At 40.6% G+C, this 72,089-nt stretch overlaps 1 protein-coding gene across 1 annotated transcript; it reads left to right on the forward strand.

Moving 5' to 3' along the window:
- Window positions 1-538: 538 nt before the first annotated feature.
- Window positions 539-24,398, forward strand: HDAC2 (histone deacetylase 2). The gene is made up of 14 exons (XM_080389736.1): window positions 539-725; window positions 8,003-8,115; window positions 8,585-8,702; window positions 9,647-9,721; window positions 10,016-10,154; window positions 12,156-12,297; window positions 15,939-16,031; window positions 16,137-16,245; window positions 17,684-17,824; window positions 19,708-19,816; window positions 21,883-22,013; window positions 22,867-23,022; window positions 23,752-23,809; window positions 24,018-24,398. The coding sequence occupies exons 1-14, from the start codon at window positions 674-676 to the stop codon at window positions 24,046-24,048; spliced, it is 1,467 nt and encodes a 488-aa protein (XP_080245862.1). The 5' UTR covers window positions 539-673; the 3' UTR covers window positions 24,049-24,398.
- Window positions 24,399-72,089: the final 47,691 nt, after the last annotated feature.

Here is a 72,089-nt window from a genome sequence, read left to right on the forward strand (position 1 = left end):
GCCCGAGGGGAAGCGCCGGCCCAGCCGCGGCGGGAAGCGGCCCCGGCCGGTCGCGGCGGGTGGCTGAGGGGAGTCGCCGCGACCCTCAGCGCGGAGCAGGGGAAGGGCCCGCTGGGTCCGGGCACGGCGGCCGGCCGGTGCTGAAGGGATTCCCGCCCCCTGCCTGGGCCGCCGTGCGGTGCCCTGCCGGCACGGCGCCGGACGGGGCGGGCGGCCCCTCCGCGCATGCGCCACCACGGCTCCGCTTGAGGGGCGGGGAGAAAGCCGGACGCCCGCTGCCGGGCCGTACCACTGCCCGGCGAGCGGGTTGGCGATGGAGGCGCTTCCTCCAAGAATTCGCTTATGGGGACTCGTCGCTGGCTCCTTCCCTGACTTTATATGTGCTTAAGCGACAAGGGCGGGGACAATCAGGCGAGACCCCGCGCTCACCCGCACACGTCCTCTCCGGCACATTCTCTGCCTTGCCTCCCCCGGCGGCAGCGGATTGGGCGCGCCCCGGTTGCTCCCCCCTCCCACTGCCGATGGTTGGGCCCGCTCGCGCTGCCCGCGGCCCGGCGTCGCGAGTTCCCGCTCTCCCGCGTCCGCCTTCTCCCGCCCCCTCCCTCCCTCCGTGCCGGCTCGGCGCTCGCCTCGGCCTCCCGCTCCCTCCCCTCGGCCCCGGCGCGGCGGCCCTATGGCGTACAGTCAGGGCGGCGGCAAGAAGAAAGTCTGCTACTATTATGACGGTGAGCGCGGCCGGCGCGGGAGCGCGCGTGTGTGTGTGTGTGTGTGTGAGTGGGGGGAGCTCCTGGAACGGGCGCCTGGGGCGGCCTGACCCCGTCCCCCGCTATTGTGGGCGCCCCCTCACCCGCGGAACGAGCCCCGCTCCCGGCTCCGTGGTGGCCCCGACCGGGCGTCCCCGCCGCCTCCACCTGCGCCGCCGCGCCCCGCTCCCGCCATCGGCCCTGCGCACTCGCCCCCCGCCGTGGGGCTGAGCCCCGCGGGCCGCCGGGCGAGCGGGAAGGGGCGGCGGGAGTTTGGGAGGCGGGGGGGCTGGAGCCGGGCGAGGTGCGTGAACTGCCTGGCCTGCCGCGGAGCGGCTGTCGGGCCTGGCGGTGAACGCTGGTCTATTGTTTCCCCCCTCTCAAAAAAAAAAAAAAAAAAAAAAAAAAAGTTGAGACACTCCCCTTTATCCGCTAAGCGTAGAGGCGTTGGAGTCGCTGCCGTGTCTAGCTCCTCCCCTGCAAAAAAAGTCTAGGCCATGTGTAGCTTCGGCACCTGGTGATTCTTGCTCTGAGGCCTTCCCCTGCCTTTCCTGCGGAGACCGGGTGTGCGAAGGGGGCAGGGGACTCTGCCCCCCCCCAAGGGAACATGCATCAGGGCGGGGGTTTGGCTTCCGCGAGCCTCTCTTCTAGCAAAACACGAAAGTTGCGTGCGTGGGTGTTTAATAATAGTGAAATTTGAGTTGCTTGCAGGCCTTCTAAGTTTGCAGACTTCTCTGATGAGGACACGGTGACTTGTGATCTACATTGTCAGTCATGTCGAAAAAGTACATGAAGCTTGTGCTGGTTTCTGCTATTTGCAGTAACTTGTTTGTGGTTCTCTCTGGCCACAGCAGCGAGAACTTTTAATTTTCTTCTTGAGTTTGCATTTGTTTTTCCTTTCTTGTACTGAGAGGGTAAACTCGTTGGTCAGGTTAGTTAAGAGATTTTAATTTTTTTTATTTATTCCTTTTTTAAAATTGTCTCCTGTTACAACAATCCTTTAATTTGGCATCTGAGACTGGTATTGGTAGTAGCCAGGAGATGGAGGTTGAGGCTGTTCGGCTGTAGCGCTATGGTGTTTTCACCATTTTGAAAATGAAGACGAATGGCTAAACCCACTAAGATATCAAAGCTGTCTCTTGCTGTAACAAATCTACCATTCTTTAGAAATGGCAGATCTTGTGGGGCCTGTCTTGGTTTCTTTACCACACTAGAGGAGGCAGAGTGGTGGTTGCCGCCCCCTTCTCTTTGTTGCTAGCTCTGGTTCTTTGTTCAGCCTAAAGGGGAAAGGAGGCCCCTGTTAGGGATAATTTTGGTGAGGCTGGGATTTTACTCCTCCTAGGGAAGAGGAATCATTTTTCACCTTGTTGAAAGGAAGACTGCAGTGATAGTTTAGAAGCTTTTTATCTGCAAACGTTTTCATGGTTTTGTTTCTTTTAATCAGTATGTTGGTGGTGTTTGTTTTTTTTTTTTAATAAAATCAAGTGGCTGTAGTTTACTAAACATAGATATCTTCAGTTTTTCTGTTATCCCTGCATTTTGGTACTTTTTGGTGCTAGTATCAGACTCCCTTGACAGCCAAAAAACTGCTAGTGAAGAGAGGGGAGAAGCTGGAGAAGGAGGAAGTTTGGAGGTGGCAGGATAATGGCGACTTAAAGCAGTTGTAGCTCATATCTTGCTTGAATATGTAGACTAGGATAAATGCAGTTAACAATAATGTAGAGAAAAAGAGTATCTGTTGTAAAAGTGAGTTTAGAAGAGTGCTTTCCATGTAACAAATTATTGGAATGTTTTTGATGTATTATTTATTCTTTATTGCCAAAGCCAACAGTTGTCTTACACTTCTTTTGTAAATAGAGGAGTTAGAAGAAATTTTAGAGTTATACCCCCAGTGAATATTTCTAATGCTAATGTGTGGTTCATCTGATAATTCTGAGTATTTTGTAACTATGTTGTACCAGCAAAGTCTTGAATCAAAGCAAAGGGAGTGTTCAAAGCCTTAAACAATCCAAAAACAACAAGTAGAGATACCTCAGGCACACAACTGAGATAGCAGTATATCTCCAAGGATGTCAGGCACACAACTGAGATAGCAGTATATCTCCAAGGATGTCATAACTGAAATAAATGACCATCTTTTAAAAAAGTATACATTAAAAATTGTGGAAAAGTACTAGAAGCATATATACACATCTTCTGAGACACAATAAATTCCCACATGCCTTTTGTGAAACTTGGTGTGATTGTGATCTAAAGTTGCCTTTTTAAATTAGCATGTCACTTACCCAGATTTCTCAGTGTATCTTGTTGTTGTTTTCTGTCAATTAACAGTTTTAATAGCCTTCACACTGTACCTGGAACCAATAAACATTGGGTAGATTTCTTTTTTTGCTTGTAATAGGCTCTCAGCTACATACAGTTTGCAGAATTTGCATTGCTTTTGAGTGTGCTCAGGTCAGGAATTTTGTTTAAATTTGAGCCAGTGTGACAACGGAAAAATATAAAATGTACAAATTAAAATACTTTAGTTGTCCTATCTGAAATATATAAAGACTAGAAGCATTTATAAAAAATATGTATGGCCACAGCTTAGCAAAGTCTGTTCCTCACTGCTTAGAACCATGTATGGAAGGATATTGTAGCTTTTACTTTAGCCTCTTGCCATGCATCTTCAGGTTGTTGCCACAGTCTTGCAGCATGTGGCTCAGGTAGTTCAGTGGCCTCTTTGAAAACAGATGTGTTGTAGTTACCCATAGTATGGAGGACAGCACCCATATAGTCTTTTCCAGTTCTGTGTTCCTGTACAGCAAAGTACAGTTCTGGAGAATTACACAGCAGCTAGCATGGTTAGAATTCATAAGTGTATTTATTCCATGCCAGTGCACTAGCAGTATTGTTTAGATTGCTGCTTGTGCATAATTTAATGTGGGTGTTCAAAAGGCTCTACCTTCATGAAAAATTTGAGAGATCTGCATCAGAATGTGATTGGTTACACCCGTAAAGATGAGAGTAAACTTGTTTTGATGGACCAGTATGCTACTATATTCAAACATGAGCACTTCTAGTTAAGGCTTACATCTGCAGGTAGAATGGACTTAAACTGTTTAACGGAAATGCCTCTATGCTTTGTGCAGTGGCTTCCAAACACAGTGGTGGTGTCCAACCTATGCTCAGGGCTCAAAAGTCAGACCTTTGCTAGTCTTCTGCTGCCTAATTTTAAAAACTAGACCAAAACCCCCAAGCCTTGAGATGCTAGTGCAGTAATTTTTGGCCTGTTTGAATAACTATTGGACTGTTCAGGCATTGTTCTTTTTTACATTCACCTTTCCGTGAGTTGACTTGTTAGTATTGCAGAAGTCAATCCAAATGTAACTACTGCCCTTAAAATTTATTTATTTTAAAAAATGTGGTTTCCATTGTAGCGGTTAAGTTTCTGCACTTAGTGCAGTTCTGAAACACCTCATGATTTCATGGTAACTGTACTTAAAGTAAGCAGGGATATTTAGTCAATTAACTTAATTTATCTGTATCAAAATTACACAGTAATGTAACTTACAAGTTACAAAGTATCAAAAAAGTGTCATATCTTGCTTCTTTGTTCAGGCTTTTAAGACTTTTGTAATGGGTTAATTTAAAGGTGTTATTTTTCTATGTATCTTAGTAACTAAAGAGATGCACTTTTTTGGAGACATAGCAGCTTTTGTTAGTTGGGTATGTTTGTTAGATGTAATTGAAATTCCTTTAGGTCCTGTAGCCTCTTGTAATTTTCTGTATATTAGAATATTTAACATCTGTAGACCTTGCTGAAGTCTCAGATAGAGAAGTGTCTAAAATTTATATTCATCAAAGGAATCCTGTGGATTTATTTTTATTTGGTAGCTCTCTTCAGAATGTAGGTGAGTAACTTGTATGAATTAAGAAGTAATATTGTTCTTGTGTGAACCCAGAACATGACAGTGTAACAGCTTAATTTTCATGTAGGTCTTCTGGTCATTCGTTGGTATTGCCACATTTTGCATCACATGCTGAACAGTGCAGGACAGTAAACTAATGCTAGTATTAAATTGGCACTTGGTTCATCTCTTTTTATGTAAGGACTCAATTTTTTGGAGATTATGTTGTTACCTCTCAATGTGAGCTATAAAACACTAAATTTCAGTCTTTGAAGCCTTGCTGTGAACAATTCATAGATTTGCCAACTTTCTGCATATGCTACTTTGCAATTTTTTCCCTCTGCTTCATCTTTCAGTTATGTTTTTTTCTTTTGCACTTTCCATGTGCACCCACACTGGTAAGGGATACCAGATATGCTCGTAACACTTCTGTATGATTTTTGCATTTGTATTTACAAGTTTAGCATGAAGCATTCATACTATCTGCAATACTAGTCTTGTACACTTGGCCTCGCTGTACCCACTCTGTATATACATGTGCTCTAGTCAGAGTTAGTCTGGCATTACATGCAGAGCTTTTTAGCTCCATCAGTGAGGGAGGTGTCCCATCCCTGCACACACTAGCTCTTGGTACACCTTGCTTTTCTCCCCAAAGTACTCAAGTAAGGCTGCGATATATGAAGGAGTGACACAGGTTTCAGGATCAGTGGATGAAGTGTTTGTACCAAGAAAGGCACCTTTTCCTTCAATGAATAAAGGAGGAGAGACAGGATTCTGACACTTTTGCCTTCACCACAGGATGATGTCTCCAAGGTGAGTCCCTTTTGTGATGTGATGTTGGCAGCAAATCAAGGTGCTAATGAAGAAAGAGGAACCTCTTGCGTACTGTTTCCTTCCCTACCTCTGCCAACATAGATATCACGACAGTCTCTTGAAACTTAATGGGCTTTTTGTCCCTTCATTTGAAATTTTTTTTTTTTGGAGACTAATGCCAAAACCCTTTTTTGTTGGTGATGCTAAGACATGAAAGATGTAAATGGTATTGCCTGTTACTAAAGTATATTATATTGCTATCTATTGTTAGTCATTACTACTGACCTGTAATATGAAAGAATCAATATTCTTCTGCCAGATAGTCACCCACAGATCTTTTGTTGGATTAAATAAGCTTCCATCAAATTTACCAACTTGCCAATTCTTTTAAAAGTTCTCCTTTTTGGTAGAAACTAAAACGAAAGTTAAAAGATATGTTTAATTTATTGATTGATTTATATTTTTAGTTTAAGTGTACACTGCAGTCTATGGTATGTAGAATATGCTTAATTTTGAATGTTTAATGGATTAATTGCAGTATATCAAAGGATATGTTGCAAATATATTTGGAAAGCTTGTTAATGGTTGGTTTTTTTACATAAGGGAAAATAACAAATCTTACATTATACGTGAGATAGAAAATCATTCTTAATTGTCTGTTTCCTTGTTCATCAGTATTCTGAGTAAAGTGTCAGTGATGACTATACAAGCTGAGTAGTTTAACATTGAAATGACCTGTTTAAAAAGAAAGCATGAAATACATAAATACATATTCTTTAAGCCACAAATGCATTTGAAATGAAGTTTCCTTAAAAGCATCACGTTACTGAAAGTCACTGTTGTCTTAAAAATTGTAAAATGTTAAACTCTACTAGCTTGAAGCTTTGTAAATCTGGGGCTTAACAGTAACTTCATAAAGCAAATTAGGGCTGATAGATGGTTGGTTTCCATCTTCTAGTCATTATTTGTAAGGCACCATTCTGTAAAACTCTTGGAAATGTTTTTGCTGGCAGAAAGGAGTGTGGTCATACTCTTAATAACTTTTGCTCTTGACCTGCATGTGACCAAAACTGCGGGCTTGCAGTAAGTATCTGTAAGTACTCCATAATGACTCCAAGTCTTAGTAACTGAAGGAAATGCTAATCTTCCATTTCAGTACCTGGGGTGGGAGTAGGTCCAAGTTCTTAAAAGTTCTTAACACTAAAACTTGGTATTTCAGTTGTTGTGGGATGGCTAAGAGCTAGGTGTTAAGCAATTTTTTTTCTTTTCCTAGATAACTCCATCTTACATTATATCTGTTTTCCTAAGTGTCCTTACTCTCCTTGTCACTTTGAAAGCTGGATTTTAGAATGCTTTGAGACTTAGAATCTTAATGTAATGCTTGCTTTTCTTGGTGGTTTGTGATGCTACTGCAAGCTGACGTTTTCCCTTTCTCATATTAAAGAGATGAAACTAAAGCTGTTTTGTAGTGGTGCTCCTTGTGTCTGACTAACAACATTTGTAAAATAGTATGACATTGTGAAAATAGCATTTCTTTCATTCCCAGTGAACAAGGCAAAGCATGTTGGAGGATGTGAAAGAAAAGTAAAAAATTCAATAAGGTAAAGTTCACTAATCCTACCAGGAAATTTGGTCAAAAAGAAAAGAGGTGCTACTGCAGATAGTTGTTATGGAGTTCTCCAGCTGAAAGCCATTGACAACTGGACATACGTTATAGGCTTGTCTATGTTTCCGGAAACACATGGATTGCTAGTTCTGTTTAAAATGGTTTGTGTCTCGGGAATGTCAGTGTTCAAAGTGGAGGCATGTATGTTCTAACAATACCTGAGCTGGGGACAAAGCTTATTAGCCCATGATAGCAGCCATTCTTTTTATGGAAATGACTGTCAAATTTGTTATCTTAGTTGTGTATCTAGTTGCTCTCCAATTTGACAAAGACGGGCTAGTCTGGATTACAGGGTTCTGTTAAGGTACTGTGGACCTCTAGCAGCAAGTGTCTGGGGAATTTTTATGAGTGTGTTTGCAGCAATGGATTTGAAGCTAACTTCTGGAATGTTAACTGCTAGGGTTAGTGGTTAAGGGCAGGCTGAGGGCAGTATCTTAAAATCAGCTTCTGCAAAGTGTTAGGCTTTACTACAGTCTCTGTTGTGGTATAATGTGGCTATGTCATCAGTAGTTTCTACTCCCTTCTTAATTCTGGTTGTTTCCCATTTATTCTTCAGTTCTGGCCCACTGTTTTCTTCACTCTTGATTTGAAACCATGTCTTGTAGGCATCTTTGCTCCCCCACTACTGTCTGCTTGTGGTAAAGGTGTTAGATTTGGCCTCGTTTTTGTCCTTTGCTTTTGACATACGTTTTATGGACAATTTGTTTTCCTCATGGCCTTTTTGAAATAGACAGTAGTCCCTTTATCTGTTGGGTTTTTTTTGGTTTTTTGTTGGTTTTTTTTTTCTGGAATCATACCTGCTTGCTTACCTTCTGAGAATGATTCTTTTAAGTAGCAATGAAAAGTTTTGCAATATGAATAGCTATTCATTTGTGCAACATTGACAGGTGATATCGGAAACTATTACTATGGACAAGGGCATCCAATGAAGCCTCATAGGATCCGAATGACCCACAACTTGCTGCTAAATTATGGCTTATACAGAAAAATGGAAATTTATGTGAGTATAAGCAATGGAATGTCCACTGCAGTTATTTTTAAAGGGCTTCAAGTGTTCTCACACAAATAAATGAGTAGAAGTGGAAATAGAAAATACTTAAACAGTGTATTCAGACCTCTCTTAGAAGTGAAGTAGTATTTTATGAGTGGTAAGGACTTCAGATTGCTGTCCATCTCTGGAACAAGTGAGGTAGAGCCCCAGTAGAGAATTTTCATCAGTATTTTTGTGACTGGGAGGGTGGGGGTGTTGAGGGAACATCGGGGTGACACTGGAGTAACTGCACAAAAAATTAATCAAGTTGTAGACTAACAATAGAGTAGCCCTTACATTATGTAAAACACCTCTACTATCAGTTTTAACTGTTCTCCCTTCGAAGTAGATGAGATTTCTTTAGTTGTCTGTTTTAGCAAATTGTTACCTAACTTTGCAGATCACTCTGATTATTTCTATAACTTGTTCTTGTTATCAGAGACCCCACAAAGCTACTGCTGAGGAAATGACCAAGTACCATAGTGATGAATACATCAAATTTCTCCGATCAATAAGGCCTGACAATATGTCTGAGTACAGCAAGCAAATGCAGAGATGTAAGTGTCAACATCAGGCTAAATCTATGTGTACATGCTTTGATGGTTATTAGCATTGTTTAAGTAATCACTAGTACAGAGGTATGAACGTGGCTTAATGGTGTGAGTGTGTTAGAGACAGACTATAATAAGAGTAACTTGGGCCTGCCTTTAGCTACACTGATTTTGGGACTTTTCTATTGAAAGCAGCCATTTTGGCAATACTGTTCTTTAAGCTTATGGAAGGATTTTTGCCTTCCTTATCACAGGTTGTGTTCTAGGTGTGAAATAATACTTTCTGTAGACTTAGTGTATAGAATAAACTTTAGTTGTGAGCTGTTTGCAAAAGTATCTTAAAATCTCTCCTAGTGCAAAATCTTTCTGAAAAAGAATGGCTTTTAGAAGAGTAGAGAAGTAAAAATCAATGTGTGAAAATGTGTTTAAGTCAAGAAAAGGAGTTACTCATGCCTCTTGGAGGGAGATAGTAAAAACTGTACATTATGCACTGTTTATCCTTTCTGTTAACTCATTTATTTAATTATAGGAATAGGCTCAAAGTACTGTTAGGAATGCAATTTGATAGCTATTATATCGATTGAAAAGGCAGTATTGTAACTTCCTTATTCTCAGCAAATTATTTTTTCAAGTAATTGTGCATTTCTTAACATGGCCTATGTTAATCAGCACTTCTTCAAAAATCTAAAAATGATCTAACTTCTTGTTAATGGGGAGACAAACTTCCCATGGAAACTTAATCTAAGATGACTCTGAACTATTTTTTTTTTTTATAAAGACTATTTTGTTTTTAGGATTTAAAACGTAGCCTGACAAAAATGAGGTGAGGGGTGGGGTGGCTAGTGGTTAAAATGCTGAATGAACTATGTATTGCATCTGTAAGTATTATCTGTTCATATAGCAATGCTGTTGGAATGGTGTTTTTGAAAAGTAATGCATTTCTCACGCAGTTAATGTTGGAGAAGATTGTCCTGTATTTGATGGCCTGTTTGAGTTTTGTCAGCTGTCAACAGGAGGCTCTGTTGGTAAGTATAGGTTGTTTGCCAGCTATTGTGTAGTTTTATTATGTTTATGTCAGCAACTTAAAACTTAGATAGTATATGTAAAACTGAAGCAAATATAAGTTGTTTTTATTAAGAAATAAGAACCATATATCAGTTACAGGCTTGTCAAATATAAGATACATTTAGTATCTCAGTACTGGTAAGAGGTGAGATCCAGAATCAACTTATTTAGAAGTTAAGATACTATTTCACGGAACAGATTTAAAGGCTTATCTGACTGTATTTCCTTTCATTTTTGTCTGTGTCTTTTTACAGCTGGGGCAGTAAAATTGAACAGACAACAGACAGACATGGCTGTTAATTGGGCTGGAGGACTTCACCATGCCAAGAAATCGGAAGCATCTGGTTTCTGTTATGTCAATGATATTGTGCTTGCCATCCTTGAATTACTGAAGTAAGTTTATGATGGGAACAAGATAAAATTGTAGAAAGTGTCAAATTCACGTATTTAAATGTTTGGAGATACGGATTGTAATTATTATTTCAGTGAGTTTTCATAACCCTTGTTGAACTCGTACAGTTTTGATCAAGAAAGCACCAAGCTCTGCCCGGTTTGGCTTCAGCAAAAAGTTTGAACTAAAATACAGGCAAGCTGAAAAGGTAACTAATAGCAGATAGGTTTAAAACAGTATTTAGAAGTACATCTTTACACAGAGGATAGTGAACTTCTGGAACTTGCTCCTACAGGAGGCTGAAGGAAGCAGATAGCAACAACAGATTCAGAAAAGAAATTGGACATAATCATGAACAAGAGGTCTGTAAATGGATGTTAAGGATCCAAGCAATGATGGCCCCTGTAAAAAGCCATATGCTGTAATTCTAGGTGGTGGGGAAGTGCTTGGGTAGCAAACTTCAGAAAATGTACAGGTTCACATGCTTTCTGTAAACATTAATCTCCTCTCATGGGAATAGTGGGCTAGATGGAGCACTGCCCTGACCCTTGGGGCAGTCGTCATGCTCACAATAATAGTACACCAGTTTGGTTTCTCAGTATACCTGTTTGTTTCCTATCATTACTAAACCAAACAGGAATATTCAGGGAAGATCATGCACCAAGCTTCCTTGGATTGTTACATGAATAAATTTCATTATTTATTCATAACAGTGACATAACAGCTGTGCTGCTGTGACTGCAAAATAAAAAATGAGAGGAGTAATGAAAAAGTGATAATATCATTAACTTCAAGCAGTAATGCTTCACTAAAATTTCAAATCCTGGCTGTTACTTGCACTGCTTCAGGGGACTGTATCCCTTGTAATAACACATAAATCTCATTTATTACAAAAGTATTCTAGGTGTTTAACTCTTGTGAATGGAATAGCTGAGTCTGCTGGTGAGGGATGGGTGAAGCAGCTGTAATCTGGAAGTGTTTTTTAAAGATGGAAAAAGTTTCTAAAGACACTGACAAGTAGTTAATATTAACATATTGAGACATTCATTTTAATGTACACCATATATTCAGGATCTGACTCTGCAGTCTAAGAAAAGTAGTGTGGTTTACTGTGGTCTTGTCTTGAATTTTTTAGCTTAATGTGTGTGTGAAAGAAGGAAACTTTCAAATAGTTATAGAATATGTAACCATAAGAACGTCCTATTCAGTGTCTTATTCAGCGAAAAATCCAAGTCCACCTGAAATTATGGCTGCTGAGACTCACATTCTGTAGCACTATGCAAAGCATGATGAAAATGTGTCTTCTGATGTTGATAAGACTTCATTTGTTACTGAAGAACATAAGGGATACTTACTGTTGTTTCCAACACTCTGATTCTTCAAACAACTAATTTCTTTATCCATCTCAAACTGAGCTGAAATTGGCAGTGTTTAAGGAAATGCTGAGCAGTAGTGTAATAATTTCTTGTTAATAGTGTGATACGCTTGGAGATAAGTGCCCATCTTGACAGGCTGCAGAAGTGAAGAAGAAAAGTCGATAGAAAAGAAGTGTGGGGTTTTTGCGGGCTTATGGAACGTGGGTTATTGCTGCTCCTGTGCACGCTTCAAACAGCATAGTGCCTAAGAGATGTTTCAGTGCAGACTGTGTGGGGTAACTATTGAGAAGGCAGAAAGAAAAGCCCTGTGAAAGGGGCAAGTTCAACAGATGTGGAGAGCAGAAAGTGGTGTCAACAGAAACACAAGGTACAGCTTCTGTGAAGTGAGATAACTTGGAACAATTACTAAATAAATTACATACTTAAATGATGAAGATAAACATTTTCATTATTATCTAGACTGCTGAGAATTGTAAGAGCATATGATCACTTCGACCAAAATCATAAAAATTATCATAATCCTGGATTTTGGTGTTTGCTTGGGGTTTTTTCATTAGGTTTTTCCTTGTTAGGAGTCAGTATATTATGAACATAACAGACAATGGTTTCTCATATTTTTTTTCCTAGGTACCACCAAAGAGTGTTGTATATTGATATTGATATCCATCATGGTGATGGTGTTGAAGAAGCATTTTATACCACAGACCGTGTCATGACAGTGTCATTCCATAAGTATGGTGAATATTTTCCAGGCACAGGGGATCTTAGGGTAAGGTTGACCATGAAATTTCATTAGGTGATAAATTGCCTCTTAATCTCTTCCTTGTAGGTAGTTAGTACTAGGTGACAATAACTATGTCCAGTAATAATATACAGCAGTAAGTTTTCAGGAAATACATAGTCTAAAGCAATAGATTCATTGAAGAACCTTAGGAAAAAAATATAGGATGGTGAGGAAGTAGATGATTCACTTCTACATGAAATCAACGCCTTTACTTTTGGATATATTTTCCAAAATTTTAGTTTAAATGTGTAGTCATCTTAGTTCACTGAGATTTTTGGAAATGTCTCTAGGAAGACAGAGTGGTGTATTTATCAATTATCTGTACGTTTCAGTTCTGCGAATGTACAAGAAGTAGCTGTTTGGAGATCACATGGCTTCAAAACTTACTTCAGATCTTAGAGTAACTTTGTGCCAGTGTGTTAATAGTCACAAAGCCTCGGTTGCAACTTGAATTTACAGTTCTGTTCGCTAGTAATACAGTTGGATTGGTTTTGTAATATTTCTTATGTCATAAAGTGTGTTTTGAATTCTCATAATGCCTACTGCTGAAGAACTTTAGCATGCCCCACAGACAATTGTGCACTGAGTCTTATAGCTAGCTTGAGGGAGGGAGCATTAGCCTGTGAAGAATTATCATTTAAGTTGTTGTAAGGTCTCTAGCAAAGCTGAGAATAGAAACCAATTTTCCTGGCCCTTCATATTGATTTTAAGTAAGTTAGCTGTTCCTTGTGTAAGACTCTTGTCTGTTAGAACAGGAGATTGTTCCATTTCACAATTTGAAAGAGTGTTTCAAGTATTAAGTATTATATTCCTAGTTTCAAACTCTTGCATGAAACCTATTCATCAGAGGCACTTCCAGGATAAGTCACTTCTCTGGTATTAGCAAGTTTGTACATTAGTACAGTTAGTAATTTTTTAAAAAATTGTAAACACTTCTGAAAAGTTGACCTACAAAAATGCTGCATTGGGGAAGAATACACACTTTTACTACTATCTTTAAATTGATTCAAGAGATGTGGATATTTGTGTTTCTACTAATGTTCCTGAAATATGTGCTCCCCAGTGTGCTGATGATACCCAGAGGGCACAGGAGTAAATGAAAGTTGAGCTTTAAATCAGTGGAGTGCTAAGCATTCATTTCAGTTTGGTTGTTGGAGCTGAATGTTATTATGGTTATTAGATTCTGTTAAATTGCGTTCTAAATTGATTGAGGTAGAAATCGGATAAGGCAGTTTTTATCCATGTGATTTAACTTGAGTGGCCACAAGGTGGTAGTGCTGTTTCAAACAAAAAGCAGCTCAGATCAGGATGTTTATAATGACAAGCTGTTGTTACTGAATTTAGCTAGAAATTTTTTTTTGAAGGGTTAGATATCTTGGGGTTTTAGAAACGGCACGTCCCGTTGACAGGGAAGTTTATGGACTCTTCACCTCACCACACCCAGGACAAAGAATTTAAAGATAACGCAGTTGAAATAAATAGAAGAATATTGTATGTTATTGCGATGTTTTTAACACAGTGTCAGTGACAAACAGTACCTCAGGCATGGTAACTTTTATTCTGTGCTGCTAGCTAGTATTTTGAAATGAGCATTGTCTGCATACAGCAGGCTTTATTGCAATTATGCCCCCATAGGAAAAAAAAATAGCTTTTTCCTATCTCCAGAGCTTGCAAAGCTAATTGAACTAAAGGGAGAACTAATTCTCTGAAAAGTCAACATTCCTCCTGGAGACTGGTATTGTACTGCTGGCCTCTGTTCAACTTGATCTGCCTGCCATTACTGGTTACTTACGTCAACTTTAACAGCCAAATCTTGTCTTTGTTTTTGTCAGTGGGCTCCATTCAAGCTTGTTTCTGTAATTCTTTAGTTAGCTGATCTCGTTTACTGATCAGGTTACCACTTATTTGATGCAGGAACAAATCATGCATCAGCTGATGGTTTTGTGATTGCAGCTCCATCAGTGTAGTTGTGTCTGGTGGAGGTTGTCTAGTTCAGCTGCAGTCATCCATTTTCTACTGAAGGTATTGTGCAGTTTGAACTTTCAGTGTCCTTAGTAAGTTGACTTTCTACGCATCTTACATGATAGCACTAATCTTGTCTTACATATGCGTAGATAGGTCAGTTGAGAGTAGTGCTACCTAGAGGCCCAGGTTCTGTAAGGAAATTTGATCCGTTGATGAATGGGCAGCTAGCAGAATGTTATATTGTTTCTTTAGTGTTTATAACCAGTGCAATTACCCAGTTTAGTTGGAAATTGTGTGAACATTTGGCTTTACTGTGTTCTGAGATTGATTTAATGATTTTTTAAATTATTAAAAAAAAAAAATTTTGGAAGAAAAGGCTTTATCACCTGAGAAAAATCAGCATCTAAAAGTCTAGGGAGGGGAGATTTTGGGGATTTCTGGGTAATTGTCATCCCTCCAGTCAGCCAGAGCTGAGTTCAGCAGGGGTCTTCAGTGTCACTCATCTTGCAATACTATGAAATTTTAATAATGTGCTGTAACAAAAAAAAAAAAAAGTCAGCTGTTAGCATGGTGTCTATGCTGCATTGGGCCATTTGTCCCATCTCCATGTCCATCTGTGTCTTCCCCCCACCCCACAATAAAAGTTTGTTACTGGAAGTGACACATTACTGTTGCATTCACTGCTAAGGAGGTTTTGTTCAGGAAGAGGAAAAAGTCTGCTCTTTCCAATAGGTAGTGTTGAGGAGTTCAATCTTTGTATTGCTGGGCCATCCTACTGGTGACTTGCAGTTTTTCAACTATATTGGACCTGAAGTGTGCTCTTTCTGCAGAGCTGATGTTTGATAATAGTTTATAGTCAAACCCAAACAGGTTAAATCTTATTGTCTTCCCTACTGCACTTTTATTAGTGGCAGAGAACTGCTCTGTAAACTGGATCAGTTTCTGCCTGTCTTGCTGATGAGCTAAAGGGAAGAGATGGGAATGTGTGGCAGGCAGGGATCTTTAGGTTTTAAGCTGATCATCAGAACAGAAGTGGATGGATTCAGGGTTTATTAATTTGATTTCTTTGCAGAGTTTTTTCTTTTAATACATATGTTGTCTAGGAAAGCTGGTAAGATTGACTACTGTGCTTCCTGCCTTGTCACCTGATGGAACTGAGAATAATCTGCAAGTTACAGGGTTTTTTTTGTTTAAGTGTCTTGGGTTTTTTCAAGAGCGCCTGTAAGTGGCCTGTAGTTGATTTTCTTTTCCTTTTGCTGTAGCTAGTTCATCCTATGTTTGGAGTAAAGAATAAGTTTTTAAAAACCTTCTTAAGTTCAGGTCTTCTGTACAGCACCAAAAAAAATGCCTATCACCTTGCTGCTCTTGGTTTTCTTGCTTGTTTTTGCTTAACTGCTTTTACCAGGTTAAACTGATCAGTTAGGTTTTGTCTTTTAATTAAGAAAAAATCAAGTGTATTTACTGCGAATTTAGTCTTGGTACAGCTCCTACACTCAAATGATTTTATGGGAGAGTGGGAATCAAATAAGGTAGTTCACCTCTTTTCCCTCGCAGACGTGAATACTGGTACAAAATAGCTTAGCAGACTTGTGTGGGTTTTTTCCATGATACCATCATGTCTTCTGTATTGGTAATGAAGCAATTGTCATCTTTGCTTACAGGACATTGGTGCTGGAAAAGGCAAATACTACGCCGTCAACTTTCCAATGAGGGATGGTATAGATGATGAATCATATGGACAGATATTCAAACCAGTGAGTACTTTTTTTTAATTTTTTTAAGCTCTCTGGAAAGATACTAGCTTCATTTTGTGGATTTCTTTTCATAATGTGAATTAACAACTTACTGTTTGATTATAGATTATATCCAAAGTAATGGAGATGTACCAGCCCAGTGCTGTGGTATTACAGTGTGGAGCAGATTCACTGTCTGGTGACAGGCTGGGGTGCTTTAATCTTACTGTTAAAGGTAAGCAGAAAAGTGTTTGTTTGTTGTCTAACTTTTTATTTAATAGAAACCTCTACCCTTCATACTATTTTTCAAGACACTTGCATGATGCAGACTGGAGGAACAAAGATTTTGTTCGTAACTATGATTAATCACCTCTTTGCTATGTGGGGGTGGCCAAAAGAAACCCAGAAGTTGCCTCTTTCTTTCTGTCCATCTAAAAAAGTTAAGCTTGGGTTTCCATGTTCTTCCTAGCCACTCGAGTGATTCCCTTTCTTCTATGCACAGGCTTTCTGTAGCTTTAAAGCAATGTTTTGGAATGACAGGATGACAACAGTCATCCTACTGCAACACTTACTGTAATGGGCAAATAACAAAACCAGTGGTTCACGTGGTATGACTACAGATAGTAAACATCAAACTCCTTGTTGGGTGTAAAATAGGTATTACTGAAATGAAAATACTCACTGCATTGTTAAATTTTTAGTGGTGCTTGTTACACTGAGCCTCATGGTAACATTCATTTTTATTTAACTTTTAAATAATTAATTTATTTTAGTATTGTTTACATTTCTACCCAAAAGTGTGATTCTTAAAATTGGGCTAATTCAGCAAGCAACATAAATATTGCTGCTATTAATTTTTAATTATTATTATTTATTTTTATTAAGTGTTATTAAGTGATGAAATGTGTGTTGACATTTTGCTAAGCCTTGAATTCAGCCTGTTTGAATCATTCATGTTCTGGGTTTTCTTGTTTTTGTGTTTTCTTAATGAGGCAATTAGTTTTGTAGGTGACAAAATGCAGTATAGTATATGTTGGGTCTGCAGTGTTTCAGGGTTCTTTTCTTGATTTGCACCAGGTGGCAAAGCTACTTCAGTTGCCCATACAGCTCAGATTTTTTTCCATCTTACATATCTTGGAAACCAAGAGAGCTGCTACCTCCTACAGATGCCTTTCAGTATGCTGTATCTCCCTGGAGTGTGTACTGTCTTGGCACCAGTTCACTCTGTAAGCAAGACTTAGCAACCTTAAATACAGGTTCAAATTTAGAAATAGAAAGGACCGAGTACTGACTTACTATTTTCCCTCCTTCCCCTGTTGTATTTGACTGAGAAATTGTCCCTGGATTTGTCACTATGTATTGACATCTGTTATGAAAAGACAAAACACTAAACATACCAAGATCATTTCAGAACAGCAGCCATAGACCATCATGCAAAGCCTCTGAATACTGGGGTGGATAAGTTCAGTGTGTTTTGTACATTTCTAATCTGTAGGTCTTGACTTCTTGTGAAGTTGTGCTTAGCTCTAGGGGGAGGCAGTTCTGGTTTACGTGAAACAATTCAGTTTTACTTGATAAGTGTCACTGCGTATATCTGAATAAATAGTTCATTATATATTTTTCTGTTTTATAGATACTTTGCATATACTGTCAACTCTTTTTGTGTTTGACAGGTCATGCGAAATGTGTGGAAGTTGTAAAGACTTTTAACTTGCCATTGCTGATGTTAGGAGGAGGAGGATATACGATTCGTAATGTTGCTCGATGCTGGACATACGAAACTGCTGTTGCCTTAGACTGTGAAATTCCTAATGGTAAATGTTAATACCCAAATTAATATTCTTTTAAGAAGTAATCATGGGAGGGCTTAAGGGAACAGAGAGCAAATATTTCCATAGCTAACTGTAATGCATCAGTTTAGAATAAACTATGTAGAAAGTTATTGTTATGATTTAACCAAGAAATTTTCAGTAGCTTATGCACTAAATAAACTTAAGCATTTGAAGTGCTTTTTTTTATGCCTTAGCAAAAGCTTTAAATGATTGGATCACTTTTTTGGAAAACTCAAAACATGTAGAACTTGTGGAACCTTGCTTTTAACTATTTTTAATATGAATGTCATCAGTATGACAGTATATATACTGCATTTTGCTTGTAACAAAAGACCTGCTTTTTGTACATAGACCTGTATAAGTTGGTCACCACAGAATGGTAGTAATAAGAAACAAATGAGCATGCAAGTGTCCAGTTTACACAGTAAAACAACTGTTTCTTCATTGTGTCTATGGCTTAAAAGTAACTGTGCAAGTATATGACTTTCACTCCTCCATTTCACTCAATTTTGGCTATACAAGCTATCTTAAAAAAACAAATTAAAAAAACCCAATGGTACACTTCTTTTGAATAGTTGAATAGTGAAGTAATCTCTCTGAGGAACATCCCCAAAGATCCTGCACGTTACTTCTCTCCAAATATTCTTCTGGACATGTTTTTGGAATGCCTTCTTATAAAATTGGTATTTGGACTGATTTGTTGCACATCAGGCACTTTTGGTGATAACCTTTTGCTATTTGTGTATCTCTTGCTGGATTCAGTGTTTCTGTGTGACTACAGTGGAACGCTGCTGTCAGTTAGAAAAGAATAATTGCACAATACCTTTCAAGATGTATATTTTCCATCTTGCATCTCAATATATACTCTTTGTCAGCCAAAGCTTTTGAAGAGACAGTAATACTTCCTTACCTTGAGACCTTTTTTTCCATTAGCACGTCCAATTCAAGGGATATATATGAAGTTTGGGGGATTATTAATTTTTTAACATTCCTCTCAACTTTGTGGGTCATTGTCATCTTTAATCTGTTTCAAAAAATAACAGTGCATTTCTAAATGTTGAAATAGCAACTTAATCTTCCTGTCTCCTTTCTATCCACTGAACAATTATCCTGTAATAATCATAAATGAAGAAACAAGACAAAGGGTTCAATTAGAAGTGGATTTCAGTGTCTTGTTTCTTAAGGGTTCTATGTTTTTTAGATTTCTGCTACTTTATCTGGGAAGATAGTGTCATATATGAGATTCAATATAAAATGGTACTGTTTTCCTGGGTATGAAGTCTCCATCAACTTCATTTTGGTGATTAGATGTCCCAGTCAGGGGACCATTATCTGTGAAAATACAAATAGTGGAGGAAGGAGGGAACAGACAGATATGGGCATCAGTGAACTACTTCACAGCACTTGCCATGGGTATTGAACTAGCTGTGATCTTCGGCCTAGTAAAACGTATTATATGTTTTACTAAAGGAATATTTTGAATGGCTCACTTAAACCTTTCAAACTGGACTAACTTTGAAAACAGCTGTAAGAAATTGTCAGTTGATCTTCTCTATTCTGCAGAAGTAGCATTTTTAATTATTTTGCCAGATTTATTAACTTATATTGTACCAGTGTGTGTTCTAACATGATTAAAGTAGAACTTGTTCCTGCTTTTTGTATTTTACCAGCAAATTTAAGTTCATCTGATAAATAATTTAGAGGAAAAACAGACAGTTCAGGCAGTACTTAAGTATTGCTCACGTGAATGCTTCAGTTTTGGTAGTTCTGTAACTAAAATCTTTTCAAAACTGCTGTTGTATTTATAAAGTTTACAGTCTTTTCTGGGTGGGTCACAAAGTTGTCTTTTGTGTTTCAATTTATAGAGTTGCCATACAATGACTACTTTGAGTATTTCGGACCAGACTTCAAGCTTCATATTAGTCCTTCAAATATGACTAATCAGAATACACCAGAATATATGGAGAAGATCAAGTAAGTAGTGATTGCCTTATCTATCAAGTAGGTCATGTGGATCACATTTCTCCAGAGGTTTAATTGTATGTCTTTCTCTGTTATACATATATATATATATATAAAAAATAAGTACTGAATAAATTTGACATGGTTTTCATTTCTGAAAGAAAAAGGACTTTTTAGAAGTCTGTTTCTACAAACAGTATGTATGCATATGAAGTCCTGTGACTATAAATACGAAAATTAAGACCCAGCTTGGATTTTTACTTTTTCCAGCAACCAACGAGATGACTGTTTTACTTGGCTTCCCATTCTAATTTTGAAGAAAGTTTATCCCACCAGGAAATAAGCTGGTATGCTGTAATGATTAAGATTTCTAATTCTCAGCTCCATGTCTAAACATGAACTGAGATTGTCATTCTTTGTGGCTGTCAGCTGTAAAAATAAAAAGTCACATGTGAGCTTGGACATCCAAAATTGTGGAAAGATAGTGAATATGTGTGCAGGCAATTGAGTGACTGCAGTTTGACAAATCCACCTTTGAGAAGTGTTCATTGCCAAGCTATAAGCAGGTGTGTGTTTTTTATCTGCACTTTTGATGCTTAGTTTATTCCACCTCACATCCTGAAGTTTTGATTGTAAACAAGTACTTTACTTCAGGGATGGAGTAATGGATGCATACAATCAATTCTGTACTCGACTGATAAGAGATAATTGGTTAGCCTGAAGTACACTCTGCTTACTCTGGCTTGTTCTTGTTCTGGGTTTAAAAGGATTAAACCCCCACTCCTGCCCCAAGTTTAACAGGCTGCTAACAGTGCACAGGAATTCATTTGGTTACTAAAAATAGCTGTGAAACTAGCTGTATAAGTTTGCCAGTACTGCTGTAACCTGTAAAACTGTCAAATTGCAAAATTCACCAGAGAAGTTAAAATACTAATTTTTGAAGTGGTTGTTGTATAGACTGTGATTGGTGTTCATAATACAAATATATAAAACACAATCAAATCAAAGTGATTTAGTTTTTAATAATGTGTGACAGGGGAAAAAAAACCACCTATTTTGCATTGATTTAATTCCACAGAATTTCTCTGTAGTAGCACAGTGCTCCAGCTGGTCATCTGCCAGGCTGATTGCTGTATATTTTGTATTGTTGAGCTTCTGTGGTACTATTAGGCTGCAAAACTTACTTGCTCTTTTAACACATCCCTGGGCACAGATTGTGTGATTTCTGCTGACAGAGGTGCAATCTCGCATCCCCATATTAGAACCCACAGGAAGACCAACGACCCATCATTTCAGAGGATCCTCCTTCAGTTAGTTGTATGCTTTCCTAGAGACCTAGCTTTAGGGGACTACCTGGACTGTCAAAACTGCTTTGCCAGATCATCTGGTTTGAACAGAGGCAAAGACTGTAAGGATTCCAAAAAAGCACCAGTTGCGCTTTAGCTTTTTAAATTGTGCAGAAGGATACAAAGATAGTTGTTACAAATGCTGATGTTTGCTTGCCAAACCTTTCTCTCTGTTTGGACTTCTTTGAAACGATAGTTTTGAATCTCAAGAATATGTGCAGTGTCCTTCCTGTTCCTGCATGTGGTGCTTTGGAGTGTGGAGTCCATTGCATCAGGTTGCTTAAACAGGAGAGAACTTCTCTCTGTTCTCCCTGAAACAGCCACTAAGGAATCTTAACCAGGTAGATTGCTTTTGACGCTGACAACATTGTTGCACGCAGTTGGGAAGTCTTCATGCTTTAGGTGTCTGACTTTATCTCTAAGAACCTAGAGGATAGTTTATTATCCAACTTGATACTCCAACTTATTATAAACAGAGTAATACTGTCACTCCATTCAGCTCAAGTGGGCCATACTTGTGCTGACTCTGTGGGGACTTGAAGATTGAAGTTGATTGAAATAAGTGTTTAAAAACTAGTTCAAAGAAAATGATGGTCAAGTACAGTGTGGATACTAATGATCTGTTAGGGATGGAAAAGTTAACTTTGAATGCAGAATTTTCAGTATTTAATACAAAATCCAAGTAAGTGCTACTTCTGTGTAGTAATAACTTCCCTGGTCTGTTACTTGCAGGCAACGCTTATTTGAAAACTTGCGCATGTTACCTCATGCACCTGGTGTACAGATGCAGGCCATTCCTGAAGATGCTGTTCATGAAGACAGTGGAGATGAGGATGGAGAAGATCCAGACAAACGGATTTCTAGTGAGAAATATCTGTTTAAGATAGAGCATGTCCAAGTAGAGTCTTTTTAGATTTAAATGTTAGAACCTTAGTCCTAGCAGTGTAGTACTGGAAGACTGGTGAATTTGTTTCCAGAGTAAAAAAAAGTTGCTACTGGTCTGCCAGTTTTGCTGTTCTTAAGATGGTATCTGTGCACAAATCTGAACCTGTTAAAAGGGTCTAAAGAAGTGCTGAAAGACCACTCTAGCTATTTCAAATCTAAAACAGATACTCCAGGAGTCTCAGATGAATTCTAACTAAAGGAATACAGGACTTAGCTTCTGTCTTCTGCTATTCACAAAAAAAAGTTATGTTCTCCCTTGACGTAAAGTGAGATACTGTGTTTTCAAAGACTCTTATTTGCTTTTTTATTGAGAGAGAGAGGTTTTCCATACTTGCAACACTACCCTTCACTTTATTACTGTTAGCCTTTGTATGGTCAATGAGTTGTTATAGCTAAGAGTTTCCTGCTACATTTAACCTTTTTTGATGGTGATTGGAATAATTCTATAATCTTTTATTGGTGCACTATTCATTTTTTAACTGTTGAAACCGTAATGTTTTCTCCTGTGATTTAGTTTCCGGTATTTGAAATTCATGTGACACATGTTAAAATAATCCCACCCTTACCCTGTCTCTCTGTAAAGCTGTTTCCAGAAGTCATGGTGAGAGTCACAGAGTATCTTGGAAGATAGTATTTTTACCCATAATTTAGTTCATCAGCATTAAATAATTATAGTACATTACTACTCATGCTTAACTTAATAGTTCTTTTTTATTAGGCCTCTTTTAGTTGGACTTTATGCTCAGTTAATTTTATAACTCTGAATCCTAGTTCGAGCATCTGATAAGCGCATAGCCTGCGATGAAGAATTTTCAGATTCTGAAGATGAAGGGGAAGGTGGACGACGAAATGTTGCAGATCATAAGAAAGGAGCAAAGAAGGCCAGGATAGAGGAGGACAAAAAAGAGACTGAGGACAAAAAAGCAGGTAGGACTCTGGTGTGATTTCATCCTATATTTTAGAATGCAAATGTCAATTCTGCCAGGAGAAAAATGCATTTTCTGTTAACAGTTAATCAGTTGTTGAGATGATGGATTCCCCCCCCCCCCCTTCATATTTAAAGCATCTATTTTAAATTAATCTGTTTCAAGATACAGCTGTTCACACTAGAATAGTATTTTCAGCCAAGGGTTATTGTTGCTTCCCCACAAGCTTGAAATCTTAGAGCCAGGGATTTGCATAGCTTAATGAAAACGGGGATGAAAAGGGGTTCTGGCTTTAAATATGTTAGACATTTGTTCTGTTTGCTTTTGTGGGGTGAGCCAACTAGTTTTCTCTGAAACAGAGCCTGGATAGAGTTCTGGGGTCCAAGCACTCTTGACTTTTCCAAGACCAGGCTACGTCTTAGGGCTACAAGACTACTACAAGGAGCTCAGGGGAAATCCAGGTCTCATAACTTCATTCCATCATTATGGCCGGTCAGGAGAGACCTTGCCTTGAGGTATTTTGGATCACTGTGTTGTGCCCAGATCACTCCTCTGCATGGATGCATTCAACACTGTATGTTAATATGTAACCTGTCACTTATTTTAAAAGTTAGTTACCCCTGGTAAGACTATATACAAAAAAATATAACTTGGTCATGCTTTTTTCTTCTGAGGTAATTTAAGGTTTTCATGCATCTTTTGATATATTTAAAATCTTGTTAATTTTCAGATGTTAAGGAGGAGGATAAATCCAAGGACAGCAGTGGTGAAAAGACAGACACCAAAGGGTAAAGTAATTAATAATGAATGTCACCTTTTTGAAGAGTATTTCTTAAATCAGTACTTTATAATATTTTAAATTCTTTAGAGATCACTTTCAATTCCTCATAATACTAAATATTTTAGACTTACGACAGTTGTAATTAAAAACTGCATTTCTAAAACAGTTAATTGAAAAAATGAAACACCTTAATGTTTATTTTTGCCTTTGTACAGAGCAAAATCAGAACAGCTCAGCAATCCTTGAACAAAGATAGCCTCTCATCAGTTGCAGAACATAGTACTAGAGTTGGAGAATACCTAAAAGAAGAAAAGTTTTCGTATTGAGAGAGACTGCTGATTTCATTTTGTACTATTTGGCATGGACCGTATTTATTTTCAAACGGCTTTGTTCTGGTTTTTGGCAAGTTGTATTGTGAGTTTTCTAATTATGAGGCAGAAATTCCTTTCTTCACCATGCTTTATGTAATAGTATTTAAAAATGGATGTGAGTTATTATGTTAAATGTCTAAACTGATCTATTAAAGTAATTTGCCTTTCCTGAGCTGATTTTACCTTTTTTGTAATTTTATCTTTATTAAAAAAAAAAAAATTGTACTTGGTTGTCTTTTGTCCATCATTGATCTACAAAGAGGGAAAAACTCCATCTAAATCAAGCTGACTTACATATCTATGAATAGCTAGTGGATTTAATCAGGCAGCTGGCAGACACTCAAGTTGAACTGTGTTGCTTTCATCAACTCCACACATTTCAGTGGCTTCTGCGTGGGGTGCAAACAGGTGTATGGGAATAGGAATGTGACATTTGAACAGGCTGAATAAATGGGTGAAGAGATGTTGGGATACAGTGGTTTTATGAACTCATGTTTTAATGTAAAGGTTTAAAACTCTACAGTCACATGCCTTGTACTGTTCAAGAACCTTTTCCACCATCAGAATTACTCAAAAGACTAAGTCATTTGCTGTTCATGAAATCTGTGTATGGTCATCTTTTAAAGCTTGCAAGAGAGGAAGTGGTTTGGATTTAGCTTACTACCCGTTCCAATTTTTTACAGCATTGAGCAACATAAAACTTCATCCCCCATAAAAAGAAAGGGGTTTGCTGCCTGCCAGTCTCTATGATTCATGACTTAGTTCTAGTGCCTGAGTTGAAACAGAGACCTGAGTGTACACATTCCTTTTTTTTTTTTTTTTTTTTTTTCTTTCTCAACTGACAACAGATGTCTTACAGGTTGACATTTAATGAAATGCACAAGCTTTGGTGTCAAGATTTCAGAGCAGTGAGCACAGGATTTTGCAGAACTGCATTGCTACCCAATCTTTTTTTTTTTTTTTTTTTTTTTTTTTGGTGTAAATAAAGATCAATCTTGCTACTTCTAAAATCTGTTCTCCTTTCCATAAGATTCTGGGACTGTGGTCTATGACCTAATTGATTAATTCATGTTAAAATTTCAATGAACTACCTTGAATTATTTGTACATGTGTTCTGTCTAAATAGTATATTCACTGAAGGCTTTTCTGAAAGCATGTTGTGTTGACAAATTTGACTACTTTTGCAATGAGAATAACTCACTAAACCAAGGAGTACTTGGATATGTAAGAAGCAAAAAGTTTTGTCGATGCCTTTTTAGTGTATGTTTGTTGGTTTGGGGTTTTTTGTTGTGGTTTGGTGGAGGTTTTTGTTTGTTTTGTTTGGGGTTTTTTGTTTGTTTGTTTCAATCTTACTTCAGTCTTCCTGAACGTACCATTTTTGAGTCTTCTCTTCCATTTGGGCTCAGGTAAACTTAATAAGGGTTATATTCTTAAATGTGCAGGCAGAGGTACAGTGGGGTTTTTCAACACGCAGGTACTAGTGCTGTGTTCTTCCTTCCAGGCAAGTGGCTGTAGGACTTGCTAGGGTTTGTCTGACTTGAAAAATCAGATTTGGGGTTTTTGCTGTAGTTCAGTCAAGCTGATAACTTGAGTGCTCCCCTGATATTTCCATAATAATTATTTTAATAGTAAATTTTCCCAGTAGTTTCAATACTATGCTCACTTGTTTCTGTATATGACTACAGAAAAGCCTTACAATTCAGTTTTGCAAAGAGTAGTATGAAGTCTTAATTGCCTACTTCAAGTCTTTATTAATTTTTAGATTCTCAAGTTTAGCAAGAAGATGGTGATTCTCTGTAGTTTAAGATGCTAGTAATTTAAAATAGTCTGTGGATTAATCGCTGGTTCCATTGGGAATGAAGATTTAAGTATGTGAGTAGAATCAGTGGCCAGAAATACAGTCTTTAAGGGGATAAAGTAGTGGAGTTTTTTATCAATGAGACCATTGCTGTCAGTAGACTCTGATATGTCCGTGTGTTTCTGCTAGACTGAACCTTTTCACTCCAGTAGTACCTGTGTGGTGAAGTGTTGCTTTTTTATTTTATTTGAGTGAAGACAGGTCTATCTAGAATGCTCTATCTAGGACCGTGCTCTGGCCAAATTTGTCTGTTTCTCATGAGTTGCATGTTACCGCTCCCCAAATTGGATCAGCTCACTTTTTCTTCAAAACAAACAAAAAAACCACACAAGAAGAAAGCTGTTTCGTTTAATATTTCTAACAACAGCAGACAGCCCCTCTGCAGCCTTTGTGTGCTGTAAAAAGGCCTTGGTCTGCAGCTGCCTTCTGTGAGGGTGGGGTAGACTGTTTGGGCAGGGGTGTGGGGCTTCTGCTGTGAAAATTTGCTTACTTAATCTTCCAGTGGATCATACATGTTTCCTCGGGGCCTCTTAGAGCATCTGGAACTTTAGAGAAGCTTTTCGTGACCTGAACAGGCTTGGGGATGACTTCAGTGACACTGTAAGTGCTCTGGTATTTGTAGAGTTTGGCACTCTAGATTTTGTTTTGGGAGTTTTCACTTTATGGAACTGAGGGTAACATATATGTTTTATCTTTGTAGTGTATATACAACTTAGTATTTTTTTTTAAAGTTGTTATATACCATGCTCATGTCTATTACAAGGTTCTTTCTGAAGTAACTTGTAATCTCTGCCATCGTTACAAGTAGATCAAGAACTATTCTTCATTAGCTGGATTTCCCAGATAAAGGTGTTGAAAAGATCCAAGCTTGTGACTTTGGCTTACTTCAGCGCAAAGCAGCAAAATCAGAATGTTGAGACCTTGATACGTGAATTAAATCCTCTCTGGACATGAATATTTTATTTGCCCCACCCCCAAAAAGCTGTTGCTCACACTTCTACAACTCTTGCAGACTTAATCCACAAGATTTGAAGATCTCCAGTACCTTGTGTAAAGTTACCTTGTGCCTAGTGTTTATACCTGGAAGAAAGAAGTTTCTTTCCCTTGCCCTTAAAGAACTGTTCCATATTTCAAGCATAACTTGCTTTTAGCTTTACTTATCCTAGAAAAGGTGTTTTGCTTATTCCAAACACTGACAGTCACCATCCAACTCTTAAAAATGTGAAGGCTAAGAATAACAACAGATTTTATTTTTTAAAAAAATGTTCATGCTGGCTATGAATGCTGAAGGGTTTTTAATTAATTTTTTTCTTATATTTAATTTGTTACTACCATCTCCATTCTTTCATGAGGGATCCTATAAAACATCTGGTATTGTTGTCACTTCATAAGGAGTTTGTGAATGATTTGTCTAAGGAAGAGCTTAGGATACTCAAAAGTATTTCCAAAGTGCAGTGTTCAGATATTTTGCAGGCTGTTTTTTGGTGTAAACAACTACTTTCTGCTTAGGCAGTAATGAGATGTTCCTTTTTCATGAGCTGCAGTACCTGTACCAAAGCATTCTTTGAAACGCTTGCTGTAGGTCTGCATACAGACGGAAACAGATTATTGCATTGTGGGTTTCTCATTGTTCACCAGGAATATAAAAATGAATATCAATGGGGAGGGGAGGGAGAAGGATCAGGATTTTTTTCTTTTAATGTGGATTCCTTCTTTGGTTCTGTTCCCCAAGTGACTGTGCAATGTTTGGCTGGTCTTTCAGGGAGGACAGAAGTAACCAGAAAGGCATAGCCCTTTCCTTTTAGCAGAAGAGCTACTTGAAAATGGACTTGAAATTGTGGCCAAAACCTTGAATTTATAACACGGTTTGCATGTATGTATTTGCAAGTCCCACTGAAAATACATTTAATGTACTCACAGCTTCTCATTCTTTGAGTAAGTAGGGGTTTGGGAACAGGGCGCTGGGGGGGGGGGGGGAAGGGGGGGAAGGAAAAAAAAAATGAAAAGGAATTCAGAGTCCAGAATTTCTTTTGCCTAGAGCCTAGAGTTGCCTACTTCTGTTCACATACGTGCTAGTGGTTTAAGATGGATGATGTGGCTCTTTTTAGCCATGTGGTCAGTGGGGTTTAGAAATCTGTAAATTGAACCATATTAGAAAGGACTATTATATACAGTTATTAAATGTTGCAAGCATACAGTTTGTTAGATACTGTTCAGAACATGGCAGCAAAAATAGTACCTATTATCAATACAGTAACCAACCAAAGGGTGTGTTGGTTTTGTAAAAATGTAATTATTTGTAATCATTACCTGTTTGTGAGGTGAGGACATCAAAAATGGAGACACATATATGACCATATTTTGTCATATTATAATTTGCTCCAAATGACTGAAAATTGACTTCAATAAATATAATTGTAAATGCAAATGTAAACACCTGTTCTTGGGTATAGTTGAAGTACTGGCAAGAGCAATGCATTTGCGGAGGGAGGGGATTAGGTAAACTACAGCCACCATCCTTGTTCCATTTGCTACTGTTTCCTAGAACCATTAAATAAGTTATTTGTTCCCCATCCCAAGGCAAGACAGTAGCTGCAATCTCTTCCCCCTACAGTTGTATCTTGATTTAATCGGCCCTCTTTTAGTCTTTTTTTTTTTTTCCCCCCAAGTGAGAGAGTTTTGCACCTGAAAATGGCTCTTTAGCTCATTGAAACTATGAATGGATGCAGCTATTTGACAACATTGTCTTTTAAGTGACAAGTTTGCTGCATTTTTGCTAGTAAAAGAATCCTTCAAAATCTTTACCTTTTTTCTGGCTCACTTGTATCATTCTGTTTAGTTATATCATCTCTGTAAGAGGACGTGCACACGGAACAGGGAGTTATATGAGCGTATTTGAAAAGAGGTTGCATACCACAGTTAGCAGGGAATTTAATGAAGTGTTCGGTGCTTTTCAACTGACTTTAGAGAATACAGTATCTTTTTGAAATGGCATTCGTTGTAAACAGATGACCTGACAAAACTACCTATTGAATCTGGATAGCAGCCGGCACAAATAAAGACTAACTTCCTAGGTTAGAAACTTGTATTAATAATAGTCTAGGCCTAATGTTTTCCATGACCATGCTGCCAGTAGTGGGGGGCAGGGGGAAGAGAGAGAAAGAAAAAACCTCTGGGCAAGCTTTAAGTAGTTCCATGTTGCAGTTGCCAAACCAGCTCCATATGGATAATGCATATGCTGAATTGCTCTTTGTTTTTTAAATCTATTTTAAAAACTTTCATCATGTGATGCTGCTTTTAACAATATTTGATTCTATAAAATGCCCCAGAGACTTAGCTGGTGGAGGAAAAAATTCTCTATCATTGCAGATTTGCAGATTATATCATGCTGCTGTATTAAGCCTGGAATAAAATTGACTCGGTATTTTAAAAGCGGTTACTTTTTTTCTTTTCTTTTTCCTGCTAGCAAGCAATTGAAGACAGACAAATCGGCGTTTGGGCTTGAAGTGAAGGGAAGATCAGAGTGAGCAAGAAGGGTTATGAGTCAGAAAACCACACTGTTGTGTGGCTGACTGAGACCTCATTTGGTCGGGAAGGTTTTTAAACACAATAGCAACATTCTTTTAAAGTTTCTACTTAGTACCTTTCTGTGGAGACCAAAATTATGAGGGAGATTTCTGGCAGCTGAGATTGGAAGAAAAAGACTTGAACACCACAGATTTTTAAATGGAATCTTTTTCTGTGCTGACAGTCTTCATGTTAACCTTTTCATTATGCGAATGAAAGGGGCATGCTTCCCTACTTGCATCACTGTGCAGGGTTTTTTGGTTGTTTCCCTTCCTTCCCTTTTTTTTCTTATTTTTTGGCAGTGTTTTTTCATTCCATGGTCAGTGAGTGGTAACACACTAAAGGAATCTGTGAATAGACAGCGCTGCTGGAACTGCAGATACATACGTTTCCAATCTACAAAATTGGGCTGTGCACCTGAACATCAAAAACTTAGATACTCTCCTTTTTTTCTTTTCTTTCTTTTTTTTTTTTTTTAAGAAAAGAAAAAAGCTGGCCACTGCTAGAACTGCCCTGCAGAATCTTACATGCTTCTTCCATCTAAAGGCAGACATTAAAACCAGTAATGGTGGCACATTCTCATCAGACCGGTTGCTAGTCCAAACCACTGGCAACATGGAACGGTAGGTAAATGCCTGCTCCCTCTACCCACAACCAGCAGGAGCCTGTGACTCCACATGCACACAGAGCATGGGAAAAACAGTGCCATGGTCACTGGTGCTGAGATCAAAACTTTGTGTTTTGCAGAAGTAAGAACCTGTGCTGTACGTGTGTGACTCACGGGGTGAAGAAGAAGCACCATTACAAGGCTGTGCTGCTCTGCAAACTCTGGTGAAGGTCTCTTGTCTGTGGTACTTTTTAAAGAGCTTGCTCGGCTTTCAGCAGCAGTCTAAGGGGGACAATATGGGTCTCTGTTTAGCCTGATTTAAAATTCCTTTGTTTACCCCTCCCAGGCTGCTGTTTCTTAGCCTGTACTCTGTGCAGGGGATGGACCCCTCTAAAACTCCGATAAGCTCCTAAACTGATTCTGTTTGGAAACCCACTTCATTCTTCATGCCTCTGCCTAAAGCTAGTTTGCTATATCAGAGGGAAGCAGCAGGCTTGGAGGAAGGAAAAAATATCCAACCCCTGGTATCAAGTTTGACAGAAGCATTTTCTGTTCTGTTTACCTTACTAGATGTTACCTGTTCCCAGATGGATGGTGCCTTAAGTCTTAAAATGATGGGTTAAATTTAAGATATAAACTACTTTGAGTACTTAATCTGAAAGAACCATTTGGGATTTGATGTTGAGGCAGATGAGCAGCAGTTCTGCAAATCAGTGCCTCCAAACAAAAGTTGCTACGGGGAGCCTGAACATCTTGTAGTTCCTAAATTGATGAGCTGAAATTGTGGAACGTGACAGCAGCAGTGATTAGTTACTGCACACATGGCTTTCCTGGTGTCCCTGTGCTACATGATGACATGAAAAGTTTCGTTACAAATTTCTATTTTTAATATTAAAAATATTTCCAGTACTGTTACAAATCCACTCTGGTATGGGTTCATTGTTTGTTTTCTTTTCTCAGATTGCTATGTTGTCTTCTGAAAGCAGAATAGAAGAATTGTAATGGAAGTCTTGGCGCATCCCCGTGGCGTTCATTGCTAGCGTGTGGTGGGCATGTCTAGGCACGCCACAAAGGAGCAGCAGTGCATGATACCATGGCTGGTTTGGCTCTTTGAAGCCCAGAGTGATAGAAACCTTGAAAAATGGTTGGAGCAGCTCCTGCAGGGACAAGTGTTGAGACAGACCACAACTAAAGGCGTGCGTGTCTCTTACAACATGCTGGCTTGAAATGACCTTGCTCAGCTTTGAGTAGCAGTCTTGCCAGGACAGAGTTCAGCCCAGGTGCATTTAAAATGAGGTGTCGGGTAGGCTGAGCTTGTGTATAGATGAAACAATGCTTCTGAGGTGCTGCCTGAATGCATCCCAGCAGCGGGGAGTTAAGCTCTAACGTTAAGGCTTGAAACTAAGGTATGTGATGGGAAGGAAACAGAAGGGAAATTTGTTGTTGCTGCTGGTCACATCGGAGGCTGCAACGACAGGCCTCTCACAAGTGCTGGAGACCTGGCTTCACCAGAGCCTCCTTCTCCGCCCCAGTGGTCTCATCTGTGCCTGTTTAAAACAAGCAGGTCCTGCCTGTGCAGTCCCAACCACGGCATTCCTACCTGAGCTCTTCTACAAGAGGATATAGGAGCTCCGGGGAGTACTGAACCCTGTGAGAAGGGCCTTTGGGTAAGGTATTACAGCCTTGCAGATGTTGCAGGGTTAGCGGGGGTGCACCGCTCTCTTCCCTTCCTTTCGGTGGATCGCTCCTGTTCATGGGGCGGCATGCAGCTTATTACGGCGTGTGCTCCATGTCCTGCATGAACTGGTGGGACAGCCAGTTTTCTGCGCCTGACCAGAACCTGGAATAATTTCTGGGAAGCATGAATCTGTGCCTCTGAGGGGGTGGAAGCCAGCAAAAGAGGAATCGCGGGCTCCACCTCTTCTCTCCTCCCAGTGCAGGAAGTTGTGTGGGAGCGCTGGGCTGCCCCGCTGGCAGGGACACTGCCTCCCGGACAAACAGGGCCCGTATGACCTCACTCAGCTCTGCTCCTTCGCAATGAAATGCCGTAAACAAGGGCTGCCTGCACGTGATAGTTCTCATTAATCTAAACCAGCTAATACAAAAGATGTTCAAGGCCCTTAAGAAACCTTTCAGCAAAACATCAGTGCAAAAGCGTGGAAAGAGTCGTTAGCAAGCACTTAACTAACATGCTTCTGATTGCATTGAAAAGTTCACAAAATACCCTGCAGCCTTTTTCCTGAACCCCCGGGACAGTCATTAAAATCACTGTTTCCCTGTTTAAGGAATTTGAACTGTGTTTCTTAAAGCTAAAATGTGTTCGGAGTATCTGCATCCCGCCCCGGTGGAACAAGACGGTGCCAGAGACTGAGAGCTCTGGGTGAGCTTTGCTGTCCGCGGTGGCAGCTCAAGCACTGCTTGCTCTACTGCTCATTGTTCTCTTGCCCCCACACCTCCCCAGCCTGTGCCAGTACCCCAGCCAAAGGTGTGATCTAACAGGCTGGGTTGGGGAATCCGTCTGGGACTTGGAACAGCCTGGCTCAAAGGTTCTGCACTCTCCCCGCTGTGCGGCTCCTGCGCTGGTGACAGGAGGTGGGAAGAGGCAGAGGTCACTTAATGTTGCACCAGTACTGAGACAAAGGCTTATCAAAGAAGGGGTTTTTGTGTTTGTTCTCCTTTTTACTTGCAGGGCTTATTTTTCAGGGTACAAATGACATCAATTTAAAAGCAGTATTATTGAAGTATTCCATATTGAAGGTGCTCAGTCTTTTTGGTATTAATGTTCAAGCAGTGAGTAAACGAGTCCTTGCTTAATAAGACAGCTGGAAAATATCTGATTTTTAAAAGGAGAACAGTTCCCAATTTAAAGCAGCCTTGAGCATCTGATGCTTAATTCCTGTTGAGTTCCTAGACTGCTGCTCTAGCAAGGGCATCTTGGTGATAAAAGCTTGCCTACTTTTTCAGGGTAAAACGTTACAGACTAGGTTAAAAAAAAAAAAAACAAAGTTAAGTATCTGCAAAATACTTTGTCTTGTTTGATCTTTTCACTGTTTCAGCTCTTTTTCCTCCTATCCACATTTTCCAGCCGCAGGTGGTGAGGCCAGTGAAATGCTGGGGCATGTTACCCGTGGTCACTTGGTGCACATTACCCATGAAGCACTGCAGAGCTGTTACAAACTGTTGATGTGGTCCTGATACTGTGCGTAGTCTGCTTATAGTTTCACTTCTGCCTGAAGTTTTGTTATGGATGGAGGGTTTGTTTATAAATTTCTTTGGAATTTCTCAGCTTGATGAGGTCAGTAGGGAGTGCGTGTTCAGTGTGTTATTTCTCTGCCAAAAATACTTGGATGCACCCTTCAAATGTTCTATTGTCCTAGGTTTCTTGCAGCTGCTCTATTATTATTATTATTATTATTATTACTACTACTACTACTTTCACTACTGAGGTGTTTTTTCTGATTCATCATGAAACCCCAATTTAATGGTCATGGAGACTGTGCAGAATTATTTACTTACTGAGGTGAAGTCCCTTCTTAAACAAGTTGTTGCTTTATAAAACTTGATGCGGTGACCTGGCACTTCATGTACTTCTGAGAGAGCACTTGTGAGTTAGATGAGCTTTGTTGCTTCCTTCTATTGATAGGATCAGGGAGGTAACAGCAAGTCCTAAGCCACCGCAAATTAGAGGTAGTCTTTTATTGATTTTTGGTTTGTATCTTTTTTTTTTTCCCCATCCCCTCCCATCTCAAGTTTTCATATCACCACTGAGTCTCCTCTTCATGGTCTGAAGCAGACAATAGGTAAAGAACCTAGTGAAAATAGCTGCAGACATGACAAATGCCAAATATTGAAAAAGCATGTGTAGCACAGGGTGAAACACCAGCAACTCATACATTCATGCTGACTTTTGTCCTTCAGTGCCAGAATGCTTGTGCTACTTGAAAGCAGCATATTGAGAAATAAATCACTTCTCATTAACCCCACTCATGCCAAACAACTAAGTCACTTGTAGCACACTGTCACTGTCCTGAAATGGAAGAAAAAGCCCTTGTTATACACATGGGTAGGAAAACACTTTGGAGATGATAAAAGGCCAGGTTTAGGCAATCTGAACCCCTCTCCCCAAGACCCTAAGATCACTAGTCTTTTGGAAAAGTCCTGTTGAAATACCCAGCCAAGTAATCTGAAGTGGAATGACAATTTATTTCTGTGATTTGGATCAATCATTTGGAATGCTCTAGTGAAGAAGTAACTCCCTTAAAATTGTACTGATGCTATAAAAAAGCATTAGAAAGATTTTACTCTTTTAACTATGTAGACTTTTATCAGGTAAACTTTTCCTTTCTGCTCAGCAGCCAAGAAACTGCTCTGCACAGGGAAGCTGAGGGTTACACAGGTAAATTGTATCTAAGCGTTGTGAAATTTAGCATCGCTATACCTAAATTTTGACTGCCTGGAAGAATGCAGATTCTTTGGTGTTGTTCCTAAATTTCCTGTGACATAAGTGCAGCAATTACAGTGGAAGTCTACTGAAAAGATAGCTTCTTAAAGTAGGCCTTATTAAAAGCCGATCTATAGTTTTAAACTAGCCCTCAAGCACTCCTTGGCAGACACACACTGATAGGTGCTCCATTTCCCTCCAGTTTCTCTGCTCTGGACCTCCCAAAAGTAGGTATCTGAGTCTTGAATTTTAAAAAAAAGCAAAAAAAAAAAAATTTTTCTTACTTCTTCCCTCTCTGCAAATCACAGTTGGTCAAAGGCTAATGCTCCCACTTGCACAAGTCATTTTGGCTTTGGAGCTGTAAATAAACCATGCTTTCTTTGAGGCTAGCTCTTCTGCAAGTCAGAAATGAAGTGGGGTTGAATTCTCTCAGGAAGAAGATGAAGATCTGAAGTTTCTTGCAGCTTGGGTGATGATCATTCCTAACTGCTGGTCCGTGAAAGGAGAAATACCCTGTATGTGTCCTCATGGGATGCAGAAGGCTCAAGGCTCTTGCATAAAAGCAGATGAATGCCAGGCAGGCTCCCGGGTGTTCACCTTCCCTGGACATGCTCCACAGATCCAAATCCTGAAACCCAGTGTGCTTCTGCTTCTGTGTTTTCAAGACTGAATAGCATGTTAGCACTGGCTTGGGTGATCATAGGATTCTTAAATTCCTACACTAATATATTTTCATTCTCCAGTGTATAGGATAGCAAGAGACTATATGACAAAACACTTTATTCCATATATTTGTGTCTATGTTATTCCTCTACCTCCCTCCTCAGCCCACTACATTCTTTCTCATCATGGAGCTTCTTAGATGAAGCCCCTACAGTAGTGGTGTATTGGCAGTGCAGAGGCTGGATAGGCACTCATGGTGTTCTCCAGCATCTTCAGGCATTGCGTGTAAAGCGAACATGCTGGCTGTGCTGCATGTCAGAAAATAAATCTGTCTGGAAGTTGAGAAGGGATAAGACTGGAAACCCGGAAATTCTTCAAGGGTCTCTAGTTCAAGAAAAAAGTTTAGGGTATATCAGCATATCATCCCGGAGTGATGAGGACATTCCTGAGCTGTCTTTAGAACTAGATGCAGCATAACCACATTGGATAGTGCTCCCCTGAATTAAGGACAGGTCTTGTTCAGTACAGAACTATATGGACATGGCTGATCTGTATTTAGCTGAAAAAACACTGTATGCAGCGCTGTAGCTGCACATTTCTGTTGGCACTCCATTGCACAGCTGATATGATCTTTCAGTTTGTTTTAGACCAGAAAGATAAGTCTTAAATGCTTAATGTGTTTAAACAGACACTTTTAAAAATCAGTTTCTGAAAATCATTGTAGTAATTCTGCTGATAAATTCCATAATCCCCTTTTCCCATCCCAGGAATAGCCATGCTGAAGAAAACAGGTGGTTGTGGATTTTGTTGTTGTTGTTTGTTTTTTACATTTCTAAAACTCATGTAGGATCAAGACAGAGAAACTGGTTAATTAAATCATCTATGCTAATCTTATGCTCGAGTTAAAATCACCTGAAGGGCACATGTATTATTTTAGCAAACAGGATACTCTGCATTAACTGATCACACTGGTTCCAGGTAACTATCCATTAAAAAAGGGACAAATAATTCAAAATTAAGTAGTTTGGTAATACGGAAACTACAGCAAAACATCTTTTTAAAAGGTCAACCACAGACAACAAGGAAGTACCTTGCTCAGGAGGAGGAGGTAAAAGTGCATTGAACAAAAGACATTTTGGAAAATTCTAAGCTGATGTATATAACGTTGGCATCAAGCCTGTTGAATCGTTGGTATTGCTATACAGAGTTCACAAAACAAGAAAGCATAGTGACACATTTGCTCAATAAATAGTTATTTACAGCCTTCGAATATGCAGGCCTTCACCACTTGGATAGCAGATTTTGGATGCATTGTTCTCCACAGAAGTCAGCAAAGCTGCATTGTTAAGATCGTGAATAGGCAGAGAATGTTCTGCCACACGCGGCCAAAGTCGGGTTGAATGGGTGTTTTGGTTGGTTTATTCCCCCCTCCTCCCCCAGATGCATTATGCACTAGTTCTGCTCCATTAGTGACCTGATGCATTTGATTCTAGGTATCAGCTCTGGTCTCTGTGTATTAGCTCAGGATTATTTTACTAAGACTTTTTCCTCCATGTGAAAAGTATGTGGGTGTCTGAGTCTGCTTGATCTTGAATTTAGTGTGAATGCTTGTGCTCACTGTTTCTTTGAACCTACTGAAGGTTAGGGTTTTAAAGGCCTGGATAAAAACATTAATTACCTTATCAATCCATCCACCAATGGTCAGGTTTAGCAGAATTCACAACAAGCTGCAGTTTTTATGGCATGTTTGACTTACATTTTTTCTTTTTTCTTTGTAAGGCCATAGCAGACCATTAATTTGGGGGAAAAAAAATGCTTTTCCTTAACACAAGTCTGCATTTGGATGCACATATCTTTTGAGATGCTCTCATGGGACTGAAGTTTTTTCCAAGAAATGCTCAGTACCTGGAATGGCTTGTATGTATAGAAAACGTTTTCCTGTTGTACCAAAATAAGGCCATGAGGCTGCATGCGTGTGTGCTGGTGACGAAGAGTACCTCATAATTCTCTTCAGTCTGTTTGACACACAAGCTTGATGTAGATAGGTCCTGAAGAAATACTGATCAGTCCAGAGAACAAGCATACTCTCTTTTTCATGGAAAAATGATCTATATATGATTTTAGGTTAGTGGTGAACATTGAAATCACTGTATCTGTGGACAGCATCATTCTTTCCATCACTGGCATTGCTGGTGAGTTACCTTCTCACTCTGGGAGTCTTTGCAAATAACTCAAGGCTTTGACAATGCTAAAGTCCTACTTCTAGCCTTCCCTTCCATTTGCAAAATGTGTTTCTCCCTCTTCAAAACCAACTTACATTAACAAATCTTAAGGCCCTGACACAATCCTGAAAAGCATCACTTTCCTTCTTAACTTTTTTTTTCTCCTTTGGCTGGAGGTTGTAATTCTTTAAACTTTTGGCATTTGGTGCTTTGGCAATCTATCTGAGGTTCGCTGTTGTTCGCTGCCAAACAAAACACAATATCTCTTTATAGCCTGGCAACTTAGCACATGCTGTATATTACCTTCTGCAGCCTTGCATGGGAAATGAGGATTTGTACATTTTTAGAAGACCCAAAGTTTTCTGTAACTTTATCTATATGTACACATACACATATGTATATCTCTGACCTGATAACCATGCTGTGGCATTACTGAAACAGCACATCCTTAATCAAGTTCATTAATTGAACTTGAAATTAAAAAGTTAGTGAAGTTACACAGTTCTCTATCAATTAATCTGTATAAGCAGGAGGAAGTTTGTTTCTATAAAATTTTCAGGTAGGGGCTTTAAAATGATAGTTTTACTTTTGGGGCCAACTGAACGCCTTCATAATTTTGTTTCTTGCTGTTATACTGTGTGTTCTTGAAAGAAAAAGCATTAGTGCTGTGAAATTGACATATTAAAACGTGACCTGTGTGTGGTTTTTATGTCTGATATTTGATTTATTTACAGAACACATCACATGCTGCAATTGCAGCTTTCCAATATCTGTGTTTATAATCTCCACTTAAGTAGCAGAGCCCAGAACTCTGTGTTATGAAAGGTTTTCTGTTCTCTTTTATTTTTCTTTAAAAAAATCAAAAATGTTTTGCTCTCCCTTCCTGCTTTGGAGCCAATTCTTTTCAGGCTTTCCGCAACCTCAGCAAACCTTCTGCTTGCTATTTCAAGTGGACCGGTTAGACAGGCAACAAGTTACAGATTTCAGAACTCTGTATACAGCAAAGCTGTTCCCTTTTTCTCATTGCAGATACCATGACCTGCTAGACTTATCCAGTCTCCCAGTCCTCACTTAGACTTGTGAACTCTTTCCAGATTTTTTATTTTTTTTAAATCCTGGTTCTAGCTGTAAAGTAGGCCATTCAGAGTTAGAATAAGATTAGGTTTTTCAGATCTTATTCCCAAAATATGTCACTTAGAATCAACTGAAACCATTTTGACTGTTTCCAAAAGCTAAAGCTATGCAGAATAGTCAAATATTTCATTTAAAAATGTTTCCTTTTATTTTCTAAAATCTTCCTCCTAACAAGCTAACTACCTTTAAGTACATTTTGAATCTAGAAGTAAACGTGAGTTAGTGGTCTGTATTGTCTTTATAACTTCCTATTGTCAAGATAAAGCAGTTTTCTTTGGATATTTTCTAAGGTTTGCAAGAAAAAAAAAAAAAAGGCCAAAACCCCAAAATCCAAAGAAACCCCCATGCCAGCAAATATTCACCTTCATTAGCGAATGGAAAAGCAAACCCAGCAACCTTCAGCACCGCTCTGCTGCCAGGTCTGGTGCCTGAGGCTGTAGACTTGTCTCCCCTTTCCCTGCAGTGCTGGGGTCACTCCTGATTCTGTTCTCTCAGTCAAGATTTGAATGCATTAGGTGTATGGAGATAGAAGGGCAAATATAATGCAATATCTTATGCAAGATGTGAGTATACAGGCAGCGAGTATATGGGAATACTGACACAGCTGCACCTGGGTGCCAGGTTGCTGTGGGTTTTGACTGCGTGCAAGTACACTAGCCCTCCAGATGATGTTGAGCTGGTCCGCCTCTTGTGTGGAAGGCAGAGACATGAATAAATACTACATGGTTTCTATATACTATGTAATCTGTTGATTTGACAGCTGAAAATCTCTGCCAATGTCTGTAATGGGATTTTTCCTTGAGGAGGGAAAGGAATGTTTTTATGGATAGCTACATACCTTTACGGTTACATTTATGATTAGCCACCTTGAGGGAGAAGATACGAATCCCAGGGGAAGGGCAAAACTCATTTGAAATTAGCTCTGTAGGAGAATCCTGAATAGTCTTCTGAGATCTGCTTAAAGCATGTTCATTTATCCTAACGATAATTTATTGGATGGATTTAATATTTCTAAGTGTAATGGGACTTTGGGTTTTATAGCGCTGAAATAGGTCATATTTCTCTTCTAGCAAAAGAAGGGAAGAGGCTGAATGTAAATCTCATCGTTTTCTTGAACATTAAAAAGCATGTTGGAAAACAGTCAATACAGAAGAAATATTGTATTCGTTATTAGGCTTTCCAAGGGAGAGTAGTAGTAGAGGTGTACTTCTGGAAGTATGCTAACTCTTGGGGATGGGAGGGTAAATGATGCTTAGAGTAAGGGATGCTTCAGTACTACAAGTATCCAAAATAGTACAGGCAGCAATGTGAACACCCATTCTTATTGAAAATACCAACAGAGCACCACCCTACCAAAAAGTGAAAATACTTTAACTGTTTCAAGGAAGTAGTGAGAAAGATGGATTTGACCAGATGCCAGGAAATGTGTAAATCATGACTATGATTACAGTGGCTTTCCTGCATGATTAAGGCCAAATTAAAAACATGTTCTACCAATCTGTTCTGAGGATTTAACCCCTGAATGTGTAGTGGTGTAGCCCTGTCAATTCAGGCACCCATGTTGGCCATCTTCTTCATGACATGTGCTGAAGGGTACTGGAGATGGCTTTCACCAGCAAACCAGGCATCTCTTCACTGAGTCCCAAAATGTTTCATGCTGCTGCAGCAGGTCCAGAGGCAGGTATGAGGCTTGGTGTTATCACAATATGCTTTGTGAGATCAGATGTGATGAAAGTAGTTCTGGATCTTTCAGTTTCAAGCTGACTCCTGTGGATGCCAGTAAGTGCAGTAGCTGGATCTGCAATTTCATGAAATCATCAAATCATTTAGGTTGGAAAAGGCCTTTGAGATCATCAGGTACAACTGTTAAGCCAGGACTGTGAGTTCACCACTAAACCATATCCCAAAGCACCACATCTGTGCTCTTTTTAAACACTTCCAGGGATGCTGGTTCCACCACCTCCCTGGGCCGCCTGTGCCAATGCTTGACCACCCTTTTTTGGGAAGACATTTTTACTAATATTCAATCTAAACCTTCCCTGGTGCAAGTTGAGACCATTTCCTCTTGTTCTGTCACTTGTTATTGCGGAGAAGAGACCTATCCCCACCTGCCTACAACCTCCTTTCAGGTAGGTGCAGAAAGCAATAAGGTTCTCCTTGAGGGTCCTTTTCTCCAGGCTAAAAACCCCCAGTTCCTTTAGCTGCTTCTCACAAGACTTGTGCTTCAGACCACTCACCATCTTCGTTGCCTTTCTTTGGACATGCTCCAGCACCTGAATGTCTTTCTTGTAGTGAGGGTCCCAAAACTGAACGCAGTATTCAAGGTGCAGTCTCACCAGTCCTACCTGATCAATGGTTTGTTCTCTTCTTCCTGGTGTAGAGCCATCCTAGGTATACCGATTAATATCACTGTCTTCACTTGGAGATACAGACAGATCAGTAACATTATTCTTGGAAAAGCTATACATGTGTTATGCCCCAGTTGCTGGCATACTGTTATATGAAAAAGCAACAACTTTCTGAATTTGATCTGTTTCTGTCACTTGAAATAATAACAAATTTGTACATAAGTTCTCTCTTACACACTGATGTGAGAGAACACATGGGAACATGTTTTTCATTAATTAAAAAATGCCCCAAACTCCAGAAAACAATAAACTAATAAAAATCAAGTAACAGTGTGATAGTCCTTTACAATCAAATCATATGGGTAAAATCTGAAAAGTAAAAATTGAATTTCTTTAAAAAAGTCATTATTTTCAACCTGACCTATGCCTGTGGAAAAAGACTTATACTACGTACAGAATTCTGGTAAAATGCTGAATACATTTATTTCCGCTGCTTCTTTCACTGGATCAAATCTACTGCAGAGATATCTTTGTCTAGCTGACCATCATTCGGATTAAGAATTGTGAGACAAGCACTGCTAAGCTCAAGTATGAATCTGTCCAACAAGAGTGATTTAATCAGGACTTTACTGATTACTTAGTTTCTCACCTCTGTCTGATCCTTTACATCAGGTTGTCATTCCACATTACTCTTTCTCAAGTAGCAAAAGTGTTTCCCACTGTCCTTCAGTTCTCACTTTCCTCTAAAACTTACTTCTATCCCCAAACAACGTTTTACTGTCCCTTAATCTGTGGCACATTCCAGGGCTACGCTGACAGGATGTCCTATGAAATAATCTGAGTTAATTTTTATATTTTATTTAAGCATCCACAGAGGTTGGTTTTGTTGCCGTGGTTGTTCTGTTCTGTTCCTTTGTCAATCAAACCACTTTCATTAAGAGAGTCCCATTTTCCCCTGTCCTTCAGCGAAGCAGTTGTTTGTTTGCTTCTGTATAAATGGGATCCTTTCACTAATGCGAGTTATTGCACTGCCCTATACACAGAACAGTAACAGCAATAAAGAGCAGGTTGGAAACAGGAATAAGCAGTTAGGGCTGGGGAGTTCTTATGTCTAGGAATTTCTTATATTTGCTCTGTTGCGTGACAGAATGTTTCATGGAACAACTTCCTTGCGTTCTTATATTCTTTGCAGCTGAGCTGATCATGAAAGTAAACTTCAGCCCTGGATGTGTCTGAACTTTGTGAAAAGCTGCACTCAGATCTGTATCTCCAGCAAGTTTAACCTGGATGGTTCTTCAAGTGCTAGGAGTCTTGCTCTGGCAGGAGTTTCAAGCTACTCCCTTGGCATATGTTCTGTTCAGGTCACTGGAGGTTGCAATTTCAAAAGTGAATTGCAAATAGGGCTTACAATTTGGGCTGAAGTTCCAGAAACACTCTGAAGTCGGAATAAGTGGTCACAGTCCCCAAACCTGCATGTTTACAGCCTAGCTGAGCTGATCCCACTGCTGTGGTTGAGCAGGGGTCATGCGCATGTCGCTGCTCTGCTGCCCTGCTTGGAGACCTGGTCCTGCTCCTTCACGTGCACCAGCGCTGGCACACATCTGACCCTACGGTAAGCCCACACTTGAGGGACTGAAGCACAGAGTAACCTCTTTGCTCTCCCACCACGTAGGTCAGCTTTCGGTAGATTTAGCTTTCTAAACTGACTCACTGTAGAGTCACGTGAGTGATGCCAAAGCCCTTGTGAGTCTTCCAGAGAGACCTCCAGGCTTGACTGGGAGACATCACAAAGTAGCGAGCCGTCGTCTCTTTGACTATCCCTTCTCGTGGTCGATGGCCCTACCTGAAGAAGAATTGTGTCATATTTCCAGGCTCCCCTATCCAGCCTACCTCATGGCCATCGATTTGCACTGTGATATAGATTAGGGGAGGATAAGAGACAAGCAATATTTTTTTGTGTAAAAGTCCCCAAAATACATACAAAAAAAGTAGAAAAGCGTGGCAGCATGGCCCTTTCTCGCCTCCTCCCATTACATTTTGTTTCCTTCCCTCAGGACAGAGTCTGGCACAGTGACTCTGAACGCCTGACAGTATGTTCTGCAGGAATACAGCTAATTACTCAGACGTGAGCAGCCTCCTTTTTGAGGCTGAGCAGGGAACACTTCTGGGTCCATGTGCATTAATACTGCTGCACGTATTTCTGCAAGACAGGAAGCTGAGGTGAACATTTGCAAAAAATGACCATTCTGCTCCTTTGTATATAAATGGTTGGTTTAAGTCTCTCAATTCCTGAATTCCTTCCAGAAAAAATCCTAGCTGCCCCATTTCTGCTGGAGGCAAAATTGCTCTGCATTCAGTAGTGCTCAGTAGCTTAATGATAACCATAAACCTATACTTTAAATAAGGAATTATGCTATCTGGCGTCCAGTTTCTAGGGGTGCTCAGAGTAAAAGATATTCCACACAAAGGACTGAGAAATCAGTAGCGTCTTGCTTCATTCTGCCAATATTTAGATTTTCAAACCTTTAAATTGGGCGTGGTACAGATTGAAGTAAGCGCTCTTGTTAGAACTGGTGTATACTTATTTTCTCCTTTTGACAGCAGTCTACTAAAGACAGAGCATAAAGTAGTTTCTGGAATAAGGCTGAATTCTAAGTTACCCTAGTGAGTCCAGTAACCACCAGGCTCTCTCTGAGCTACTGAATTTCACTTGTGCATCTGACCACATGGATTGTGACTGTCTCATCTCCTAAACAGGGACTGTAATGTTTAGACATAAGCAATGAGAAGACTGGTCATTTAATCACAGAATCACAGAATAGTCAGGGTTGGAAGGGACTGCAGGAGACCATCTAGTCCAACCTCCTGCTAAAGCAGGTTCTCCCAGAGCAGGTTGCACAGGATCATGGCCAGGTGGGTTTTGAATGTCTCCAGAGAGGGAGACTCCACAGCCTCTCTGGGCAGCCTGTCCCAGGGCTCTGTCACCCTCAGGGTAAAGTTCTTCCTCGTGTTCAGATGGAACTTCCTGTGTTACATTTGTGCCCGTTGCCCCTTGCCCTGTCACTGGGCGCCACTGAAAAGAGCCTGGCCCTGTCCTCTTGACACTTGCCTTTAAGGTGTTTATAGACATTGATAAGATCCCCTCCCAGTCTTCTCTTCTCGAGGCTAAACAGCTCCAGCTCTCTCAGCCTTTCCTCATAAAGGAGGAAAGTCCTCTCATCATCTTCATAGCCCTTCACTGGACCCTATTCAGTAGTACCCTGTCTCTCTTGAACTGGGGAGCCAAGAACTGGACACAGTTCTCCAGATGTGGCCTCACCAGGGTAGAGTAGTGCGCTATGATAATGTCCCTTGACCTGCTGGCCACGCTCCTCCTAATGCTCCCCAGGATCCCATTGGCCTTCTTGGCCACCAGGACACACTGCTGGCTCATGGTCAGCCTGTTGTCCACCAAAACTCCCAGGTCCTTCTCTGCAGAGCTGCCTCCCAGCAGGTCAGCCCCAGCCTGTACTGGTGCAAGGGGTTATTCCTCCCCAGGTGCAGGACCCTACACTTGCCTTGGTTGATCTTCATTAGGTTCCTCTCCACCCAACTCTCCAGCCTGGCCAGCTCTGGCTGAATGGCAGCGCAGCCTTCTGGGGTGTCAGCCACTCCTCCCAGTTCTGTATCATCAGCGAACTTGCTGAGGGTACCCTGTCCCTTCATCCAGGTCACTGATGAGTAAGTTGAACAGGACAGGACCCAGCACTGACCCCTGGGGAACATGGTGAGCTACAGGTCTCCAGCTGGACTCAGTGCCACTGATCACAGCCCTCCGAGCTCTGCCATTCAGCCAGCTCTCAGCCCACCTCACTGTCCACTCATCTAACTCACACTTCCTGAGCTTACCTGTGAGGATGTAATGGGAGACAGTGTCAAAAGCCTGGCTGAGGTCAAGGTAGACAATATCCACCACTCTCCCCTCTTCTACCCAGCCAGTCATTCCATCATAGAAGGCTGTTAGGTTGGCCAGTCATGATTTCCCTGGGGTGAATCCATGTTGGCTACTCCTGATAACCTTCTTTTCCCCCACGTGTTTTGAGATGACCTCCAGGATGAGCTGGCTGTTCCATCACCTTTCCGGGGGTGGAGGTGAGGCTGACCAGCTTGTAGTTTCCTGGGTTCTGCTTCCTGCCCTTTTTGAAGACTGGAGTGACATTGGGTTTCCTCCAGGCCTCAAGCACCTCTCCTGTCCTCCATGACCTTTCGAAGATGTTGGAGAGTGGCTTAGAAATAACCTCTGCCAGCTCCCTCAGTACTTGGGGGTGCATCTCATTAGGGTCCATGGATCTGTCGGGGTCAGGTTCACCTAAATGATCTCTAACATGATCCTCCTCAACCAAGGGAAAGTCTTCCTCCAGGCTTTCTCTCTTCCTCCAGGCTCGGGGATTCCTGAGAGCCAGTCTTGGCAGTAAACACTGAAGCAAAGGTGGCATTCAGGAACTCCACCTTCTCTGTGTCCTTTGTCACCAGCTCACCCACCTCATTCAGCAGTGGGCCCACATTTTCCCTGGTCATCCCTTTTCTACTGATGTACTTGAAGATGCCCTTCTTGTTGTTCTTGACATCCCTTGCATTTAATTCCAAATGGACCTTAGCCTTCGTCGTCGCATTCCTGCATGTTCTGGCATTGTTCCTGTATTCCTCCCAAGTGGCCTGTGCCTTTTTCACACCCCATAAACATCCTTCCTCTGTTTGAATTTTGCCAGAAAAGGCAAAACTCAAACAGAAAACTCAGGTTGAAGAGTTTCCTCTTCCAATATGCTTGAAATTGCAACTTCTTTGTGATACCAATTCTTTGCATATTAGGGACCAAAATCTCACATTCCTGCCTTTTGATATGGGGGGAGCCTCTCTGGAGTCTTGTACAGAATATGCAGATTTTTCTGTGCCAGAATGATTCCTGGGCTGTTAACATAGTCCTGAAAAGGAGGGGGTGCTCTTCCCACCTACTTCTTCAAGTACAAGGATAGGGAGGAAGGTCACAGCAGGGTGCTGTGTGTCTGCCTCTGCTCCCCTTGTGTGCAATGTCTAATTGCTCAGATTGTGCACAGGTATTGAAGTCCATGGTCTGTTTTAAAAAGATGTTTCAATAAAAGAGCAAGAATACTGCAAGCTGTTAGCAATAGAGAACTCTTCCCTTCTACAGGAAGGACAGCAAATACTGATACTCAGCCTGATGAAGGCACCAGATGTAAGTCCCTGGCATTTAGTAGAACTTCTCCTCTGTCTGCATGTTCTGACCACATTCCTATATTCCTCCCAAGGGGTCTGTCCCTTTTTCAACATTCCATAAACTACTTTCTTCTGTTTGACTTTTTCCAGAAGCTCCTTGGTCATCAATGCAGGTCTCCTGCCTCCTTTGCCTGATTACCTGCTCATAGGGATGCACCTCTCTTGAGCTTGGAGGGAGTAATGCTTGAATGTCAGCCAGCTCTCTTGGACCTGCCTACCTTCTAGAGCCCTAACCCACGGGATACCTCCAAGCAGGTCCTTTAAGAGGCCAAAGTTAGCTCTCCTGAAGTCCAGGGTTGCAATCCTACTTCTCTGCATGTGTTAAATTTAAAAGAAGGCTTTCACAGCTCTTATTTGCTAAAGCTTTATTCAAACTATCTATAGAGAGCTTTAAGCATAAAACAAGAGTATATGTATGACACTGAATAGGGAGTTACATATAAATTGGTATTAAAAATAATAAGCCTGATTATTTTCTTATTAAAATCTAGAAAAACAACTTCAAAATCCAGTGACTATTGTTTGACATTATAATGTGCCAGGGCACATAACTGCAAGGACACTGACCCAATGGTGTGGCGAAATTGATTCATTTTCTTTCCAAAAGCATAAAACATAATAGATTATCAGAGCTTCCCATCTCAAGCACCAGAATGTCATCCTCAGTCTTCATGAAATAATACTGAGCTTAGAGAAAAGCTTACAGCTCTAATAGGTCTTTACAATATCCAAGAAGTATACAGTATTCACACTTTAAAGAACTTGTCACAGTTCTCCTTTTACTTATGTAAACAGAAACAAGCATTTAAACTGTAGGCACAGACTGTTGTAAGCAGATCCCAACAGAGGATTTATTTTTATTGCTTCTTTCTTTCTTTCTTTCTTTTTTTTTTTTTTTTTCATTTAAAGGCTGTCTACACATTGGTGACAAGAAATGCTCCCTATTTCTACAAAGACATGAGATGAGGATTTCCAAGATTTCAGTTACTATGAAGCTTTACTTACTTTGGCCTTTCAATCTGTGTGTGCCCATGATTTATCTGAAAATGAAGAAGGCTACCGTTTCCTCCATTAAAGAGTCCTCATTCTGTTTTTCATGTGGAAATAGAGAAAGGTCATGTTACCCTGAAATATGCCTTTCTGGATCAAAGCCCTGTTGCTTCTGAGCCCCGGGAACTGCATATTGCAGTTGACCAGCCCCCCAAGTGCCAAGGCTTTTTCCTTCAATCCCAGCCATACCCACACCGCAGACAAAGCCTGCCCTATAAATTGAAGATACTCCCTTGTTCAAGAATCACCATTAGCATAACAGACTTAGAGAGCACCTATTTGCTATGAAAAACTGCAGTCACGTACGTGGCAGCCCATTTTTACATCTTCCTGCTTTTGGTTTCATAAGGGGATGGATATTACCCACGGCAGACACATCTGCAGAAAGTTCTGGTGCCACTCTTGTCCCTGAGGTGTCCCCCAGCATGCCCCAGCCAGGCAGCAACCCCTTCTGCAAAGCCACACAGGTGTGTTGAGCTGGATTTCTCCCCAGTAGAGTGTCAGGAACTCAGGGAGAACTCAAGGCGACTAAATTGGTGTCAGCTTTCCAAAGCACTTTCCTTACTGAAACAAGAAACCTGAGTGAGTACATTTTCATTTCACTGAAGAAGCTCTGCTGTGGACAAGCCTGGCCCCATGCACAGCCAAAGCCATCCCCTGGTGCAGGTGGGACCCTACGTGCTGGGACCCTCCCACACGCTGCCAGGCACCTCCGGGTGCCCTCAGACACACCTGGGCAGCCCTGTCGGAGGCAGCTTTCAGGCTGCCAGCAAAGCATGTGGGTGGTCAGGAGACCTCAGAGCACCCTGGGCTCCATCCTGCTCGTGTTCTCACCCTTAGCTGTGGCAATGCTATAACCTGAGTGCTAGTACAGGGAGGGTAAAAGCATGCAGCAGAGCTTTTGACTTTTATAGGAGTGTTTCAGTGTGGTTTGATCACACTGGTAGCTTCTGGTTCAGTTTAGCAGAGCAGAATGGAGAAGCTAACCATAAATGGGTTAAAAACAAAATGCCCCTTTATAACTCTTGTGTTCTTCCAGTTTCCTCTAGGGCTGTATCCACAGGGGAAAAAACCCCAAACATTGCAACCAGCCTTGCGAGCTTGTGGCCTTCTCATGATGGGACCCAAGTGTCCTCGATGCCATTACAGGAGCCTTTGTTCAGAGGATGGTGCACTATCACCATAACCTGCATGATAGCACTCTGTGCAGTTGCCCAAAGCTGCTGCTTGTGCATTGCCTCACATATGCCCAATGGCCCCAAAAACTGCTCTGTGCTGCTTGCAACTTCAGGCTAGTTTTGATTTGAGAGAACTGACTCCACTAGGTGGGCAGCACCAGTGTATGGGTACTCTAGCAAAGAAAATCATCTATGGTCATTATGGTGGATCCTGTGGATGCAAAGTGGTTCAGTTAAAGAAATTCACTCCTGTACCCACAGCTATGAAAATAAATGACAATTCCTATACTGTGTAGTGACAAGGCCTTGAGGTAACAAATATTAACCCTACGAAATACAATTTAGCTCCATTCAGTTTTGCTGTAGGAGCATTTAGTGACCTAGAGGACTTGTAAACCCCACAAACGTTCTTATAGTCTGAGGTAATAGAGTTTCTTTGCAATGCGTAAGTTGAAAGCCCTGTAGTGGCAGAGACCTAAATGATGAGCATCAGGAAACACACAAAAAAATCACAAATTTATGTATGTACAAACAAAAAACCATAAAAGTAATGATCATTCAATCACAGGAGCTTGGGTTTCAGGGTAAAAATGTCCATGTCAGTGCTGAAGAAGGGATGGAAACACAAGCAGCTGAGGTGGACAGAAGTAGAAGAATTAATTTAGCCAAACCTAGTTATGCTGGAAGGCAAGATAGTTACCTCTGATGATATCTATCTTCCTGAGAAAAACAGCTCCAAAACTTCCACCCTGAGAGAAATTTAAATTCCGTCCACCCTGAGAGAAAGTGGTAGGTGTTTCCCTGCTGAGGACAAACCATATTTGCAGGCAAGGATGGAGAGACTGAACAAAAACACCACATTGCTACATTTACCTTATTTAATGATCTAAAGGGAAGTTGAAGGTTTCTACTATTCCCATCACACCAATAGAAAAAACACAGTATTATGGATGGCATTTTAATCATCTGTGTATGTGTGTGCGTGTGTGCACATGTTACTCTCCCAGCACAATCAAATTGGAAATTGTTATTTCAGCCAGGACTGTATTGTTATAAGAAAGCCTTTTAAGCGGACAAGTTTACAGTTTAAATTCCTATAAGCCTAGTAAAAAGAACTGAGAGAGAAAGTACAAATCCGAAAAAAGAAAACTGAAATGGAATAAGCTCGTCTATCTGGATCTTTTCAGCAGCACCCAGATTGACAAGAAAATCACTTATGTGATTGACAGTTTAACAGGTATGAGCCGTCCCAACATTGTCAGCACTGGCATTTTATCCAGGTATATAACAGTAATCATAATAGTGAAGCTGGAACTTGGGGAATACAATATTTCTTGCAAATGGTGTGAAACTGTATTTATACATGGTGTGAGGCTAGTAAGTCTGTGCCACTAGGACTGATATTTGTGCCTGCATTTACCCATTTCAATGAACAACTTGATTTTAATGTTTATGAAATGGCAGTTTCTGTTCTCCACCTAACCTACAGCACTAGGAGGTATTTGAAAGAAAACAATAGGTATAAATCCATATTGTGCCATCAGTATACCCGTGTTCTGCTTTGAACAGGCTGTGCTCAACACCAGGTATTTTGAGCTGCTTCAACTTATTTCATGAAACTGCTGCTCTCCTCCAAGAGTTTGCATGTGAGCAACCAGCCCCTAGGCAGCCCGAGAACAGGATCACCCACCCATCAAACCCCTGTACAGAGATCACAGCTGGAAGTAAAATCTTAAGAGCCCCCCGTCCCAGGGAGCTGCCCATCTGTGTTGAGGGAGGGAGTGAAAAGGAGCATGTGTTTCTCAGATAGATGTATTACCCCTGGGAGTTAGGCTAAGCACATCACACATATTTCACATAAGCTACTGAAGAGCTCTCACTTCGTTAAAATCTCTGAGTGGTTTGCTGGAGGGGTCGGATCTAACAAGCCTGAGTGTAGGCATGCGTCACAGCCCATGCCTACCTCCCTAATCTTCCCCAGCCATTCAGACATTCACTTTTTCATGTGTGTAAAGCAGTAAGCAAAACTGGATTCAGGGGGTCTATCTTAAGAGGGTAACATATAAAGTTCAAAAGCCAAAAAAAGAGAAGGAGCCTCCTAAGCCTCCCATCCAACCCTAAGAACCTCCTCCAGGCTCACCAACTGCAGCCTTCACAAAAGCACAAACCCAGAACTAAGCACTGATCACAATTATGTTTTGTGCTTGAAAAAGCAATTAGATAAGTGATACTTCTAAGAAAGTAAACTTCTTGCTACAGACCTAAACACTCTCTGAAATACAGCAGCTTGCAGCTGGAGAAAGAGAATGCCACAACATTTATGTGTAATCATTAAGAATTATGTTAAACAGTTTAATTGGGAGAAAGTGCAGTTTTCCTGAATAAAAATTTCTAAAGAACAAACTTGCAACTTTTGGAAACAAGACCCAGTGTACCAGATGTCTCTGATAAGACTAATGTCAAATGTTCTTGCTATTGCTTGATCACAAATCCACTGAAATCAAGAGAGCCTCTCCTCATATTCAAGCAGGTCTGAGTTGGACGGAATACTTTGTGCCAAGAATAAAGCAAAGGATTATTGATTATTTCTTAGGAACCAACTCGAGACACCATAGAGGATTGACTCCTCATCATTAAGAGTCATCATGTTTTAGAAATCCAGGATGCACTTTTTCTTAACCTGCTATAACATTAACTACTCCAAGTTCTCCCTCGGATGTTGCTACCCAGCCCAGTCCTTGGAGTGATGCTATCATGTTCCCTTTTAGCTTCATTTCCCTTGCAAGGGACAGAGGAAAGAGGTCAGAGATAGCAACAGAGAGTAAATAACATAAAAGGATACTAGTAAATATATTTGTTTCCTGTCAATCTCAATACAAACTGGAGAGAGGCGATAAGAAGAACCGCTGCTTCTGTCCAGCCAAGGCCCTTGCTTCCAGTTGAGGCACACAGAGGGAAAGAGCAGATGCCTCCATGGGTACAGCAGAGACAGGACAACCGACAATTGCTCCTTCTTATGATGCACTTCAGTGCAAACAGAAGTTATTTTCTTTTACAAAACATTTTGTTTTCTGACATAAGAGCGTCCTGCTTCGCCATGATGTTGGCTGTACTTCACTCTTCCAAGATTGGTAGCTACACCCAAAGACCCCCGTCAACAGGTTTAAGGCAGACTGATTTCAGATCCTACAGATTCTATTAGTGAATCCTGTAAGGAACCAGAGAAAACTTCCTTTGACCAAGCCCCTGTTTGCTGACTGAGCACATTGTGTTCACTCCCTCCCTGCACGAACTGCCGCACTGCTCTCTGGAAAAAACACAGGACAGGCAGACATTTGAATAGATGCTTCTGTCCCAATGCCTTTAAGACGACTGAGTTTAGTCCTTGGATTGCTCAGCCACAACTGTCCCTTGAAAAGAAAAAAAGAAAAATTTGAGAAAAAAGGTTCCTTGAAAAAGAAATCGTATTCAAGAAAGGATTTTATTCTGCATTTAGTACAGAGCAGAGTCTGACATGCAGAACCTCAGTTACTAAAATGGTCAAAGTGCAGGCTGGTCAAGGCAAAAATAAAGATGGGTTATGTACATATTTCAAAGACATAGTCAAATTACGTGGCATATCCTTTCAAAGGAAAAGACTGCCAGGCTGTGATGGATAGATCAGCTGCATTAGATTTTCTGTTACCAAAATTTAGCAGTGAAATAGTTAACAAGTCTGGCTTTTACATTGTCATAAGCAGACTTGGTTGCTAGCATCCCACTGAGATGAATGAAGGCAGCTTATGTCTAGTGTTATTGTTTCCATGTGTTTGGCTCCAGACTCAAGCCAGCATTCCCCTCAGTTTATACTTGAAAGGTTATCTTCACAACCAGAAGAGACAGAAACTTTCTGTAAATATATGTATGTGTAAGGAGAAGGGCAAATACAGGTTAACTCCACTTACTCAGTTCCAGCTTTCCTGAATTAATGTTTTGATAGTTATAGCAAAAAGAATTTTGTTTACTGAAGCTTCTGATTATCTGAGTGACTGAGAGGTCCTTTACAGCACATTTGCTCTGTTTTAAATATACAGGGCAATCTGATCGATACTAACATAATTTTATCTTGTGGTTGATACTTTTTAGTCTTTTAGGCTTAGCAGTGAAGTACTAATGAACAAAGCACACAGCAAAGTATGCAATAAGGGACAGCAAACGGAAGTAACAAAATCTGAGTGTAGTTTTGAAAATGAAAGGCAAACAATCTGCATTTAGGTAAATGAAAATACCCTGCTTGTAACAATAGTGCTCCAGAAGGAAAATGTCTGTAAAGCGTGGAAGTATTTCAGCTGGCTTGAGTTTCACCATGTGATTGTCTTTAAAGCCTGGGTTTGCTTCCCTTTCGCCGTTAGTAATCCACCACTGAATTTCTGCAGAGAAGAGTACATGTATTTATGCATTACCTGTGCTTCCCTGGAGACAGGGATTCAGAAACAGCTTATGCAGATCATTATTTTTACCCTGCCTTGGAAATCATCCTTCTCTGAATGACAGGATTCAGATAAAGGATAATTATTGAAGTATTTATCTTAGGCAACAATAAAAGTGCTAAATACAGTGTCTCCAGCAATATCTATTTTTGTTTTTTGCTGAATCCAGAATTCTTCTGATACAGAGTCTCATACATACTCCCTAGCTATAAGACTGTGGTTCTTATTTTCTGTAATACTACCTAATAGTCTGGTTTTTTTCCTCTTTAGAACATGAGATTTTTATTTTATTTTAAAACTGATCTAAGAGGATATCATTCCACAGACTATTTTACTTGACATCTGGCAAGGAAGGGGGTAATACATTGACAAGGGTGCTGTAGGAATTGCATTGCAGTGCCCAACTTCTAGGCGCTCCTCCCTTCCCTTAAGGTAGTCGGAGCCTCACACACAGAGCCACCGGTCGTACTCCAGTGGCCTCAATTCCAGCCTCGTCCTGGGCCCACAGTTTCTTGTCAGCAAGAGGCCTCTGAGAGCTCAGCACTGCTATGGGGAACACAGGGACTTAGGTGCAATTTAGGATGTCTGAATATGGTCCCTGGGAGCACAGAAAATCAGACCTGCAGAGCCAGTCTGCAGACTGGGATGCAAGCATGTAAGCCAGCTAGAAATGGGAAAGAGGAGGTTATGCCTTAAGCTTGGTCCTGTTCAGGAACAGATTTAGAACAGGATTTTAACACTTCTATTCTTTGGGACACCTTTCCTTAGGCACCTTAGTCCAAAACTGAGATCAAGACATCACTTGTGTGATATACGTGTGGCCAGCAGAAAAAGCATAGGCTGCCTGAGGGGCTCTATTGCAAAAAAATATGAGTTACTCAGACAAGTTAGGACTGGGTAGATAATTTGAGAATTACAGCTCTTGCTGTAGGCACCAAATGTTCAAAAAGGAAGGACTAAATATATTAAATATAAAAAATACATTAAAATATAAAGCCCATACTATTAATTATGGTTGGGTTTTTTTCTGTAAGATTCTCTTTTTAATGGACTACTAGTTTCCACGACTGAATTTGCTAAACAGCCAGAGACAAGGTAAATTTTTAGATGTACAAATGTTCTAATAAGCTTTTGCTAAAGGAAGCCTCTGGCCACCTCAGAATTGAAAGCAGCAGGCCTATTTCACATCCAGCCTAACGTAACACGAGTGCTACAGTGATCTACACCGGAATGCAAGAACCTGTTGTACAAAGAGCTGTTTCTCTATTCAGCTTAATCTCATGGAATTTTACTAGCACTAACCAACATAGCTACTCAGGTCCATCAGTGTTGTCAGTCTTGTGGCACTGGTATGACAGGCTCTAGCTACAGTTGCATTTAATTGTGTTCAACACACCTCAAAGTTGTGCACGACACTCAAAACTTCACCAGCTCGTCATTACAGCCAACTCAAAAAAGATGTTTTCTGAGAGTCATAACGCAAAGTTTGAAAGGTCTTGCAGAAAGCCTGCAAGGTCTGAGCAATGGATGCAGGTGAGGCATTCCAGAGAAGACAAGCCAAAAACGATGAGGACAGGGTGACCTGGAAAGATCCGTCCTTTCAATTGCTGCTATGGTGGCATATTGCCTAAGCAACCTTCATTGTCTGTTAATTAAGGTTTATTTTGATGGGGAAAGCAGGAGAGAACAAGACTGCTGATTTTTTTTTTAAGAGATACTAAAAGAAGAGACTACAATCAAATTCCTATCATTAGTTAATGACAACAGAACAGAATTAATGAGGTTAAAGCAACAGCACAGAAAAAATAGCCTAAATGGAGAACTCTTCATCTGTAGAGTTACACGGAGATGGGTTTTGTCACAGCAAGTTGTGTAAACATTTTCATAAAAGATATAGAGGCTTAGATTAGATACCTTTCCAATGAAGATGGTTCCCAGGATAATGGGTTCAAGATGCAGGGTGGACTAAATGCCCTCCTTTCAGCTAGGTCTCAGTCCATTCTTCTTTATGTACATCATCCTTCTGTCCTTGAATGACTCAAGAAAAACTACAAAAATTCTTTGGGCTGTTTTATGACCCAGCTTTTACTCTTTTGTCTCCATGATCATCCCTTCTCAATCCTCTGGGACCACAATCTCTGTCTCTCTTGGCTGCAGAAATTTAATACTAACCAAATTTTGATCTTAGTTGTATCTATTCAGCTGCAGTCTAATAAATAGCATTATGCGAGTGAAATCGTAATTAGAAAACACAGCTAAGGTTAAGTGTGAGGGGAATCTTTCAGTCTCCCTCACACCCCTAGGGGTCAGGTTGTCCTTTATGGCTACATGCCAAACAATATTATGTTCCCAATGAGAAGGCAGTAATCTTCTCTGGGACACAGGCTTGGAGCTCTTTTGTCTGCTGGGTGGGGAATGCAGTGGCTTGGCAGCACAGAGCCCGCTCAGCAACAGTTTCAGCCTCATGAGTTCCATGAGTATCAGCAAATTTAGCCCTTCATCTCCCAGATTTGAAAAGAACTATTTCAGCAGAAACAAATTCACAACAGAAGTGCGTGCAGGAATGAAAATAATATCTGGAGGGATGAGAAGGGATTATGAGCAGGTAACATCACCTGAATATGTGAAAGTCTCTATTACGCTTTTGCTCGTATTTGCATCTGATACTGACATTGAATGGCATAACTGTTTTCATCCTGCGCAGGCTCACCTGAGAGGTGAAGCACAGTCACTGAAATCAAGGGAATTAAGCTGCACCTTAGCACTACCACCTGATGGACATCCACATCTGTGAAGTAAACTGTAGCAAAAGGCAGAAAAACAGCCTCAGTGGAATGAGGAAAGGTGTACTGCCCATAGTGGCTTACACAGACGTGGGCTTGCCTTGTGCACAGGACAATGACCAAGGCAGGTTCTGTTCTGTTTTGCAGTGTTAGGCAGTAGAAAACAATGAAAACATCATTTCCATCCTGCTAGCATTGCACAGGGAACACAGTGGAGGGCGTTCCTAGCCTTTAGCATTGTGTTAAAGCCATCAGTGCAACAGCTGCAGGGGACACACATGAAGGACAACCTCAAGCCATTGCTGCAGGCTGACACCCCAGCCAACATGCTGCATTCACAAAGCTACCAGCAGGAAACCAGCCCAGCAAACACTCCACCTTGGGGAAAGGAGATCCCTTCCAGCTTCCAGGGAGGGGACAGGCAACAGGGACATCGTGTTGCACCCATGTATGACAGTAGGCTATGCAGAAATGTCCAAAACCCAGTTCCCCTTGAGCGTGGAAAATTGCGACAAGAAAGTTACATCTGTGTTTTCTTCTTTAGCCATACAAATTGTAGGGTGTTACAGCTGGTCTTTAAAATCTCTCACAGACGCATCTCCATGTGAGAAAGCTTGCCCAGGGACCACAGGCACTTGGTACCAGCTGTACTACGGACCTACCAGTTCTTATATTACAAATGAACACCCACATGAAACCTGATTTTTTAGGTCTTCTTATCACTTACAAAGTCTTTGAGCAGTTGTCATAAAAGTCTAGTCTTCTTCCTCCTGGAGAAATGGATTTAATTTATGGCTGTTTCCCTTCAGTTTGGAGCACAAAGGTAGGATCCTGTCAACAGCTAGGAAGAAATATTTAAAGATTCAATTACCTTCCCATCTCTGACCAAATGGCTACTTAAAAAACAGCTGCAATGGAGACAGTCCTGTGATAGCACCTTGCTTTGAGGAGTCTTCAGATCAAGCAAAATTGTGTAAACTAATGAAGGGAAAACTACTAACAAGCTGGGAAATCAGAAATATGGTCCTTTTTCTGCTTTTCACTGAGCTCCATGTTTGGAATCTGTAGGGGAACTGCAGTATTTCCAGAAAAAAAAAAAAAAAAAGGAAAGTCTGTTTAGGTAGAATTTAAGATATCTAGTTTATTATTTGGGATTTGTGAATATTTGTGTCCAGTTTTCCTGGAGAAATCACAGCTATGAAGAGCAGTGCTCCGGACAAGCAGGACTGAGGCAGGCAATGTGTGTGGCATGCCCCTGTAGACTGAGGTCCCTGTGTTTGTGCTATGCGGAAGAAGTATGTGTGGTTTTGTATGCACAACACTGGCCAAAAATACAGGGGTGCCTACCTGACAGGGAGCCTGTGCCAGGGTTACTCTAATTCTCCTTTCTGGCTGTTGGCAGGTGGTGATGGTAATGGCAATGGCATCTTTTGTTACCTTACACTCTTTGAGGAGGCAGTCAGGCAACTGGGATGACTGGTCCCTTCTCTCCATCCATCCTCCCCAGGCAAGTCTTTGATAGTTCTGTGGAGAAGCAGGGGCAGTGAAGTTAAATCTTCAGGGACCAAAGAGTAGTGTTATCCCATGGGACTTTGGAGGAGGACAAAGAGTGGTGCAGACTTTGTATGTGATGCAGATAGTGAGGCAGGAAGAACTTCCCCACAAGTATGTTTTTTCATTAGGAAAATAAAGATTACATAGCTCTTGCATGGTCATTAAGAAAAGGTCAAGCTTAAAGCCTGTCATGTCATTAATATAGGCTAAACATTGAAAGGAGAGCGCTTTGGGAGGAAGGAAAGAACTACGTGTGCCCCTCAAGCTGCACATGTACACTACTAACAAGATACTACTTCAGACCAAAATGTTTCCAGTTCTTATACTTCATCGCTCATTTTTAAAAGCCATTGCCCTTACAAGGAAAACAGCCTGAGAGAGGATTTTGTGACGGCTTGATGAATTTTCTACACTGTTTTGGAAAACAAAACAAAACAAAACCCAACTACAATCCCATTATTTGTACGGAGAAAAACTCTGAGCGTTGACAACTGTTGGAGTCTTGTTCGAAATTCATTGGAGATTATTTTTTTTTCCTGTAGGCTGAACTGGAAGAGACCACTAATGTGACTTGTACAAAATGAAGCAATTAAGGAAGAAAGGTAAAACGGATGTCTTTGGGCTCTCCTCATTTTGGGCCACTGGAGCCAAGTTCTGAGTGGTGCTGGCTGCTTTGAAGTGGCTGGCTACAGATCCCACCCACCTTCACCATGCTGCCTGTGTGCGGGTGTGGTGTGGAAGGAGCAAGAGGAATCCTCCCTGACCTGAGGATAAGTCTGTTGACGGCCAAGAAAGCTTGACACTGGGCAGTGACAGAAATCTTCTGTAATGCACCCTAACTTCTGGCCCATGTCCTCTTTTTCTGGTTCAGCTGATGCCTTTTATCATGTGAAAATACTAAAAACAGATCTAAAGCCTCCATGTATAATTGAGGCTGGAGCTGTTGTTTCTTTTTTATTATTATTTGAGAAAACCTTTATAGCTCCCTTTAGATTTTGCTGCTCATAGATTGTAAGTCTGGTCTTCAAAGCAGAGGAATGCAACTTTCTGGCACTGAGAGCTGTCACATCTGCTATAGGAAGGTAGACAGTTTGACTGCTCTGAGCTGTATAATTGCAGCAGCCAAAGAAAGGATTCACTTCTTTTTCTTTTCTAGGGCACACGATATGAAGAGACGGACAAGCTGTCTTTATGCTGTCCCTCAAAAACATATTTCCACACTGTCCTTTCTAGCTAATCCCACTTCTGCTGAATAAACAAGGGTAGGAGCTGCACAGACCTTGCCTGGTTCACTCTCTTTCCCACAGAGCACTTCACATATTGCCTCCAGAAAGTACAAGCTCTTGTAGGTGTTACATGGGTCTACAACTACTTTCTCCAGGCCACTTGGAAGGACAGGCTAAGTGGGAAGAGTGTGACCTTGGTCTCTTGTGGCCACAGGGAGCAAGGAGGAGGGTGGTAACAGGCCTATTTTGAGGGTAAAGCACTATAGCTATGCTACAAGGAGGACTCAGAGCCTCCCAGCATGTCCCCTCTGCAGCTGGCAGGTGGCTGCTGTGGTGGGACTGCCCATAGCCCTGCAGGTGATGGTGGGAGAGGCTGCAGCTTCCTGAATGCTGGCAGTGTGTGCCCTTCCCAGTGGCAGGTGAACCAGTAGCTCTAGGGAGCAAAGGAACTCCTGGGTATAGAGGTCACAAGGGTGTCATAGGACCACTGTGGGATGTAAAGTTCTCTTCTTAGTTTTGGCTGCTTTCATCTCTAGGGGCAGAGTGTCCTGTCCATGCTTCCATAGCTTATTCTAAGATGCTTTCTAACAAGTGCATGGACAGATAGCCTGTTGTCTGGGTTTGTGCTTCAGAACTGCATGGTGGGAAGGCCTATTGGCACTTGCTTTTGTTTATTCTGTTTCTAAGGATATGTAGTCTTTAGAAGGATGGGGGCCTTTCTGTCTTTCAGGTATTTTTATGGACCAGGCCAGAACATAGTCCATTTGTTTTTCTTGGAACAACTCAACTCATGCCACCGCCTGAGAAGGATTTTTACATACATCTAATCTGAACAGATTCTGAGAGTATCCAAATGGCCCCAATAAACAAAGGTGAGCATATTTTTTGGTTGTGAACATTGCAATGTAGGCTGAGCCTAGTTAGAAAGCCTGGCTTATGTGTACATATTTTCTCTTCTTTTAGTGTCCCAATGAGGCGGGGAGTCCCTGGAAGGCTATCAAGCATGGACTGGCTTTCAGAGCTTACTCCTTGCCAGCAGCCTCTCTGTGTGAGACCAATAAAGTTTGTTTGCACTTGACAACAATAGAGTATTTTTGTGCTTCACAGTGTGCCTCCTTGGGACTAACTGCTGTTTGGGAAGGCCCTTAGGTCTATCCCTCCCCTTTATCCTACGCAGGATGAAGACACCACTCTTTCATGCCCTGTCTCTGGAAGGTGGTGACTGCTATAAACGCTGGGTTGGGCTTATAGACTGGCTGGAGAGGAGCTGCTTCCAAGCACAGACCTAGGAGGGGTCAAAGGAGGGATAAAAGCTGGGTAAGTGGAACTTGGATCTGAAGTCAAACAACTCATGGGTGAAGGGTGTTCTTTCAAGAGGCATTGAGATGTGGTAGGAATGTGGGGCAGCAAGCTGTTCTTCCTGCAGGGCTAGGGGCAGATCATCCCATGTAATCCCCTCCTGTTCACCCCTTTTTCCCACCCAGCCTCTGCTGCCCATGCCCAGGGGCCAAAGGCAGAAGGCTGATCACTTACGGGGGAGAAAGGGCATTAGAGAAACTTCCAACGGGATGTGAAGGCCGACTCAGAGTACAGCTACATGTTCCATCTATTCTGCTAAATGATGCTTAAGAACCTGTCTTTTTGAATGGTGGGATGGGAAGATGACATGTCCCTTTTGCAGCATGAGTCTTTCTCTTCTACTCCCCTCCTTGCTAGAGATTTTAAATAAAAAGGCAAGCAGAGGGCAAGTGGGTTTAGTTTAGCCAGTGTCTCTTTTTGAAACACACTGGTGTGGGACATAAGCAGATGACTAATTGCAGTGTGAGGATGGCCTGTGGTGATCAGGGAGGCATCTGAGCATACCATGCAGCCCTTCTGGGTCAGAAAGAGTGATCTGTTCTGCAGGGCTGGAGCTCACTTTGGCACTGGGCCGTGCAGAGGCCTCTTACTTTCCAAAATTGCCAGCCCCAGGTCGATCACTTCACATCTGGAGAGCAGTGTGATCCCAGGAGCAGTGCTAACCCTGAATGCCCAGGAGGATGGGTGGCAACGTGGTCCGAGAGCTCTGCCCCATTCTCTAGTGCAGCAAAGGGTGTTCCACCAGTCTAGTGTAACACCGAGAGGGGTCAGGCACTTAGCGTTGCAAAAGTTTTTCCTCTCCCTCTCTGTGGCCATCAGGAAGATTTTGGAGCCATCTTTCTTTCTAGCCTTATGAGATAATTGTGGATTCTAGGCTGGAAAGTAGGTCTTGGGGTTGTGCATAGGCCTGATAGCGTATAGCACATGCAAAGGGGAAGAGCCTTCCTAAATGCTGCTGTAATGAGCTGTGAGACAGGTGTTTTTGCCTGAGATGACCCAGATTCTGTGCAGCAGAGTCTTGCTCGTGGCAGCCTAAGGTGCCCTATGAATTTGTGAGATAAGGTCCTTCACCGAGTTGTGACACCCTTGCTGGCATAGCGATCCGCAGAGCAGCTGGGCAGACCCCACCATGAGGGGGTGACCAGCATTAGGCTTGTGGGATTGCTGTCCTGATAGTTTGCTGACCACAGCTCTTCTCTCGCTCACAGCATCTTCAAAAACCTCACACAGATGCGTTTTGTTGTGCTGCACGCATTGGTTCTAAACCCCTTATAAAATAAAATACTGTTCCTGAGAAGGAAAATTACTACAGGTCTTATGATCCAGAAAAGTCTTTTAATAACTCAGATCTACATTGCCAAAATTACTTTGTAATACTAAGAAAATGACACCATCCCTTTTTGCAAAAACGGTCAGAGAGGCTTACACTTAATACAGTTGTCTAAAATACAACACAGTATATTTTACTCATGTTCGATAAAAAAATAATAATATGTGACTAGTTGTATCTTCCTCAAGCTTAGCAGCTGGATCTTTTTTAAAAAGTCTTAAGAGCTTGATTTGCCTGGTTCCTGTAAGGGACAATTAAGCTTAATGATCTACACTTCAAAAAATGACCTGTGACTTTGAAATTTTTAACGTAATAGTTTCCCTACTTAAAACATGTCAGAAGTGCTTCTTGAAAAGGAAAATGGAAACACCTCAGGGAGACAGAGCCAGCTTTTCCCAGGTAAAGGGCTGACATACCGTATTAGGGTAAAGGTGTTCTTACAGATGCATTTGTCTTCTGGTTTGAATACATACAACTAGCTGCAAAAGGTGCTTCACTGAGGTTTTAAACAGCAAAATGTAAATTTTGGAGAAGAAATGAGTATTTCAGTTAAAAGGGAAGGAAAATCAGATTCTGATGATGCTTCCTAGTTTGTACAATAGTATGACATGACATTTCCATTGTAGTTGTTTCACTTCCATACTAGGTAATTTGTATGGTCAGTTTGTAAGAATTAGACACTTTAATGAAGTTTTCTTGATCATTTATAATGTGACGATTTTTTCAGATTTAAAATTGCTGACAACATAGAAAACCTGAAGGTGTAAAGGAGAAAAATCAGTAGAAACCATTTTATGACTCATGTTTTTCATTGCACAGACATTTATTTCAGGAAGTAGTTCATATACTTACTTAGTTTTTGAAAGGATTATTTCTTTGAAAGGGCTACAGAACAGCTTTGGCTGCCTGTTACTGATAAATCAACTTTCTGAAGGTTGACTGACTCCTTTGGAGCTTTGAAATGTGTTTGATTAGCTGAACAAGATAATGAAAAGCAACTAGTCTGGCCATTAATTATATCATTAGTCGTATTTAAATCAGCATTTACCACACCACAGTGCTGTAAATGAGAATTAGCTCTAGCTCCTGTTGCATGCAGGGGCTCCATACTGGCACTGAAGTCAGTTAGATGGTTTCCATGAAGCAAGCGTGCAGAATTCCGTTTTTGACAAGGGGCAAAACTGAAGTCTTGCTGTTTATTTCAGGCCATCATAGCAAAAGCTGAATAAAGCACAGCAAGAGAAAATCAATTAGCAGTTGAGGCCTGCACACAAAATATTTTTATGCTAGGGATTTAGGGCAATGCTCGCTGTATAAATATCATGATTCATTCCACTCTTTAATACAATTAAACAATGGGTGTTCCTTAACAAGGGGCGTCCTTATACATGCTATTTTATGCATCTTGCTAAGTACAGGCAGCATTCACTCTTGACAGCTATAGATCAAATTACAAGCAAGCCACAGAGCATTATGTTTCTGCAGAGGGAACCCTTAGTCTCCTGCTGGGCTCCTGTGAAAGAGATGGCCAAAACCCAGCTAACTTTGCTCCCCAACTGCAAGGAGCCACGCTGCGTTACACTGCTGGCAGCACTCAGCGTCTCCGAGGAGGTTTTTCTGAGCAGAGTCCAAGTGCAGCCACCACCCAGGGCTGCAGGGTCTGGTCTGCAGCTGGGGAAAGCTCATGCTGCAATTCCTGGCTGGGGTGGTGGCCAGGAGAAGACCTGGCCAGGGCAGCTGGAGCATCACCTCTTCCAACCACCAACGCTACTCCTGCAGGACATGTTGGTATCGGTGTGGGTGCCACCACATCCATGCCTGTCTGCTCATGAGTGTCCCCATGGGCTGGGGGAACAGTTAATATGGGCACTGCCTACAGCATTGTCCTTACACTTATGCCACATGAGTGGCACTGGCCTGCTTGGGGTGCAAGACCCCGGGCGCTTGCTTCCCGGTTTGTCCCTGCCTCAGAGCATTTTGGCTGATGAAAGCATCCCCATCTCACACTCTCCCACAGAGAGGAGAGAGAGAGTTACACTGCAAAAATTTGCTTCACATGGCCCTAACTGTGCTTTCACTGTGGATTGTATAACTCAGTTGGTAAAACTGGCAACCCAGCAACACAGTATACAGAGCAAATATACAAATAAAACCTTTATTGTGTACAAATGACAAAGATACTGTAGTATTACATAAGGCCATGACCTAAAGGGGGCGGGGTGTGTGTGTGTGCCTTTACTAGTTTCTCTTCTGACAGTTACCATCTACAATTACCATTTCCACTGTTCACCAAAACATTCACAGCCATACTTAAAAATGTATGGTTTTCAAAATCGGGGCTGATGCTCATTGGCTCACTGCGCCAATACTTCTCTCCTGCAAGACATATGGGGAGAGAAAGAGAGAGTGAGCGAGGGAGAGTAAAAGTGGTATTTCTTTAAAGGCCTGGTGGAACATCTCAAACTCTAGTAATGAGCTTGGCGAGGCTGCCCTTTAAAAGATTCATGAGTGACCAGGGAGGATTTTGTGGGTCTTTTTTTTTTCTTTTCTTTTTTTTCTTTCTTAACAAAGTACCCGAGACAGCTGCAGCTCTATTAAAAAAAAAACATCCTAATGACTGTTTAGGTAGAGTTTAGTGCCAACTTTCATTTGAGCTTCAGCTTAGCACCTCTCATTAATTTCTTACATTCTTCTGGGACTGAGGATTTCCATATTTGGTTTTACTCTTGGATTGTGTCAGAGAAGTTTGCACAAATTTTTTTCAGCTAAATGAATGTGAAAAAAAAATATCTTCCATATGTTGTTATCAAAATCTTCTGCATCTGTTTAAGTCAAAAAAGGCAAGCCAGAAATCTTTATGTTGGCTTACAATATAGCCTCTTCAAGAAAACACTCTCGCGTTGAAGAAAATTGGTTAAGTAGTTTTAAATCAACTTGTCATTTTTCTGCATACTATGTAGACCTCTTTCATTTTTTCTTTCTCCCTTTTTCTTAATTTAGTTTTAAACCCTTGTTTAAAATGAGTTTGCCAGGGATTCATTTACTAAGAATATCTTTAATGACATCTCAGTTATGGATACATTTGTCAAGAACCCCAGCTGTTAAGGCCAATTGACTTGAAAAAGTCAGAGTGGATGCCATTGCTTCAGTATATGAGGGATGAAAAGGTTTAGAGTGTAGTCAGCTTTCTTTCCCAGTTCATACCAGTTTAAGCGCCAGACCTGGTGACCTTACTTTAAGTCATTGCAATGACGTTTTTAATGACATAATTTTGCATGTGTACAGCTAGACTGTTTCTTGCCCTTTTTATCTGAAACAGAGAAATAACATATAAAAACTATGCTAAATAGAAAAGTTGGCAAATGCTCACTTAAAAACTAGAAAATCACAAAGGCTGAAGTTGCTACAACAGTGCTAGGACTTCACTCCTACTTTATATTCTTATAAAGCTTACAACCTGCTTTGACAAAAGGCTGTGTTTAGAAAAAGAATAAGCCTTTAAATTCAAGTACTTAAATCCATGGAAAAGTAAGACTTAAGGTAGCTTGTCCTCTGGTCCACTAAGTATCCAATAATTTGGAGCCTGATGGGATGGCCTCAGTGAAAGAGACATTAAAATCTCCCTTTCCCACTCCACTCCTGCAAGAAAGAATACGTTGCGGGGGGTGGATATTTCTGTGAGATGGGTATTTAAATCTCTTCAGCCAGGCATGTAAGCTTGCCAGCAGTTCCCAAGAGCACTCTAACTCTCGGCTATTGTAAAAATAAGTACATAAAAACATCTGTAGAAAGTCCCCCACATCCTTCCTTTCCCCTCTTTGCTGTGTTTCCCACTGGCTAAACAGGGCAGCTGGGAGCAGGGCATTGGAAATGTCTTTCCCAGGTAGCTGACTTTCTCCAGACATAATAAAGGGAGCCTAGACATCAAATCCATGTGTGAAGTCAAGGAGTTAGGTTATTCCTCCTTATACAGGGAGAACTACAGTGCAGAGCAATTAAAAACAAAATTTCTGAACATCTTCATTCCTCATTCTCATGTAGGAAAACCTTAAATACCAAAGGACAGACTGTTCCCATTTTGTTAGGCTAGACTGTTAAATATTCAGGCAATCTGCAAAAAAACCACCACAAATTACTTCTCAAACATTGGATTAATCATTTGCCCAAGGCTGTATGACAAACCAGTGGCAGAGACAGTGGCAGAGCACGTTTCCCTGGGACTCTAGTTCAGTGCTTTGAGCATGCAACAGTCCTTTGTCATTCCTATTTTGCTACCTGAATTATAGGGAAGTAAGCGGCATCGACTTCATTCTGTTCTGTTTTGAGAAACACTGCATTACTGTTTTATTTGCTGATCTACTGCATAAATAACCACATCTCAGACGGTTGCAGGCCTATTACTGAAACCCATGTGCTGGCTGAGGTAGGCACATTACAAAAAATCCTTCATGTTCAGGAGGACATTATTACAGTTTCCATGAAAACTGTGTTTGTTAAAAGAAGCCAAGTTAAGCTTTCAAGTGTAACTTTATTTTTGACAGTTCCTCAACCTTGGCTTTCTACTCCCTACTTTGCACTTTGTTTGCATTTGGTTACTGCTTGCGGAGTGGCAGAAATCCACTGCACTACCTGTTGGCACTTGGGTGACGAATTAAATGACACACACAGGAGCAGGTGGCTGAATTTCCCTTGAAATAAGACCAGTTACTCATAGCAGAGCATTAAAATGCGCACACTAGGCAAAAACATTAAATGGAGCAGTGTGTCCTGGGTAGACATAGTATGTAGTAAATGAAATTGTGATGGAGCACCTAACAATGTTTCCTGAAACCCACAAGGCGTTCAAATGTGGTGAGTACAGCGAGGTAAGCAAGGTCATCACTGCTGTTGCTTGTAGAATCCATGTGTGTGTAGGTATGTATATGTGAATATATATATTTACACACAGTAAATATGCAGCGTGGGTTATAGGCTATGAAAATGTGGGTCTGTTTTTAGTAGCTGAAGATCAGTCCAAAAGGGAGAACTCAGTGGAGAATGATGAGTAACTCCCTCTTTGCCTAAAAATGTTATTTTCCAATTAATCTCTGCTATTGGCCAGCATGTTATAGACATGCTTGGCATATACAGTTGTGCTCTACAACACTATTTAGATATATAACACATTTGCCGTGGGTCTATCATAGATTATTATATATATATATATATATACTTGTAGATTTGTAAATTGCTATATTTACCAGACAGTTCTTGCACCTTTGGTCACCACAGACATTTAATTCAGGTGGTTTAATGACAAATGCTGAAGGACTGGGACACTCCTACTGGAAAAACAGTTCCTTCTCATGAAAGCAGAATGGCAATAGTTCAGTGCTGTTTTGCTTGCAACTCTTTTTCCATACAGGCTATAGATTTTAGTGGGGATCTAATTTTTGCTGTGAGTGTATAACACTTAATAGAGTACACCTCTTAGACTGAATAGTTAACTTGTAATGGCATATTATGTTATTATTTTATCAAATAAATGTTAAAAACAATTTATTTATTTCAAGAATCTGTTTCTGCTTAGAGACCTTACTGATAACTGCATTGAGAATAATATGTGGCTCTGTCAGTGCATGTGTATTTTTATTTAGTTGGATGTTTATACATATGTATTTCATGAGGTAAATTCTGGACCACTGTTATTGTACCCTCCCTTTCCTGTACAGCGGCTTATCTTTTACTGAAACACAAGACAAAGCTTTCCCTGTCTCTCAAGACCTTTTGGAAATGATGATACTGAATTACAATTCTAAAGCAAAGACATATAGGTAGGGAAGGGATCTTGAGCTATAGTTTTGACCACCACTGGCATTAAGGTAGGATAAAGACACACTGTCCCTTTCAGATTATCTGTTCTAACCTCAAACCTCCACAGGAAAGGTTTTCCACAACTTTCCTGTTGTGTAATCTGTTAAACCATTGAATTATGCTTGCAGTTAGAAATCCTTTCCTAAAACTTAAGCAATATCCTCTTTCTTACAAACTATACTAATTATTTTGGTCCTGCCTCCAGCTGACACCGAGAACAACTGATTTCTCTTTATTATAACCTTTCATGTGTTGAAAAATCAAACAAAACTCCTAGCCCTCCAAACCTCTCCTTACCTGGAGTACAAAATCCCTACTTTTCTTTGTAAAGCCTGCATGTTGCCTTCCTGTGCAATTTCCATATTGCCTAAGATTGCTCTTGAAGTGCATCTTTCTTAAAAGATGTTCAAAATGACCCTGTTGAGCCCTAGCTGCTGCACTTGGAAGAGGACTAATGTTTGACTGGTACCGTCTGTGAGCCACCGTCATCCCAGCCTCCTTTCCCATTGCCCGGGTAGTCCCCATTTGCTGTTTCTGAATTGGATTTCTTCTCTTTCCTGAAGCACAGTCCTTTGCTAAACTACTGCTTGAATTCTGGATCATATCTCCAGTTTATTACCATGTGAAGTGCAATAGTGTTTTGAGTTCCCTTTTATGTGCACTTTGAGTCCTCCCAGTATGGCAGCAAACCACCTACTAGTTATACACTGAGGTTATTTTTTTCAGTTGACTTTGCTCAGCACCTATTTTTCCTAGTTCTTTTTTCCCTGGTGGTGCTTATAAAAATGTTGCACAGGACAGCATTTAAAATATTAGTGAAGTCAAGATCCATCACAGCCTCTGACTCCCACTGAACTACTAGGCTGGATATAATGTCAGAAGAGAAAATTATACTGACTTGACATGTTTTGTTCATGCAAATCTGATCTTGACCATTTCTTACTATTTTATTCCCCTATAAAAGCATTTGCTGTAGTGTATTTTCAGTTATTTTAGTTGGCTGCTTTCTGTAATTTCCCTAGTCCTTGCTTCATAGTGTTGTGGTTCCACATAAGGCCCATGTCTCTTTGTCCTTCGTCCAGTCTCTTCTTTTTTTTTTTTTTTTTGACTCCCTAATCGCTTCTCACTCCTCTTTTTTCCCAGTTCTTTTGTGAAACCATATCTAAAATAGGTATTGCATTTGTCCTTCTCCAGTTCTCCAGATAATCCCATTCCTTTCTCTTGTCAAAAGCTCTCGCTAATGGCTCAGAAATTGTTTGGCTAATTTCATAATTCTGTGTGAAATCCTTTGACTACAACTTTTTAAAATTATTCTTTTAACTTATTCTTTCCCCCTCTTGGCATGTTGTGGATAGAGTTTTCCAAGTTTAACACTCTTGGTAGCAACAAGTGCTAGATGTCTCAGTGGTTACGCTGGCTATAACAGTTTTAGGGAAATTCCCTCCCATAGCTCTCCCATGCTGCTAGCAATACAGAGACTATAAATATAGCCAAACCACAAACATTTTTACCACTTTAGCTGATTTATACAACATGATGGTGAAAATGTCATCAGACAACCCCTGCACTACCATTCCTGTCTATGTTAGAGGAAAAGTTGGAGAAGTTTTTAAACTTGTAATTTGTGGGTAAGTGCCCCTGATAAATTTGGCGTGATGTGCTAGAAATAATAGTGAATACAGTCAATTTTACAAACCAGTGAAGCCACTTTCTTTCAATATATACTGAAAATAAGTATGAAAAATCTCTAATAAACATGCTTTTCCTTCTATTTAATGCACAATATACACATGTATTTCAGCTCATCAGGCTGCTGGTTCATGAGGACACATGGCATTTCAGATGGGTCTGACCCAATTTCCCAGTACTTCTATTCTCTTGTTTTTCTACCTGTCAGCTGGAATATATGCATTTTCTTTTGATATCTGTAGTTTTAAATGCAATTTGGACTGGGCAAACTTCTTATTAATACTCCTAGGAATCACGAGTAATAACTGGAAAATTCAGGGTGTTAAGGTGAAGATGACTTTTGATAAAGAATCAGGAGCCCCCAAAGAAAATCCATATATCTACATGCAAATATTCTCCCTAAACTAGGCACCTTCCTTCCCTCCTTCCCAAAACCCACACTTCTCCCAGGACCGGAACTGCTGCCAGTGCGGAGTGAAACGTATTTTAGTTTCAGTACACAAAAGTGGCCTCGAGGTGTCACTAGAGAGCTACCGAGGACGTGTTCCTACCCACATACCAAGGTTTTGGGGCTTCGTGATCTTTTCACTCGAGCCACTTCTAACTTAATCCTTCTTACTGCTTAAAATGCCCATCACTATGTATGGCGATGGAAATGTCCTAGCCACTTGTACACGGATGGCAAGTCTTTCAGTATCAGTTTTACTTTTATGAAGGCAAAGAGCATGATGTGAGAAAAGAATCTTGGGAATAACACACATTTTTTTTTAAAAAAAAAAAAGGAAAAAAAAAGGAAGTTGGTAATTCATTCCCTCCCCCTTCATAATCTTGACCAAGACAAATAGAAATGTGATTTTAACAATGGTAGGAAGTGAAACAGCCTAACCTTTCTGCATTTAGCCTGGAAGCTTTTTCAGAGTAGAGACTGTCTCTCGTATATGTTTACACCGTGTGGGGCACAAGCAAGGCTCATATTTAATCCAGACCTTTTGAGCCCATATCACAATATAAATATTTCCAAATAGTAATTCTTACAGGAACAAACCTTTGTTTGTGCTGCTGTTCAGAAGCGGTCCCCAGACATGCTCCTCCTTTGGGATTCCTTCCCAGCTGGCCACTTCACTGTCATCTGCTACTCGACTGCCTTTAATGCAACAGATTTACATGGAAGGAACCCTGCAGTAAGATCATGGAAAAATTTAAAATGCCCAGTTTCACTCGCAAATGGTGCACTTCTTATGTATATGTTGCTTCACTCAAGTGCTACTGGGAACAACTTGTGTTCAGCTAGCTCCCTTTTATAGTGTCATTTGAACTTGTGTGGCTTTCCTTAAGTTATGCTACACATGATCCTCATTTTATAATTTTCACAAAAGATTAAGAGTGTATTATTTCTCCTAAAATCCTCAGGAACAACTTAGCACTTCCATCTTCTGCATCTCTCCATGACAGAGCCATGCAGAATGTTTCCAGTGATTGCTTCTTGCAGTTACACCTGGTATGACTACGATGAAGCATTTAGGAGAGAAACTTCAGAAGTACTATTTTGTTTCTATCTCTATATATCTGCAGATTATTAAACTAATGAATATCATAACATGTATGCAATAACAACAACAAGTCAAAGCCCTAAAGCGTCTTTAGATTAGATTAGATCAGATTTGCACTGGGATTTAAGCAGAGAACAGTTGGCTTTGAATCTTGATGGTCCTGTTCTAACAACACTGGAAAGATGTTTTCCCTCTCTTTCTCCCCTTTGGCCAAATTTATAATAACATCAGAAGCTTCATGATCTTGAAATGACAACTTTTCATGCAAAGGCAAAAAATTCACCAGGTAATACAGCATTCAGTGGATATCAATGATCACCAAAAATTACAGTTTTTACATTGTGAATAGTGAACTTTTCTGGTGATTTATCCACATGAGCTTTTAAATACATTTCTGCATCATTATTTCAATGTATAGGCTTGTCAAGTATTAGACAGACTCCATGTGGTGGAGTCAGGGGAAAAGCTAGACCTGATGAACCTCCAAGGTGTAAACTCTCGCATTTATAATAACGAGGGTAAGTTTCCAGCAGCATTTCATTTTTGTCATTTGTAAAATGTCACAACATGTGAGAGTGCTCCTGTCTGTTTTGGCAGTGTGGTCCTGTGTGTCTTCAGTCTCTTAATTCATGCAAATGCAGTCACTTTCTTGTCCTTTTTTTGCACACACTCCATTTCAGGTGGGTTGCAGGTAGATGCTGCAAGAAGAATCAAGTGTATTTCTCTTATTACTAGCAATATTTATAAGGGAATTTTAGAAGTGCTCTGTATTGCTTAACTTCCCTCTCATGGATCTCATGTGATGGAAGAATGAGGCCAAAATGAGTCCTTTCCAAAATTAATCATCTAATTTAGTATACATATGACATTGTTTCTTCATGTGAGCACTATCTCGTAAAGTTAGACATTAAACAGCAGAATAAAATATGAACCCAGAATTCAAATATACTTGTATAAAAACATACAGGGAAATGGATTCAGAGGAATTTTGGAATTATTCTCTCTTCACTGTTTTTTAAGTTTTCTTCCTGGATATTTCTTAGAAACCAAATACTTATGTAGGATATGCAAAAATAGGACCAGGGGAAAAATAACAAGTTCCTTCATGTATTCAGAGTATCAGTCCATGATCTCTGCCATTTTGTCTGATTACTGAGATGGAAAACATTTGCTGCTCGGTCTCCTCAGAGGTGCTGCGTCGGATAAGCTTGCTTTAACAGGCTCCTGAACTGTGATGTAGGGCTTATCCCTGGCCTAATGATTCATTCCTGAAAAATGTTACCTTCATCAATTTTGGACCTGGTTTCCCCAGTGGTTTCTGAAAGGGGCATGGCTTTGCACTCTGGTGAAAACAGTTTTTATCTTGTGATTTAATTATATTTTTTTTTAAAGACAGAAGTACTTTACACCTATGACAGCCTTGCTCCAAAGGGCTAGGAAAAAAAGCAGTTTATTCCTTTAATTTCTGAAGTTCAGTGGGTTATTTTTTCTTCTTGCTCTCCTTTTGTAAAGGCCCTGCCTACGCAGATCTTCACTTACTGGTCCAGAATGGTTCTTTTCCAACAAGGAGCCTATTAGCAACAGCTCCGCAATGGGGTTTGTTTCCTTTGAATGGCAAGTCACCCTTGTAAACACGGCTTTTTTGTTATCAATTTAATTTGAAATATTCAGGTGGGTCTACATACCAAGTTTCAGAGAGATAACTACTCCAGTATGGGCTAGCAAGTCACTTCTTGCAGCTATCAGAGCTACTCAGCAAAT

This window comes from Falco punctatus (genome assembly GCF_963210335.1).
Source record: "Falco punctatus genome assembly, chromosome: 5".
Classification (NCBI taxonomy): Eukaryota; Metazoa; Chordata; class Aves; order Falconiformes; family Falconidae; genus Falco; species Falco punctatus.

Bases quoted from the DNA above. Each gene is read 5' to 3' on its own strand.
- HDAC2 (XM_080389736.1), top strand. From the start codon at position 674: ATGGCGTACAGTCAGGGCGGCGGCAAGAAGAAAGTCTGCTACTATTAT. The intron at 17,825-19,707 runs GTAAATGTTAAT...TTCAATTTATAG, and splicing joins AGACTGTGAAATTCCTAATG to AGTTGCCATACAATGACTAC. The intron at 23,810-24,017 runs GTAAAGTAATTA...GCCTTTGTACAG, and splicing joins GAAAAGACAGACACCAAAGG to AGCAAAATCAGAACAGCTCA.